This window comes from Solenopsis invicta, chromosome 7, assembly GCF_016802725.1.
Source record: "Solenopsis invicta isolate M01_SB chromosome 7, UNIL_Sinv_3.0, whole genome shotgun sequence".
Lineage (NCBI taxonomy): Eukaryota > Metazoa > Arthropoda > Insecta > Hymenoptera > Formicidae > Solenopsis > Solenopsis invicta.
The window spans coordinates 16,021,796-16,093,884 of record NC_052670.1 but is presented as its reverse complement, the minus strand read 5'-3'; the positions used below and the strand labels follow the sequence as shown (position 1 = coordinate 16,093,884).

Genomic DNA, 72,089 nt, shown 5'->3' with positions numbered 1-72,089 from the left:
TTAAAAATTGGTATTTTTATAATTTTTTTTGTTATTTTAAAACTGTAGTTTAATAAGACATTTATTGACCAGAGTTACATTAAAATTATTTTAATGTAGATTTTTGAGCTTTAAATTTTTTTATTAAATATTGATCTAATAATTTTTCAAATTTCTAGTCTACAAACTTATTTTACATAAAATATTTTTTAATTTTAAAATTAAAGAATTTTTTTTTACGAAAAAAAATTGTTATAATTTACCTATAATTTAATCCGAAAAACAAAAGTTGATTAAAAAATTATAGTTTAATTATCGATTTGCCCCATATAAAAGTTTTAGACATTGTGTGTATGAAATAAATAGCTAGAGCGGGGTGTGAATTAAATGAAAGAACAATACGGCGCTCGCAGAATGATCCTAAAAGCTTTAGTACAAGAACTATAAGTATTTGAAAATTGTTTATACAGTTTTCACGTGCATTGGTGCGAAGAGCAGAAATTGTGTTTATGATAGTTCAGAGATTTTGCATTAGAGGTACTAAAGTCAAAAGAACAATGACAGATAAGAGCGTTTGACAAAAAACGCTAGCCTATTCCCCTTACTATTCACCTTACATGCGACCTTCAGTCCATCAAAGAAAAATCCGCAACAATCTGCAGTACCGACGTCGTGTGAGTTCCACCGTCAGTCCAGCATCACCTTGCGTCATCGTTGGATTTAGCGCCGGGGTGCTCTTCTCGACGCGGTTTATGGCGAAACTTTCGTCCGACGGAGGAATCCTTGCACGTACCATACACACGTATACGAATCACTTACGGGAGATGCGCGAAATAATGTCGTAATTATACGGATAAGACTATGCTCGTCGGAGGAAAGTCGCAAATTGGAAGGGTGGAAAGTGAGTTTGCGCGAAATGAAACTAACGGCATTTGAAGCAAGGAGCGTAATCCGATAAGAATAATTTTGATTTTATTTAAAAGAGACCCTTTAATAGTGTCAATTTAATCGTGCGACAATATTTTATAATAATCACATTTTATTGCTCCAGAAGCCATATGTTTTTTCAGATAAACGAGATACTTAATGTATAATAGTTACCGCGATAATCCTTTCTAATTTAATCAAATGCGTTACATGAAAAGTCATATTGCGCATGCTAATATTAGGGAAAATTAATATTCCGTCATTATTATACACTTCGATTCAGGATAAATTTCTACGTATCTCTGCTCGATTAACAGCAATGAAAAATTAAAATCAAACAAAGTGGCCAGCGCCGGAAGTTTATTTTACATTGTTATAAACATTTCGCGAAGTGGTACGATCCACGATCCGTCTTTTCATTCCGCTGAACAATTGGTTGGCTGTCGCAATTGGGTAACGGACCCGTCGTGATCGCGTGCGTGGCCATCTTGTGTCAGCGTGAATCTGTCTTCACGCATTAGGTGCGCGAGAAATGTCACGACGCGTCTCTTCAGATCGTGAAAGTGCTCTGAGAAGAGGAAAGAGTGCCACGTGGACCCCGGAGGGAGAAAAAGACGGGGACCTCCGTCGACACGCATAAGCGTCGACACATTCACGCATACGTATAAAAGGCCGGTGTCGCGACGCTCTCGCCGTCATTCCGGCGCGCGCGAACACCGAAGTCACGGTACCCGGAATCGGACGTCGGCGTCGTTGTCATTATCTTTGTCACTGTCGTCGGTTATTCACGGAGGCAGTTAACAATTGCACATCTTCGCAGACGCGTGAAAACGGAGGACCACTCGTCCGTGAATGAGAGTTTTATCCCTCGGCAAGACGAAGAAAGACTACTTCCAGAGCTTTTAACAAGTCCAAAAGGATATTCAGGTGTCCCACTCATCTTTTACCTGCAAAGTCGCGCCGGAGGAATCTGACAGCAACAGGTGAGCAATTCGTCTCCTGAGATACAGCCTTTCTCTGCACGCACTGTCCTTTTCTATGCGCCCTTTTCTTCTTGCTTTAAGTACGTCCATAATCGTATTTGTTTATGCGGTAAAAAATTTAAGGTTTTCTATGTATGTACCTTCAATTTAATCTTGTAACGCAATCAATTTTGAGTCTTACTTATCAAGTATCTTACTACTTATTTAGCGTATCGCATTTGACGATCTCAAACTAAAGATGAAAAAACTTTGCTTCATGTAGTAATACGTTATGAATTTGATCCAGCGTATAGATTAAATGGTGCGTAGCGTGGACGCAAAAAGAGTTTATTAAATGCCACTGAGTTATTAAAGAAATACAATATTTTATGAAAGTTTTTAGTTGCATACAACCGACTTCAGATAGTAATTGACATATCTGGTGTATCTTAAATTACTTTTCTTAATTTTCTGTTTTATATATATATATATACATGTAATATTGTGATATAAAAGGTTTCCGTCGCGACTCGTCTTCTGATCCACTATTTATCTATAACATCTCTTTTTAATTCTTTTCACAAGCCGATTTTATATTTTAATTATTTTTAACTATTTTTGTATAAACTTGAATATTATTTATATAAAAAACACATTTTTAAAACACACATTTTAAAGAAAGAATAAAACTATTAAAGAAATTATTTATTTGATAATAAATACACGTTTTTAATGAATATCTAAAAAGAAAACACTTTTAAAGATTACCTCTCTAATAACTAGTATTAAATGTTATTATATTTTAATAAGATTAATTTTTTTTTCCTTTTAATTTGTTACTTGTAAGCATTACTTTCAAGGTAGTAGCAACAGGTGAGAAGAACAAAACCGTTTCTCGAGATTTCCACATCTTTATTCTTTTTTCGTTAATTACGCTAATATGTTTCAAAGGGCATATAATGTTTTTAATTACATTTTTATTACGTATTTTTACTTGAAAATTTTGCAATTAACGCAAGTACATTAAAAAGTATTAATATTTCTAGAGTTATATCACAAGATGTTAAGGGAAAACTACGAACGTGTAAAGTAAAGAAATACGAAAGATGTACGAAAATATCAAGTTTCAATGCTGAGTGAAACAAATGATAGTGTTTGGAATGGCAATAAGACTGGTTTGCTATATTGATGTATGTTTTCTTTATTTTCGACTCGAGCCTGCAATAGTCGCAGCGTAACCGAGTACATAGCTCGGAGATACACACACACGCACGCGTAGCTACGCCAGCGGGAGAGACTCAAGGCGCAGTCGCCATCTGCGCTACTATGCCTAATAGTAGGGCCGTACACACTCATTTCTGAAGTGGCATTAATATAAATGACGCAATTATTGCCCTAATGTAAATGGCTCGGATATTAAATAGATAACGAACGAATATTAATACGAAAGTGTTATATGTGCGTTAACACACCGCCCATCAAGATTAGGCTACTAATCTTTATGTAATATCGTTTATTGGCAGTTTACAAAGTTTACTGATTGCACGTTTAAACACGCCATTGTTCGTACGCACCGTTACTACTCTGACTAGGGCTGCGTTCCGATATACACTGCAAGTACTGAAAATCTATAGTTCATGTTACGTATACTATAGATTTTCAGTACTGGCAGTGAATTTCGGAACGCAGCCTAGGTTGTCCTTTCCAGCGTGTAAGTCCATAACACGACCAGTTTTCCATTTTAATGGTGGAAGATTATCTTCCTTTAGCAGTACTAGATCGTTGATTTGCAGGTTCTTTTGCGTTGCTCTCCATTTAACTCTGCTTTGCAAGTTGGCGATGTGCTCCGCCGCCCACCGTTTCCAGAAATCTTGAGTGGTGTGTTGGATCATTTCCCATCTGTCGAGACGGTTTATCTTAACATCGGATAAGTCTCTTTCTGGAAGGCTGACTAGTGGTCCTCCCACCAAGAAGTGCCCTGGTGTCAAAGCTTGCAAATCCAAGACATCCGAAGATAATGGCGATAGAGGTCGTGAGTTGAGACACGCCTCAATTTGTACTAAAACTGTAGACAACTCTTCAAAAGTGAACAAGGTGTTACCCATCACTCGTTTAAGATGATATTTGCAGGATTTAACTCCTATGGGAGGCCTCCCAGAGGCCTCCCATATGGGGCGAGTAAGGAGGAATAAAACTCCATTCTATTCCCCTTTCTTGCAAGTTGTCGCCGACCGCTCCGTCGATAGAAGATCGAACGAATGCGTATAGTTCCTCCAGCTTTCGCTTCGCTCCTACGAAATTTGTAGCATTGTCACTGCAGATCTTCCTTGGAAGTCCTCGTCGTCCTACGAATCTGCGTAGTGTTGCCATGAAGGCTGCCGTGGTTAGCTCACTCGTTGCCTCTAGGTGGATTGCTCTAGGTGGATTGCTCTAGTAGCAAAGCATATGAACAATGCTATATATGATTTGAATGTCTTCCGGCCACGTCCTTTGTTGACGAGTGTAATGATTGGTCCGACAAAATCGACTCCAGTAATATCGAATGGCTTAGATGGTTTACTCTGTCGCTGGATAGCGAACCCATTGCTTGTGTGAGTCCCCTTTGATTATTTTTAAAGCACTAGACGCAAGAACGGCATACTTGTCTCACTATGTTCCTCGCGTTTAATGGCCAATAACTCTGTCGTATAACTGACAGCAATAGTTGCTGACTAGCGTGCAGTAGGGCACGATGCTCTCTTTCAATTAGCAAACGCGTGATTTTGCATTGACCTGACAATAAGATTGGATGCTTTCTCTCGAAAGTCCATGGAGTTTCTTGTAAACGACCGCCCACCCTGAGGACACCATCTTTGTCAAGGAAGGCTTGCAATTGGCTCAGTTGACTTGATTGGCGCAGTTCGCCCTTAACTCGTAAATCCTTTATGTCATCTGGAAAATAAATGAGTTGCGAATATTTGATTAACTCCATATGCGCGGTTGCTATTTCTGACAGAGTTAACCTGGTTAGGATTCTGTTCTCCCCCTTTTTGCGGCAGTTGGAGACAAATCGAATACAATAAGCGAGTGATCGTTCTATTTTTGTTAACGTGGAGCAGCGTTCGATTAGCTTGGCTATTGCTTCGCCATATGAAGATGCCTGTTGTGCATTTACATTGCAGCATCGTACTTCTCCTTTGCTCTCGAATTCAACACTGGCAAGATCTTCTTCGTTGAGCTCCCAATTGGACTCTTCATGGTTTGTAGATTGACGTATACTCAATAGCCACTCAGGGCCATTCCACCACAAGCTGCTGTCCTTTAGTTGAGCAGGAGTGGCACCTCTTGAGATTAAATCGGCAGGGTTTTCGGAACCTTTGACGTGATTCCATTGACTTGCTGGCAGGATTTTCAGTATTTCCGCCACACGATTGTATACAAATGGCTTCCAGCGCGATGTATCACCACGCAACCAGTGCAGTACGACCATGGAGTCTGACCATGCATATATACCATCAATGTTGACTCGAATTGCCTTTTTCACGTTATCAAGTAGTTTTGCTAAGAGTAACGCGGTACATAGCTCTAATCTTGGTACGGTTTGTTTCTTTAAAGGGGCTACCCTAGCCTTTGAACAGAGTAATCGACTCGATATCTTGTCCTGACAATTGTTCACTGATTGCACATAGATGCACGCGCCGTATGCGCTTTCGGACGCGTCGCAGAATCCTTGTATGAATAATTGACTTGTTCCCAACGAATTGACAATTAATCTTGGTACGCATAATGTGTATACGTCCTTTAAACTTTCTTGGAAGTTTACCCATTTATCTAGGAACGATTCTGGGAGTGGATCATCCCAATCTACTTTGATCTCCCATAAACCTTGCATTAGAATCTTGGTCGTCGTTAAAACTGGTCCAATCAAACCTAGAGGATCATACAATTTACTAATTGCTGATAGTATCTTGCGTTTCGTAAATGCTTGCGCCACGATTTGCGCCTTGAAATGAAACTCGTCTGTATCCGAATTTCATTCGATTCCTAGTGTCCTAATGACGTCATTCGCATCAATGTTCAAAGTCGAATTAGATTCTCTTAAATGTATTGGCACATTTTCCAGAGCTTCTTCAGAATTCGAGCACCACTTGTGCGCTGTGAATCCGCCTTCTAATAGTAAGCTAGTCAATTGTTCATACAAGATTTGCGCTTCTTCAACGGTGTTCGTACCGGAGATTATATCATCGACGTATGTATCGTACAATAAAGCATTTGCCGCTAATGGATATCGTTCCGCGCTGTCTGTAGCTAATTGTCTCAAACATTTAATCGCTAAATATGAGGCACATGCTTGCCCGTAAGTGACGGTATTTAAACGATACTCTTGTATGGGCTCCTCAGTTGAGAATCGCCATAAAATACGTTGTGCGTCACGATCCGAAATGTGAACCAGTATTTGCCGGAACATTTTTTGCAAATCGGCTGTCAAAGCAATTTCAGAGAATCGAAATCTCAACACTATATCGATTAGATTATCTTGTAATACCGGCCCAACAAGAAGAGCATCATTCAAAGACACACCTCTGTTGTTCTCTGCCGAAGCATCGAATACAACTCGCAACTTTGTGCTACTACTAGACTCCTTTAGCACACCATGGTGAGGTAAATACACCACTCTCTGGGGTTCATTATGTGAATCAATTACAATCGACATATGTCCTAGTTTAACATAATCATGCATAAAATTGATATAACGATCGCGAAATACCTTGTTGCCTTTAAGCTTTCGTTCCAGATAATTTAATCTTTTAAGTGCTATTTCTTTGTTATTGCCAATAGGTAGGGTTTCATCTCGAAATGGTAGCCTTACAATAAATCTACCGTTAGTATCGCGTATAGTAGTTTGTTCGAAATATCGCTCGCATTTTTTCTCATCGTTTGATAATAATCGTGTCGTTCCCTTGTCATAATTCTCCAATTCCCAGAATTTTTCTAGATTTTCGTTTAAATCGTCGTGAGATTTCAATGAACAGGTTAACGCGTGCACCGTGTTCTGTTTGATACTTGAAACTACCGAAGCAGCCGATATTGGTCCCGCGATTATCCATCCAAATTTAGTATTCCTTAGAGTTAATTGATTTTTTCCAAGCTCTATTTTGCCGTCTTCCATCAAATCGTAAAAGAATTCTCCGCCGATTAACATGTCTATCGGACCAATCTTGTGAAACTCGGAATCAGCTAATTTTAGATTGTTTGGCAATGTTAACTTGTTACGATCTAGTTTCATGGATGGCAAATCCTTCGTAACCTTGGGAACAATAAAACACTCTGTGTTAATCTCGAAATTGGAGCATCTAGACTTGATGTGAACATCGCAAATATAATGTATTTTGTTCTCTACTTCGTTTAATCCCGTAACTATTTCTGAGACATAGTTTCGCTTCAAACCTAGCTTATTATGTGCTGCTTGAGAAATAAAATTGACCTCGCTCGCACTATTAAGAAGAACGCGAATCGGAACGCTTCGACCGTTACGTTGAGTAGCTTCTACTATTGCCGTAGCCATAAGTATTTGACGTCTCCTAGTATTGCTTGACGCATGATGAACCGCTACATTACTAACCGATTCATCGGACTTGACTTTATCTTGAACTCTCTGTTTTACAGAAGTCTTGTTATCTGACGATTGGTGTATCAACGTGTTATGCTTCTGCGCGCATTCTTTACAGGGACCCATTCTACAGAATTTTACATAATGGTCGCTTCTCAAGCAGTTGACACATAATTTTAAACGCCTAACCTCTTTGGACCGATCGCTTATTGGCAACGCTAGAAATTTCTCACAGTAGTAAATGAGGTGATCATCCCCACAGAAATTGCATTTGCCTGTACTGACAGAGGTTGTCAAAGAAGTAGATTTTGTACCCTTCGACGAATACGATTTGGAATCTGCCCTGTAAGATTTCTTACCACGCTGCTCGCTTTTTTGACGAATTTGTCGTTATTGCTTGTTGTTGATCTTGATTCGATGCGTTCCAACGTTTGGCATCGTCTTCTCAAAAAATCCATCATGTCGATTAATTTTGCGTTATCATTGGATTCCACTTCCTCCTCCCACGCTCGGAGAGTACGCATATCGAACCTCGTTTCCATCATATGCATGACAAGATCATCCCATGTATCAGTAGCTAAACCTAGTACCTTTAAAATTCTTAAATGCCTGGAACAATAATCAATCAAATCTCGAAGAGCCTTTGCGGACTCTTTAACTACCGTCGGCATTGTAAAAAGACATTGAATATGTTTTTTCTTCAACGATCTGGGATCGTCGTAGCGTTGTTGCAACAATTCCCATGCGGCTATGTAATTTTCTCCCGTTAGCTCTATTGACTCGATAACCTTCGCGGCGTCACCCGAAATAGACGAGGATAGATACTGAAATTTTTCGATATTAGATAGATGCGGTTTGTCGTGTATAATCGAGCGGAAGCTATCCGCGAAGCATTTCCATTCCTCGATCTTCCAGTCGAAACGCGGAAGTTTTATAGTCGGTAACTTTACTCTCGTGTTTACATTCGCGGATCCTGTTGCGTTGGCCACGCGATCTAAGATCTCTGTTTGTCTTGCGATGATGGCCGCCAGCGCCTCGCTTTCCTTAGCGGGCGTAATGGCTGCCGCGGCATCACCGTTTGTCCCGAGCGTCACGTGTTGCATCAGCTCGGTTTGCCGTTGCAATATTCGAGTGATCGCGTCCATATTTCGCGACTCGACGCCTTCCGATGGCTTAATAAAACGTTTTAATATGTCTTTTACCTCGTAATATCTTTGCTCGAAGATTTCCTCTTCCGCTGCATCGTCGTCCGTGAGCTCGCTATCACCTTCCAGCAATTTCCTTTGTGTATCCTCAAATTTTCGTTGTATCTCCTCTAGCCTTTCGAGCCTCGTGGTCGCTTGTTCCTTGTCGAACGCATCGTCCTCGCTCGTCGCTTGCAAGACTTGTCCTCTCAATCTCGTCAATTTAGCTTTTACGTAACCTCGTGTCTTGCGTAGATTCTCAACTGACATCGCGAACCGCTAACCTCGTTGCTGGTACTTGCACTGCTTGTGAATAATCTTCCACTGTCGCGGTTCTCTTATCCGCTATTAATACCGGCTTGTTTCATCCGGCTCGAAGGATCAAATGTTTGGAATGGCAATAAGACTGGTTTGCTATATTGATGTATGTTTTCTTTATTTTCGACTCGAGCCTGCAATAGTCGCACCGTAACCGAGTACATAGCTCGGAGACACACACACACACGCACGCGTAGCTACGCCAGCGGGAGAGACTCAGGGCGCAGTCGCCATCCGCGCTACTATGCCCAATAGTAGGGCCGTACACACTCATTTCTGAAGTGGCATTAATATAAATGACGCAATTATTGCCCTAATGTAAATGGCTCGGATATTAAATAGATAACGAACGAATATTAATACGAAAGTGTTATATGTGCGTTAACAGATAGGAATAAGAAATTAAAAGTGGCAAGATAGCTTGATGGTTACTGCGTTGTATTTTTCTATCTTATATTTTATTTTTTATAAGCCATGTAATATTCTGGTGCAATTTATTGTTTCCGTTTACTACTGTCAATATACGAGGTGTGTTCAAAAAGTATCGCGAATTTTGTGTTTTTTCAAAAATTATTTATTTATTCATGAATATCTATTTTGTCCCCTTCAAAGTAATCCCCATGAGATATTATACACTTGTGCCAACGGTTTTTCCAATCTTCGAAGCACTTCAAAAAATCATTTTTTTTTATCTTGTTCAGCTCCTCCTTCGATGCCGTCTTTATCTCGTCAAGCGTAGCGTAACGTCGTCCTTTCATGGGCCTCTTCAGTTTAGGGAACAAGAAAAAGTCACAGGGGGCCAGATCTGGGGAATACGGTGGCTGCGGCATCATTAGTGTGTTGTTTTTGGCCAAAAAGTCGCGCACAAGCAACGATGTGTGAGCAGCGTTATCGTGGTGCAAAAGCCAATTTTTGTTCTTCCACAAATCCGGGCGTTTCTGGCGGATTGCTTCGCGCAAATTGCGCATAACTTGCAGGTAATATTCCTTATTGACCATTCTACCCTGTGGCAAGAACTCATGATGCACCATGCCCCTGCAATCGAAGAAAACTGTCAGCAAAACTTTCACATTCGACCGAACTTGGCGCGCTTTTTTCGGTCTTGGTTCGTGCGGCAGCTTCCATTGAGATGATTGAGCTTTGGTTTCCACGTCATAACCATAAACCCACGATTCGTCACCAGTTATAACCCTCTGGAGCAAATTTGGGTCGTCGCGGACAGAGTCCAACATCTCATTAGCAATGTTCATGCGATGCTGTTTTTGGTCGCAATTGAGCAATTTTGGTACGAATTTCGCGGCGACCCGTCTCATGCCCAAATCATTGATAAAAATCGAATGGCACGAGCCAATCGATATGTTTAGGTCCTCAGCAACTTCTCTAACGGTGATTCGACGATTGGCCAATACCATTTTCTCCACTTCATTAATTTTTTCGTCTGTTGTTGAAGTGCTCGGGCGTCCGGCACGCTCTTCGTCGTTCACATCTTCTCGGCCTTCTGAGAACATTTTGTACCACCGATAAACGTTGCTTCGGTCCAAGGTAGCTTCTCCGTATGCCACAGTCAACATTCGGAATGCATCCGCGCACTTAATTTCGTTTTTCACACAAAATTTGATACAGGTTCTTTGATCCATTTTTTTGAATAGGTAAAAATCGAAGACGATCCAAAACACGTGCAAGCAAAGCAGCTGTCAACAATTAAGTGAATATTCAAAATGGCCGAGCTTGTCGGCATAAGTGAGAGACATGAGTACCAACATAACGCCACAAAAAGATCGAAATTCGAATATACGTAACCCGCGAAAATTCAAAATTCGCGATACTTTTTGAACACACCTCGTACTAAAGAAAAAATATAGCATGCGTTAAATTGAAAAGCAATAGTACAATTAAAATATCAAACAATAGTCATTGTTTAAATTTCATAAAGGTTTTTGTTATTATTTTCTCTTCAATCTATAAAAATTGTTAAATTATTAAGGATTTGTGCGTGTCATATCTTAAAACATTACCAAAAATGAAAAAAAATTCATAAATTGTTTTATTATTATGTGTGAGTATCTGTATAAAAGTACTCATGGAAACAGTACTCTTATTATTATAATTTAAATGTTATTTAATTTCATGTTTATTTTTTTTCTTATGTAAAATCTTTCTTATGTAAAATCACATTTTAGTATTTACTCGCGAATTTCATGAGAAAATAGGATTACAAATTTAATCAATTTTTTTTTATGTACTAATAAAATTCTTAAAAAATAATTATTTAAAAGGTCATTTGAAATTATTTATTCATTTAAAAGTAATTTATCTAAAATTGCAGCAAAATGTGACCATTTACGACATAAGCTGAATTTTTTTTTATTTTGTTTTTGTAGCTGATTTCAAGACCAAAATTTGGTTATTTACGGCCAAAATTTTTACGTTAATAATTAGAATAAAAAAAATTAAAAAAATATACTTAAGAAATTAATAGTTGTTAAATTTTGATAACTTTTAACTGACATTCTCAGATAGCACATAGATGTTCGAACATCTATCGAACGCCCGTCTGTGGACATTGCGACGTCCAATGGATGTCCAATTAGAGTCCGATAAACGTCATTAAAAGTATGTTTGCAAATCCGGTGGATGTCTATAGAACGTCAATGCTGGACGTCCACTGAACATCCAAAAGCACATAAAATGGACGTAATTTTTAATACCCTTCCGAACAAAAATTTATTTATAAAAATTTATTTTGATATTGTATAAAAATCATTTTCTTAAATGTTAAATAAAATAAAAATGTTATTTAAAGTAAAACGAAAATTTTTCTCAAGAACTTTTTTCTGAAATTTTTAAGCGGCCACCCATCCAAATCATAACTTCGCCAAATGTTGCTTGACCTTTACGACTGCAGCAACCTGATGCCTGGTGATGATCTGTGAACTTTGTGTTAACACATGTGGAGCAAATCAATATATGTTATTGAAAAGATGAAACACATTATATAATTAAAGTATATTATTTATATAAGCATATATAAAATTATATTTTTTTACGATTACGACTTGGATGAGAGACCGCTTGGAAATTTCTGGAAAAAATTCTTAAGAAAGATTTTCGATCTTTTTTTTTACTTAAAAAAATATGGTTATTTTATTTAATATTAAAAAACCGGTATTTTACAATATTAAAATAAATATTTATAAATAAATATTTTTTTCGTAAAAAAAATATTAAGTCAGCCACGTTGCAAGTAGACATAGAAAATTTTTTAAATAAGATGGACATTTTTAAAATGTCCAAATGTAAACATACTTTGTATTTGCGACAAAAGACGCATGAAAAATTATACCAGCGCGGTAATAGTGCGCTTCCCGATTGACATTCAAATACGAATATCCTATGGACGTCCAAAAATTGGTCATTAATAGACGTCCATAATCGGACGTACTTTTCCTTATAAATTAATTGGAGCTCTCGTATAGTTTTTGAGATATACTTAAGGAAAGAAGAAACGAATTTTTTAATTATTTCAGAAAATATTTATTTTACGAAAAAAATGTGTTAAACAAAAATGAAGCCCGTAATAAGCTTTACAAAAAAAGGTCACATATATATATTTTACCTAGCTTCAATACTTTAGTCGTTATAATAGAAAAACTGTTTTGAAATAAGTTTTTTATAAATTTAGTTTTGCGTGAAAAGTAGATGCTTGGGCGGGGAAAAAGAGTCGTCCTCCCCCGCATTCCTTTCTCGTATTTTTTCTAACATAACCCAACCCGTCTCAGTCGGTCCACTAATGACGGTGGCTGCGGAAGGGGGTGGGCCATAATTTCAAATCTAATATTGCAACGTGGTCAATTGGATATCCTTGGCCAAATTACAACTAAAATAGGGTTGGGTTAGGTTAGAAAAAATACATGGAGGGGGAGCAGGGGAAAGGCGGAGCTCCTTCCCCGCTCACGCGTTTTCTGTACTACTTTTCTCTATTTATCAACCAAATAGAGAAAATTATGTAGTACAGAGGAGTTTATATAAATAAAAGGAGTTTATATAAATACTTCTTTTATACTTAAATAGTTTTTTACATTATAGGTTACATTTTATTAATATGTACATTAGTGGATATGTACAATATCGATCGCTTGTGGAATTTCTTGCGTGACAAAAATGTTATACGTAGTGAAATAATATGTTTAAGATGTCAACATTCACTAAAATTAAGTAATGTTGCTGAGAATCATATATTTCACTGCAGAAATATACATTATAAAATAAAAAATTGCAAACATCAAAGAATTGGTGGCCCACCTCTTCTAGTACTTACCACGTCATTAGTGGACCGACTGAGACGGGGTGAGTTAGGTTAGAAAAAATACGGAGAGCGGATGCGGGGGATGGGCTCCCCCGCATCCGTAAAATAAATATTTTTTTAAAATAATTTTTAAAAAATTATTTTTTTTAGAATATTTTTTTTAATAAGAAGTAAGGATTACTTAAAACCTTTTGTATGTCACTCAGTACCTTCCCATTGATAATATATGTCAAGGTCAAAATCAGAGGCTGCTCCCCTAATGTGCACTTTTTCCGAAATGTTAATTAGGGTAATAGTTACGTATATATAAGCTTAAATGTTTTTTAGGTCGCTGAGTACAAATTTGATGTCAAAAATGTAATTTCTTACGTGCAAGTGCAATATAAAATAATTTGGCGAAATTTTACTAAAATTACAGTAAACTTTTCTAAGAGCCACGTCGTCCCACAACTACTATGATTTTAAAAAAGTCTGAAAGTTCTAAAAAAAAATTTTCTCCATACATGTATCAAGAATAGACTCAAAAAGTGTAGTATAAGTAATAAAAATTGTATCTCTTTATTTTCTCTCTGTTTCCTCATAATATTGTTATGACCGGGAAGGTCAACTCGCTCACAAGCTCATTTGCGCACTTTAAATAGTTCTCCAATGAGGACAGGTACGTGGATTCTACGTTCTATCCACATGCATTATGTAAAATTCGTGAATAGAACTTCATCGACTTGATAGCCACATGAATTCTACGTGGACACTTCCATGTAGATTTTAATACATTTTATCCATGTACATATAATTACTGATAAAATTTGACGGAGTTTAAGATAGGTGACAGCAATGTGGATTTCATGAGAATAAATTCACATCGACTTATCCTGTACAATTCACGTAGAATTATTGGTTCAATTTAAAGGAGATAAAAATAGAAGATAGCAACATAGAATTTACATGACTAATGTCTTCATTTTGATTTTGAAGTCCAAGATTTTTTTCTTAAACACAGTACTGTTAAGAAACATAAATATTATCAATAAACAAAATAAATCTATAAATTAAGAAACCTCGATTTACAATGAGCAGACAATATTTTTTAAAAGTTTTTTAACTGTTTTTCTAATAAAAATTTTTTTATATTTAATTTGATTATTATATTATATTGACATATATTTTTTGGTTACATTTTTATTTAAACAAATAACAGAAAAGTTATTCCAGATATTATTCTGCATTTATGATAATCAGTAAAAAAACTCTAATTTTATATATACTTATGTAAATAATATAGTTTAATTATACATGATTCATATTTTTTTGATAATCTATATTCACCTAATCTATCAGTTATATACACATATTAGCATAAAGTTCACAGGTTATCACGAGGAATTCAATTTGCAGCGATCTTGGAAGTCAACCAGCGTCGAGCGTTCGCAACTTGGATGGGTGACTGCTCGGGAATTTCCGAGAGAATATTCCCAAATTTTTTTTTGTGAAAAATATTTTTTAAAATATTACAAAAATATTGTTTTGCTTATTGGAATTATGTTGTGTATTTACACCTATATTTCAAAGAAATTTATAGAAGAATTCGAAACATCGATTAGATTTTGACTTGGATTCTAGTACCGTTTTTGAGTGGACCATGCACTCGATTGGATATGTAGATTCCACTTGGATGATCCACGTGAAAAGATCGTGGATTCCATATACCTCTTCTCATCGAGACTCGCGCCCAAGAAATAAAACAGCTGCTTTAGTTTAGTATTAGCTTTTAATCTCAAAAAGTAAAACGAGACAGGGTAAGGACATGAACATATTCACACGTCAACACACGACGATCACCGATTGTCATCGATTTTCCCAGCCGTTCACGCGCCGGAACGTCAACACCGGGCTTAACAATATGTATTTTCAATAAATGAGAAAATAATTAATGTCTGAAAACAGGTATCCATGCACCGTTTATCATCATTTATCGCTTCGCTCATATACTAATAATCATCGTGGTAAAATTGCTGAATTTTTATACCGCAAGTAAATGTGATCTTTCGCTGACCCTAAGTAAACATGAAAACGTCAGTGATTAAAATCAACGGTCACACCCCGAGAGACATTTGAGACACGTGTGAATGCAAATCGATAGAACCGGAGAACCCAAGTAGCAAGATGTCGTCATTATGACGACGATTTATGGTCAGTTTTTGTCATTTACGTTAATGGACTAAATAATGACGTAAAATAAACGTGACATTTATCACGAAATATTATCGTCATAAATATGTCGTTATTTAATCGTCATTTTCAAGCCATCTTTAATGAATATTAACTATATAAATATTATTAATTAATATTTTTTTAATTAAATAGTACTTGTAGATAAACAAGTATGTTATATTAATGTATTAGACCTTTTTGTTGTTTTTTTCAATATTGCATGACTTTATTCAACAAAAAAAGCATCTTCCTAACAATATAATATATCGTCAAATGACGTTTCAATGACATTTTATTTTGGTAAATTTTTATGTAATAAAGAAAGTAATTACACATATTATATTTGTTATTACGCTGTGATAAATAAAGAATTTATCTTTTAAATTTATGGTTAAATCCAGACAGCACACAATATTTATGATAAATATTAATAAATATTTATCATAAATATTTTTCATAAATGTTACAAAAATATTTGATACATATTTTATGTACATAAAGAAAAAAATTATAAAAATTTTTATACAAAATATTATTAAAATATTTATTAAATATTTTCTAAAATATTTATGCTAAATAAAAAATAAATCTTTATGAAAATGTTTTATTAAATATTTCCGTAAATATTTATGATAAAAAAAAAAATAAATATTTGTAATAATATTTTATAAACATTTTTTATAAATATTTTATTTATTTAAATTTACAAGCTATACGCGGCACTGCCGCTGGGTGGACACGGAAGTTCCCAGTAAATTAACACATAACTGTTACATAACTGAAGGAGCACATGAAAAGAACAATGTAATATATCACTGTTATGTGGATGAGATGTAAATATTATATAAATTTGAGAGCACTCTGAAAGAACAAAATTATATTTCTTTGTTACATAACTGAGAGAGCACATGAAAAAAACAATGTTATATATCACTGTTATGTGGATGAGACGTAAATATTATATAAATTTGAGAGCACTCTAAAAGAACAAAATTATATTTCTTTGTTACGTATATAACTCATAACATAATGTAAAAATGTAATCTTGTAAAATATATGCAAACAATAAAAAAATTTTTTGCTTAATTTTTTGCTAAAAGATATGCTTAAGTTAACAGAATTAAAAATCTTTGGTGACTCTCTATATAAGTTTAATTATATTATAATTATGCAGCTATGTGTTGAGTGTTTTTTGATAAATAATGTTGGTACTGAAAATCTGTAAATCATATATAGATTTTTAGTACACAGAGAAAAATGTATGTAGTATTTGTGACTAATTGCATAGTTAGAAAATTGTGGTTAAAAACCTAATTTTTATAGTTAATGTTAGTACAAACAACTTTATATGTATAGTTGTGTCAATTGTGAAAATATTTTACTTAAATTATGATAATCACAACTATTAATACAGTAAAATATCAAGATATGTATGAAAATTTAAATAACTATTTTCATATTGTTAACGCAACTACAATCATAGTGAATATAATTATTTTCTTAACCATGCAATTATAGTCACAAATATCACATACTTTTTTCTCTGCGTGTGATAGTACACAAAACCGTCACTATGGCTGCTATGGCGTTCTATTTCTTGTAAGAAAGGAATCACATAAATGGTATAAAAGGCAAATGGTATAAACGGCAAAGTTTTATGAGATTTTTCACTAATGAGAATATTGGTGTTGTTATAGTAAAATAATTTTTCTGATAAGTCCCCTTGAAAATGAAATCAAGTGGAAGATGTTTTGATTTACTAATGATTAAAACTAACATTTTTAAACTTCCAATATTGCAACCGTATAAACATAAAATTGAATTATAGTAATTTCAACTATTCTCTTTGGCACGGTTATATATTATAAATATAACATATAAAGTGTTCTGCTACATATCTGAAATAGATCAAAGACGTAATTTTGTTGCTGATATTTAATAGTACATGTAACGTACATATACAGAGTGTCCAAAAAGTTCGGCAACGGTCAAATATCTCGAAAAGTAAGCATTTTAGGAAAAAATATTTCAGACAAAAGTTGTAGGGTTTCAAAAGACCTATTTACTGATCTTATCAGTTTGACCTTGGATGGCGTCGCCAAGGTCATAACGAAATCACATTAACTTTTTTAAATGGAACACCCTATTTTTGATTCTAGAATCTAATAGCTGGTGTCAAGACCTTTCCAAAACCCTACAAGAAAGTTTATTTTCGTTGAGTATTTCTCGAGTTACAAGACTTGAAAGTTACAGTATCGCTGGCATTGGCATTACCCAAGATGTACCACGTGGAGGTTGCCCAGTCGGATTTACACCTCTTTTGTGTGTGTGTGTGTGTGTGTGTGTGCGTGCGCGCGCGTGTGTGTGTGCGTGTGCGTGTGTGTACGTGTGTGCATGCGTACGTGCGTGAGTGTGAACAGAAATAGGGACCCTACGGTTCGTCACTTCCGTAGTATTTAGAGACTCCAAACCCTCTCTGTATTAATGTTTGTTTAATTTAGAAGATGTTCAAATTGACGGCCATGAACGGTTTGACAATGTGCCAAACGTTCATAAAAATTACCCCGAACATTTTGCAAGTTTTCCGGGGTTATTGATGCTACAGTATCTAAAATGCGATTTCTTAATTCATTTAAATTCGTAGGTTTTGTTGCAAACACCAAATTTTTTAAATGACCCCAGAAAAAATAATCCAATGGATTCAAATCAGGAGATCTAGGTGGCCATTCAATTGCACCTCTCCTGCCAATCCATTTTCTTGGAAAAGTATCATTTAGGAATCGACGGACGTTTATGCCAAAGTGAGGTGGTGCACCGTCCTGTTGGAACCAAACGCTATTAAAAGCGACACCAACTACATTTTGAATAGCAGGCAGTATCTGATTTTGTAAGAGATGCAAATAACGCTCCGCATTGATGTTCTCATTCAAGAAAAATGGTCCTATAATTGTATTTCCGAGTATTCCCGCCCATACATTTAACTTTTGAGGATACTGAGTATGAGAATCTCTCATCCAGTGTGGATTTTCGTCACTCCAATATCTGCAATTGTGTCGATTGACAGATCCATGCAATTCGAATGTCGCTTCATCGGAAAATACAATCCAGTTAAAAAAGTTATTGTCTCCATCAAATCGCCTCATCATTTCTTCGCAAAATTCCATCCTCTTATTATAATCATTTTCTGACAGTTCTTGAACTAAACGTATTTTAAAAGGATGATAATTGTATTTTTTTAAAGTTGACTGAACCGTACTTTTACTAATATCACATTGCTGACTTGTTTTTCGGATTGACGTATGAGGATTTTCTACAAATGATTGTAGAACTTCGATGTTCTTATCATCATTGCTTGCAGTTTTCGGTCTTCCTGCTCGAGGCCGGTCTTTAACTGAACCTGTTTGTTCAAATCGAGCTACAGTTCGCTGAACAGTAGACTTTGTAATTGGCAAACGATTAGGAAATGTATTGTTAAATAAAGCAGCCACTGCTTCATAAGATCTAACATTGTCTCCGTATCCTCGCATTGTGAGTAATGTTATTCTTTCTCTCTCAGATAAATGCATTTTTAATTTTATGTTATGTTATGTTTAATGTTCTGCTCAATGTATTGCAGTGCTTGCAATGATCTCCACATTCGGGTCGATTCCTGAGGCGACGCCCACTGCTTCCCCCACTACCGCTCGCCGCTCGAAGGTCGAGCTTGCGAATACGCGGCTCGCGCTCTACCGAGCGGTATTCGCAAGCTCGACCTTCGAGCGGCGAGCGGTAGTGGGGGAAGCAGTGGGCGTCGCCTCAGGAATCGACCCGAATCGACACAATTGCAGATATTGGAGTGACGAAAATCCACACTGGATGAGAGATTCTCATACTCAGTATCCTCAAAAGTTAAATGTATGGGCGGGAATACTCGGAAATACAATTATAGGACCATTTTTCTTGAATGAGAACATCAATGCGGAGCGTTATTTGCATCTCTTACAAAATCAGATACTGCCTGCTATTCAAAATGTAGTTGGTGTCGCTTTTAATAGCGTTCGATTCCAACAGGACGGTGCACCACCTCACTTTGGCATAAACGTCCGTCAATTCCTAAATGATACTTTTCCAAGAAAATGGATTGGCAGGAGAGGTGCAATTGAATGGCCACCTAGATCTCCTGATTTGAATCCATTGGATTATTTTTTCTGGGGTCATTTAAAAAATTTGGTGTTTGCAACAAAACCTACGAATTTAAATGAATTAAGAAATCGCATTTTAGATACTGTAGCATCAATAACCCCGGAAAACTTGCAAAATGTTCGGCGTAATTTTTATGAACGTTTGGCACATTGTCAAACTGTTCATGGCCCTCAATTTGAACATCTTCTAAATTAAATAAACATTAATACAGAGAGGGTTTGGAGTCTCTAAATACTACGGAAGTGACGAACCGTAGGGTCCCTATTTCTGTTCACACTCACGCACGTACGCATGCACACACGTACACACACGCACACGCACACACACACGCGCGCGCACACACACACACACACACACACACACACACAAAAAAGAGGTGTAAATCCGACTGGGCAACCTCCACGTGGTACATCTTGGGTAATGCCAATGCCAGCGATACTGTAACCTTCAAGTCTTGTAACTCAAAAAATACTCAACGAAAATAAACTTTCTTGTAGGGTTTTGGAAAGGTCTTGACACCAGCTATAAGATTCTAGAATCAAAAATAGGATGTTCCATTTAAAAAAGTTAATGTGATTTCGTTATGACCTTGGCGACGTCATCCAAGGTCAAACTGATAAGATCAGTAAATAGGTCTTTTGAAACCCTACAACTTTTGTCTGAAATATTTTTTCCTAAAATGCTTACTTTTCGAGATATTTGACCGTTGCCGAACTTTTTGGACACTCTGTATATATACATATATATATATATATATATATATATGTGCGTGTGCGCGCGTGTGTGTGTGGGTGTGTGTATACGTCAAATTACATGCTAATTTAAATACGTATTTAATACGTAATAATTTCATATATATTTGATATGCAAAGAATTCTTAATTACTTTTAACGATTGTTGCTTGAATAATTCCCAAGTAGCACATATACGTTTCAAAAACGTTTTATAAACGTTTTTCCGAAACGTTTTACTACCGATTTTTAAAAACGTTTCTCATGCGTTAAAATGTCCACTCAGAAAAAAGTTAACTGAAACGTTTCTTTTCCGATAAAATAACGTTTAAGAAACCATTATAAAAATGTGTTTTTTACGGATAAAAAAATTTTAAAATTTCTACTCTTTTAGAATTTCTAAGTAATTGTCAAAAACAATTTTCTTAATGTTAAATAAAATAGAAGTTATTTAAAGTAAAAAAAATTAGAAAATTTTTCTCAAGAATTTTTTTGGAATTTTCAAGCGGTCACCCTCATTCAAGTCGTAACCTCGCCGAACGTTGCTTGACCTGTAAGATTGCTGCGAATTGATGCCTGATGATTGATCTGTGAACACTTTGTGTTAACACATGTATATCGAGTCAATACATGTTATTGAAAAAATAATACATATAATTAAACCATATTATTTATATAAACACATATAAAATTATACTCTTTTACGATTACAACTTGAATGAGTGACCTCTCGAAAATTTCCGGAAAAAATTCTTGAGAAAAATTCTCGATTTTTTTTTACTTTAAAAAACATTTCTATTCTATTTAATGTTAAGAAAACTGTTACAGTATTACTTTTTTACAGTATTCACAGAAGAAACGTAAAAAATACGTTTCTTAAACTATGGTTTCAAAAACGTTTCTGTTTAAACGTTTTTTAATGGTTTTTTACGGTTATAAAACTATGGATACGTTTTAAAAACGTATTTGAAACCCTTATATGCTACGTGGGTTGGTTGTGTCTTAATTCTGAGACGTTTATTTTTTCTCCAGCAATACCTGCTTTAGAGTAAACATTAGCAATACATCTTTTATATTATATTATCCAGTATTCCATTAACATTTATGTAATTTACCGTAATTACCTGTTAACTCCTGAATTGTTTCACCGGTACCGCCATATTCGACAGGCAAGCCATCAGTTGGAATCTCTTCAAAACAGTTCTGGTGGGAGTAGACGTAAAATCTGTTTTTTAACTTTTGTGTCATGAAAGATCTGAGAATCCTCACAACAATATAAAAGATTGTTGGTACGTTGAAAAGAACAATCTTCTGATATCTTAGCGGGTAACATTTTTGCCATGTATCGACCAAATTTTTTAACGTAGACGGTGTCAATTGAAAAATATGGCCTGTAGTTGCATTGGATACACCTACGTACCATGTATAACCATATACAGATCCTGCGACATTATATTTCATCGCCGCATCTAACGCCATTGCACAGATCTAAAAACATCAAAAATAATGGACATATACATTAAAAATACATTATCATGACAGCATCCGCTACAAATCATTCAAGCGATACATTATTTTAACAATACCTTAGCTAGATTTGATATTTTGTGTATTCTCGGGTCATGCCGAGCTGCGCGCACAAGGTAAATCGTTCTTCCTTGATTATCCGGTTTTCGCAAGGGCAAAAATATTCTAAGTGCAAACGAAACATTTCTAAATTTTCAAAAGAAATATACTTTCTCGTTTTACACCAATACAATGTGACAATTTAGTACCAGCTAAATTAAAAAAAAAAAAAATTGTAATGAAAAAGTCTAACAATAAGTTTGAGAACTAAAATCATTAATCGAACAGATTATAACGAGAGAACTAAAAGTAATTCGTGCAGAAACATTAAATTTTCTTAGACATTTAATTTGATGTATAAAACATGTAAACGTTGTTAAAAAAAACTAGTTTTGTATTATATTAAATGATAAAATTAATAAGTATTTGCGATCCTTCTGTGTCTTATAGATCTCTGGAAACTTGATTGTAACACTGTATGTACCTCTAATTGTCTCTAAGAAATATTAAACACGTTTTATTACTAAAATATAATAGATATACTAAAAGAAAGTTAAAAAAAATTATTTCTAATAATGATTATTACCCCAGATTAAGTATCTCTTGCAGTTCCGGTTGAAACGGATCCTTACTGCTATACCATTCCGGTACATTGGACCGATGCTTATAATAGTTTCGGATTCTGTATTTAGTTTTTTCGAGATCAAATTTGTCGACTCTCAAAAATTGTAAAATGAGAAAATTATCTGAGTAAAAATTAAAGATTTCCTTCAAATATAAAGTTATAATTCTACTTGAAACAGTGCTAAGATCAATAAATGATTTTTCATATAATATTAAATACAGTTATAATTACAATTAAAGAGTGCGTATATTACTCTTGAGAAAGAAGAATTTTGAAATTTTTGATACATTATACACTATATCGAATTACATCTCTTTTGTGTTATGTATGTACATGCAAAAGAGTGAAAAGAGATATAAATCCGTGCAATCTCTACGTAATTCACTATGAGTAATGCTAATTCCGGTGGTAAATTTTGAATTTCATAATTTGGAAAGTTCTTATGGAAAAAAGTAACAAATGTTTTGGAAACGTTTCAATGTCAGCTACACTAGCGGTCATTAATGTCTTTCCAGTGCAGTCCTTTTCCTTTATCTTTTCGTATAATGTATGTACGTAACGTACATATAAATGCAAGCGGATATCGATGTACACGGGCAAGGCAAGAATGTGAAATAAGAAGTAGGATTTAAAAATCTTCTATTTAAAAAATTTAAGGCGACCTCCAATCAGTAGACAATGCTTTTTAAATGTTTTTTAAATATTTATTCTTCATTATAACGTTTTTTAAATATTTAAAAATATTTTAATATTTTAATATTTAAAAAACGTTATAATGAAAAATAAATATTTAAAAAACATTGTCTACTGATTGGGTAAAGGTCACCTTAAATTTTTTAAATAGAAGATTTTTAAATCCTACTTCTTATTTCACATTTTTGCCTTGCCCGTGTATATCGATATGCGCTTGCGTTTATCTCGTAGAATATGCATTTTGGGACACGCTATATAGTAAACGTAAAGATAATATTCGTTACGTAAACGTTGTTGAATTTAATCGTTGGTCTTCTAATTGTAAATGAGATAATAGATTGTATTCTTTTTTCATTTTTTTTGAATCGTAATCTTACATAACCGTATTCAAACTTTGTTTTATCTTTATTAATAATTCATGTACCACAATAAACATATTTATATTTTAAATATATAAAACGATTTCTTCTCTTTTTCTCAATAAAATAAACAGGTAAAAAAATAAATAAGAAACTTTTAAAAAATAGTAAAATGTAATAATACGATAAAGTTTCTTGATAATTCCACTATACATCACATCTCTTCCGATACTACATCTTAAAATAATTTTACTTTTTTTATGTATTGATTAAAGTGCAATATCTATTTTATTTCTTTAAATCTATTTTTTTCTTTCATCATCTATTCTTTTTTTTTTTTTTTTCAAACATGTATTATTCCTCAACTCATTCAACAAGCTGAATATCAGAAGTAACGTTATTCGACGCTGATAAGTTGTATACTTTTTGAACACACCTCGTACAACTGATAAAATAAGTAAAAATGAAGAGGGTATTATAGCTACTGTCGACAATATGGCTACCCCTATTATTTCCGTTATTAGGCGATGTATTCTAACAATTGCTTATGGAGTTATTCGTTTAGTCCGCCGTTTGTTAGTAATGCTAATATGCCAATATACGAGGTGTGTTCAAAAAGTATCGCGAATTTTGAATTTTCGCGGGTTACGTATATTCGAATTTCGATCTTTTTGTGGCGTTATGTTGGTACTCATGTCTCTCACTTATGCCGACAAGCTCGGCCATTTTGAATGTTCACTTAATTGTTGACAGCTGCTTTGCTTGCACGTGTTTTGGATCGTCTTCGATTTTTACCTATTCAAAAAAATGGATCAAAGAACCTGTATCAAATTTTGTGTGAAAAACGAAATTAAGTGCGCGGATGCATTCCGAATGTTGACTGTGGCATACGAAGAAGCTACCTTGGACCGAAGCAACGTTTATCGGTGGTACAAAATGTTCTCAGAAGGCCGAGAAGATGTGAACGACGAAGAGCGTGCCGGACGCCCGAGCACTTCAACAACAGACGAAAAAATTAATGAAGTGGAGAAAATGGTATTGGCCAATCGTCGAATCACCGTTAGAGAAGTTGCTGAGGACCTAAACATGTCGATTGGCTCGTGCCATTCGATTTTTATCAATGATTTGGGCATGAGACGGGTCGCCGCGAAATTCGTACCAAAATTGCTCAATTGCGACCAAAAACAGCATCGCATGAACATTGCTAATGAGATGTTGGACTCTGTCCGCGACGACCCAAATTTGCTCCAGAGGGTCATAACTGGTGACGAATCGTGGGTTTATGGTTATGACGTGGAAACCAAAGCTCAATCATCTCAATGGAAGCTGCCGCACGAACCAAGACCGAAAAAAGCGCGCCAAGTTCGGTCGAATGTGAAAGTTTTGCTGACAGTTTTCTTCGATTGCAGGGGCGTGGTGCATCATGAGTTCTTGCCACAGGGTAGAACGGTCAATAAGGAATATTACCTGCAAGTTATGCGCAATTTGCGCGAAGCAATCCGCCAGAAACGCCCGGATTTGTGGAAGAACAAAAATTGGCTTTTGCACCACGATAACGCCCCTGCTCACACATCGTTGCTTGTGCGCGACTTTTTGGCCAAAAACAACACACTAATGATGCCGCAGCCACCGTATTCCCCAGATCTGGCCCCCTGTGACTTTTTCTTGTTCCCTAAACTGAAGAGGCCCATGAAAGGACGACGTTACGCTACGCTTGACGAGATAAAGACGGCATCGAAGGAGGAGCTGAACAAGATAAAAAAAAATGATTTTTTGAAGTGCTTCGAAGATTGGAAAAACCGTTGGCACAAGTGTATAATATCTCATGGGGATTACTTTGAAGGGGACAAAATAGATATTCATGAATAAATAAATAATTTTTGAAAAAACACAAAATTCGCGATACTTTTTGAACACACCTCGTATAATGACTAATAATTGTTATAAGGCATTTTTACTTTTGAGCACTTCCAAACTTTTTCAAGGTACACTTTTAATATTCAATTACATAAAGTTCCTCATTATTCTTAAGCTTAAGTGTATTATCACACGAAGGTACATATACTCGAGTGTTTTTTTTTGTTATTTAACTTTTTATTTGGCCGTATGCATTTCAAGTTATACAAAATTAACACAATAACATGGAATTTTGTTAAAATGATTTTTTAAGCGAAATTTGTATATTGAAATCCTTTTTTGATAAATCGATTGTCATTCTAAAGAGCGGTGTTTAGAAACATTAAAGAAGTTATTTTATGCTTATTGTTTAATGTTAAACAGGGATAAAATAATATTTTTAATGAAAGTTTTAAAGCTTCTGAACGCAGGAAAATTCTAAATCAGGAAAATTCTAAACAATAGAAAATTAAAAATATATGCATTAGATTTTGCACTGCATAATCGGTGGAAGAAAATAATTGATTGTAATATGGTTATCTATAAAAATAATTTTAAAAAGTTAATTTAGTTTAAAAAAACACAGTATCTTGTTATAAAATTATATATTTTTAATTTTCTATTGTTTAGAATCTTTCTGATTTAGAATTTTCCTGCGTTCAGAAACTTTAGAAATACCATTAAAAATTTCATTAAAAATATCATTTTATACCTGCTTAACATTAAACAACAAGCATAAAATAATATCTTTAATGTTTCTAAACATCGCTCTTTAGAATGATGATCAATTTATCAAAGAAATATTTTGATATAAAAATTTCGCTTAAAAAACCATACTAATAAAATTCCATGTTTTAACTTTGTATAACTTAAAATGTATACAGCCAAATAAAAAGTTAAATAACAAAAAAACCTTCGAGTGTATGTACCTTCGAGTGATAATACACTCAAGTTTAAAAATAATGAGAAAGTGTATGTAATTAAAAGTTAAAAGTGTATCTTAAAAAAGTTCAGAAATGCTCAAAAGTAAAAATGATTTATAATAATTGTCAGTCATTATATATTAGCATATTAGCATCACTAAAAAACAGCGGGCTACTAAACAAATAATTCCATAAGCAATTATTAGAATACGTCACCTAATAACGGAAATAATAGGGGTAGCCATATTGAAGATAGTAACCATAATACACTCTTCTCCTCTAATACTCCCCTGCACACACAGCTATATAATAGCAATGTTGATGCAATAAACTTAAAGGTAACACGCAATATAGCGTGTTACATGTAACGTCCATGTTAGTTATAATTTCCCACACATTGAACATCATGGTTACATTATATCAACGTAACAAGCGACTGAAGGAAAGCATTGCTGTTATGTAACAGCAAAATTGCAATTATATACCAATAACCTAGTTCGTCACTTTGTTACATTGATGCAATGTAACTATTATGTAAAGCTTTAGTGTTGTTATATTGCTGCAATGATGCTATTTTATCAATCTCACTTAACCTAATTTGCTTTCGCACATTTTAATCCCAGAAAAGTTTTTGAATTAATTCTAAGCAAAGCAAACTAAACAATTCGTTTGCTTTTACAGAGAATTAATCCAAAGATTTTTCTGGGATAAGAATATGCAAGACATATTTTTAGGAAATTATGTTTTAACAGAAAGAAAAAAAATTATAAATTTTTTATAATTTATTGGTTCATTAATTTTCCATGGAAGCACGTAATAATAAATGACTGCAAAAGTGAGTTGTTTCTAGATAGAAAGACTAGTTTTATGATGCTTTTCATTAAGAATCTCTAATGAGGAGATAAAGCCATAAAGATTATAATATTTTCACAAATATATATTTGTAAAAGTATATGGGGCATTCTACGAGAAAGGGGTCCATCTAAACTAAACTGTTTGGGATTTTTTAAATGATAATGAAAACATGTTAGTGGATGTACTGTATAAGGTTAATGATAAAAAAAGTAAGCATTAAATGCTTTGTATTAAAGATATTGAAGGCTATCGTTTAAATTAAAAAAGAATTTTTTTCTTTTTGTAACATTTTTAGCTAAAATTATTATAAAAAAATTTTTAGAGACATGACTTTTTAGGATTTTTCCCGTACTTTCAGATAAAAATATTATTTTTAGTGACAATAATTTAATAATATAAAAAAAAATAGTTTTTTAGTTTTAAATAAAAACTGAACAATTTTATTTATTTCTAAAAATCTGAAAAAATTCTCAAAAATACTTCAATATATGTAGAATATCGCACCATAAAACAAATTTTGGGATCGCAATGGGATCCTCTCAAAAAATAAATATTTTTTCCAATACAAAATTATAATTTCAGCCAAAAGCTAGATAATATAAATTTTTATTGGCCAATTATTTAGTACCACGTAAATAATATTTCCAGAGTTGGCAAGTGACGCGTTACTTGTAATGTCATTACCGTTACAATTGCTTTTTTTTGATAACGAATGAGTAACGGCGTTACGTTTCATAATTAGTAACAATAACGGTAACGAGTTACATTTTGTCAGTAATTGTAACGATTTGAATAGTTACTTTTATCGTTACTTTGTATAAATGGAGTGTATTAATTTGTTATGTGATAGCAATCCAACAATAGCAAACGATTTTTATAATCAAACAATTTTAATATTGAGATGCTAAATAATGATTCAAAAGTTAAATTACTTTTTATTAAATACAATACTGCACTCCCAAGTAGTGCAAGTGTAGAAAGACTATTTAGCGTGAGAAATACTGTATTAAGAAAGAGGTCACTTTAATGAGAATTCTATAGAACATCAACTTCTTTTAAAAATAATTAACAGATCTTTTTGGTGAAGTTCGAGGCAAAAATGCAATCAAAGCTGAACTATCTGTTACATTCGATACAAATATGTGTGACATTAGTACATAAAATAAAGAGACGTTGATTTAAAATTATACGTGTATTTAGTATAATTGTATATATATACATATGTATATATATATATATTTATATATTAGGAGTTATATAATTGTATATATATACATATGTATATATATATATATTTATATATTAGGAGTATAAGTAAGTTTCCGCCGTTTCACAAAAAATGGCGCCATTAGTATGTTATGGTTGAAATTGTCTGTTGTAAAACGTTATATCGTAAGGTTGTACATCTGGCAACAACATAACATTAAAATATTAGCAATTTTGTATCAGCATCATATATCTTTTTTTGTGCGAAAATGTCGAGTTTTGAGCCAAATAAGCGTCATTTGAGGGAGCTTTTGATTTACTTCTTTAATTTAAAGAAATCTGCAGCCGAGGCGCATCGATTGCTTGTAGAAGCATATGGTGAGGCTGCCTTAAGTGAGAGAAGTTGCCGTGAGTGGTTTCACAAGTTTAAGAACGGTGAATTTGATGTCGAAGACAAAGAACGTAGCGGAAGGCCGAAAGTGTACGAAGACGCGGAATTGGAAACATTATTAGATGAAGATTCGTGCCAAACGCAAGAAGCACTTGCACTTACATTAGGAGTGACTCAACCAGCAATTTCACATCGCTTAAAATCATTGGGAATGATTCAAAAACAAAGAAACTGGGTTCCATATGAACTGAAGCCGAGAAACGTTGAACGCCGATTTTTCACATGTGAAATGCTGCTTGCCAGGCATAAACAAAAGGGTTTTTTGCATCGTATAGTCACTGGTGATGAAAAATGAATCCATTACGATAACCCAAAGAAGAAGAAATTATGGGGACCACCTGGCCATGCTTCAACATCGACAGCCAAGCCGAACATTCATGGAAAAAAGCTCATGTTGTGTATTTGGTGGGATCAGCTTGGTGTCGTGTATTATGAGTTGCTCAAACCGAATGAAACCATTACTGGGGCTCTCTACCGAACACAATTGATGAGATTGAGCCAAGTACTCAAGGAAAAACATGCCCACTACTACTCCAGACACGACAAAGTTATTCTTCTGCATGATAATGCTCCACATGTTGCGGCGCCGGTCAAAACCTACCTGGAAACACTCAATTGGGAAGTTTTACCCCACCCACCGTATTCACCAGACATTGCTCCTTCTGATTACTACCTGTTTCGATTGATGGCGCATGGCCTGTCTGAGCAACACTTCACATCATATGAAGATACAAAAAATTGGGTCGATTTGTGGATAGCTTCAAAAGATGAAGCATTCTTTCGACGCGGTATCCGTATGCTGCCAGAAAGATAGGAAAAAATAGTGGCTAGCGATGGACAATACTTCGAATAAAACATTAGGTACCGTTCTTTCACAATAAATGCCCAATTTTTGATAAAAAACGGCGGAAACTTATTTATACTCCTAATAAAGGCTCTAATTACTTACTTTTGTTGCATATATCTATAATAATTGCTTACAAAAAGCCAGTGTTACAAACTATCCCAGCAAACACGGAATATAAATGTAATATAACATAGGAGCAACATGTAATATAACAGATGTTTTCCTCTAATTATATTATAATTATGAAACCTTCCTTTAAATATACAATATAACTTAGTTATAAAACTGTTATAAAACTTCGTTATTTACATGTAATACTACCGAATAATAACATAACTGCAATGTTGCGTATTACCTAACAACTATTACATTGACAGTATGATGATGTTATATAATTTGAATTACGCGGGATTCCAATCTAATAGCATTGCACGCTTCCGTTCTTTCCGTTGGTTCTCATCATAGGAGAAGGACGCCTTTGCAACTCCTGAAGATAATCCAAGGTAATCTTGTCACGTTTTTAATCAAACTGTAATTTATTGAACGTAATGTAAAGGTACGAAAAGTTTTTCTATGTTTATTAATTTATATAATACTTATATGAAATATGAAAAATAGATTAAGATCAAATTTGCATAATTAGAGGTTAGAATCAAAAGTTGCATATAAAATCAGAGATTGACACAATTGTTTTAAAAGTAAAATATATTTTTCCCTTGATGCTCCACGTTAAATTGTTTTAAGTGTGATAATTGCAAAAAATTACTAATACTTTGTAATATTAAAATTTATTAATTCTTTTGTTAATTTTATTTTAATGTAATATATTTTATTGCATTTGTTCTTCTTCATGTAACATTTAACTAAATTAATTTTAAACATAACATTGTTTTTACTCAACAGATTTGTCCTATCTTATTTTTCCATCGGTCCAATAAATCTCTCTTATATTGGTGATGGCTGCAAATCAGTTTTTACATCGGTTTGATATCAATCTCTGGACTTATACTGTCTGTTGATCGACCGATTTCATCTCTTCGATCAACTGCAATAACATTTGTTATTTAAATGTTAAAATGTTTGACATGATAATTAACGTCTTAAAAAATGTTATGTAGTTGATAACAACTAAATTCTAACGCATTTTTATTCCTTTATACACATATATTTATAGATGTATATACCAAAGCATTATTAATAATATCGATAAAAGTGTACTATTTGAAATGAAATACCTTTAAATGGCTGCACTTTTGATACACTTTGTTCGTATGAAGCATTAGTTAATAAAATCTGTATACAAGAGCAGATATCAAAATTATATATCAGAAATTTTGGTGTATGTGTATAAAGAATTATATTATGTTATTGTGACACATTAATTTGTAATTCTTAAGTTTCGATTTAAATTTTATTTTTGCTCATAACTGCAAGATTTGCTATGATCTCAGTAGATAAAATATGCATTATACCTACAGCGAAAATAATTATTAACAAATTGTATTTTTGTTCTTTAAGACACTTTTGTTTTAATATAATTTCAGTAGAAAAAATATGCAGTATGTATGCAGTAAATATAATTACTTACACATTACATTTTCCCACGTGTTTCTTTTTATTATATCAATATATATTTTGTTAAAACTTTAATAAACATAGAAATTTAATATATGTTAAAAAATCTTTTCTCGCAAGTGTTTTCCTAAAATTTCAACTTTAACATATTATTTCTAATACTAAATGTACATAATGATGCACATGTTATTTATATGACATATACTTTCATAATTTGAATTTTGAATGGTATTGACAGATGCCGTAAAATAAGTCTTATATATAATTTATCATATGAATTGTTCCATTTATGTGACAGAATAGATAAAAATTATATGTATACATATTTTTAACATTCAAATGTGTAAAGCAAAATAATTATTTCATTTTTTGCTTTAAAATATATATATAAACAAGAATGTTAATCTATTACATCAATGATGCAAAAAATATATAATATTGTTTTATTAAAGTATATATTCTATTAAAATATATATTCTATACATTAAAGATACGAAATACTGTTTGCCAACTAAAATTAATTTTACTATAAAAATATTATAAAAAAGTATATATTTTTATCTGAGATAAAATGCTAAAAATGCCTTTTTTAATAAAAATGAATTTGTAATATCAATTATTTGTAATAAGTTTCTTCGAACGTTTCCTATTTATTATAGAATAAAAATACACGTGTTGCAGATCCTGATTGTTTCCTACAGATAAGGTCTTTTGCACATACTAATTCTAGAGAAGGTCTTTGAATTATTTCAAAGCAAAAGCAGATTTTTGCTTTTGTTTAAATTAATTCAAAAAAATTCTCTAGAATTAGTATGTGGAAAAACAAATAAGTTCATTCAATAACAGTAAAAATTACAGTAACATAACAGTAATATATAACAGCAATATAGCAGCCATAGTTAAAGTTGCACATGTTATTTATTGCAGCAACGTAATACTGCAACAAATATTTGTTTAATTATATTAATGTTATATTATTGTTACGTAACATTTTAAGTACGTTATATTATAATTATATAACATTTTATGTTATATAACTGTAATATTTTGTGAGTGGAAAATTACAACTAACGTGAATGTTACATGTAATGGTCTTGTTATATTACTTGTTATATTCCGTTTTATAACGACAATTTAACATTTATATATCCGTGTTTGCTGGGATGTAATAAGCACTCATAGAATTCTGACAGTTCTGACAACGTTATTACGAATTCAACGTATATGATAAAGTTACGATACATTTCTATTTTCTAAAAATAATTAAAAACCTCTCTATACGCACGGTACGTGCACCCGTCCGCGCGTTCGTGCGCTATGGAAGTGACTCCCTCCGATTTCGACGTTGTAACATGTTGTATAGATTAAAATAAGGGAAACGTATTTTTTTACACGTGCCCTAAAACACTTTTAAGGGTGAAACACCCCTTTGAAGAAAATCGGGTTTTTTTTTTCGAAGCGTGTATCGTCAAAATTATAAGAGATAGAGAAAAATGTTCTCAATGAAAGTTGAATGCATATTTTTCTCGCATAAGGTAGCAAAAACATTTCGAGGACAGTCTGTGTCTAACGGGCGGATTCCGATAGCACAAGGAACCGATAGCACACCACCACTCACAGCGGTCGATGACTAGAGTTTTTTCGTTGGTTGGGTTAGATAAGTCAAGATGATTGGTTGGTGGGCTATTGCAACGTGCGCTATCGGATCTTGTAGGTGTCTAACATGAAAACGCAGACATCGAGAAAAACATTAACGTAACTCTTGAATTTATACATGTCAATACTGCCGAGACGTAAACATTCTATTTCAAGATAAGAAATGACCCAAAGTGCACGCGATAAGAAAATTGACTTTAATAATTTTTCTACATTTGTTTGACAAATTGAATTCAATATACTACGGTGTTCAAAAAGTAAGGTAAATTTTGTTACAAAATGAAAAATCTTTATTTATTCATCCAAATCAATTTCATCCCCTTCGAAGTATTCCCCCTCCGATACAATGCACTTATGCCAACGTTTTTTCCATTCCTCGAAGCATGCCAAAAAGTCGTTTCCCGGTATAGCCTTCAAAGCGCGCAGCGATTCACGTTGAATCTCTTCAATAGACGCCTTTCGCACGATATTCACTCGATTGGTCGGTTGTTTCCGGATCATAAGCATAGATCCAAGTCTCATCTCCCGTAATAATGCGTTCGTAGACGTCCTGATAGTCAGAAATCATCTCTTCACAAACTTTAACGCGACGCTCTTTTTCGAGGAAATTGAGTGTTTTTGGCACCAAACAAGATTTGACTTTTCTAAGGCCCAAATGATCCTTCAAAATTATTTGAACTGATCCAATTGAAATGCCAACCATATTGACAAGGTCTCTAATTATTAATCGATGATTTTCGAGCACCAATTCCTTGATTTTCTTTACGTGTTGCTCATCAGTTGACATTGATGGTCGTCCGGAGCGTTCCAAGTCATCAGCACGTTCTCTGCCTTTTTTGAAGTCTTTGTACTACTTATAAACATTTTTCTGCGACATAGTCGATTCATTGAAGGCCCTCTGCAACATTCTGCACATTTCCGCAGCCGAAATTTCATTCCGCAAACAAAATTTAATGGCACTTCTTTGCTCAGCAAAATCAGACATTGTAAAAATCGCCAAAATCACTTTTAGAAAACACAAGCGTAACTATATGACTAATGATGACATTCACATGAAATTTGGCACAGATGTCACTAACACTAGTAGCAACATAAAAATAAAACAGTTTGCTCAAATCGATTAGCGCGGGAAGTTTAAATTAAAAATTAAAATTAAAATACTTGAGAAATAATATTTTTAATTATATTTTAGAGCATTACAATTTACAATTTTTAACAAAATTGTCAGTAACTTTTTGATATAATAATATAAATTTTCAAAAATTTCCGTAATCTAATATTTTTATAAGATTTTGAAAGTGCATATTTTGATATTCCAGAAACGTCTTTGAAACATTGTAAAGATGTGTTAGAAATTTTTTATTTTAATTAAAGAAGCGTTCTGTGTACAGGAATCTAAGTTAATAATATTTAAATTATAATATATTATTAAATTAATAATAAAGAAGAGAAGATCGTGAGTTAGTGCGAATGAGTTATGAATTTTTGTTTTACTTAACAATTCCGGATAAATTCGCGTTGAATTCTAAAAACAAAACAATTGTTAAAATTACTTTGTTACAGTGTATTTAGACATTACAAAAGGCATAGGTTATTCGTTTTTATGACGTTTTTATAAAAGCTAAATATCAGCAGATAAGTTATTTTCTAAAGATAAATTATCAATAATTAAATTATTTAAGTTAATTGTTTTGACAAAGACTGCACGTTTATTTTATGGAGATTATTCATATTGTCAATTAGGAAGTGCTGGGAAGTTGAACATTTTATAGGACTTGAAACAAGGTGAGGAGTGGGCGGAATAGATATTTGATTAGTGGAAGATTTGTGTTTTATCTTGTGTCAAAAATTCGGCTTGTATAATGGATAATTCATTGACGGCGTAACACCACCTCGGACGTAACATTATCAAACTGTGTAATCTCTAATTGCACGAAAAGACGTAAAGACAAAAAATCTATATTTTGAATGCCATGTGATAGTAAACGTCGCAAGGAATGGATATCATTAATTTCAAGCGCGTATTCGGGTTTAAAGATACTTACAAATTTCTCTGTGAAAACCATTTTAAAAAAGATGATATTTTAATAGAAAAAATTATTAAGAATTCTGCATGATGAAGTAATAATATTTTAATACTTTATATTATTAACGATTTTCAGAAAAAATATCGATTGTATTGATGCATGCGAAAAAGAACTGTTAATGATATAATATAATATCAAATTTTAACTTGACATTTCCTTGTGAAAACCATAAATTAGATATTTTGAGTTATTGCATTCATTATTATATTACTATACGTATATATGCGTCAATACGCGCAGCAAACTAATAACGATTTAATAAAAAAGAGTCGTGAAAAAAAGAAACAAGCTTGTGTATACTATACTTGATAATTTGAATAAAAATATTTTTCATTAAATTTAAAAGTTTAATTATTTTAAATAATTGCTTTGTTTACATTTGTTTGGGCATTTATTTTTGCATTTATCTCTTTTGTTGCTCTGTTTTGCCAAAACGCTCTTTTTAAATTTGGGACTGATACAAAACTGTCATCTAGTGTTGAACTATGAAACAAAGACAGGAAAATCACAGTGATTTGAGCAAGTCGATACACCTTAAATTCTTAAGGGGATGCTAAAGTCGTTCCTTTTCTACCGACCGAACGTTAATTTTCGGGCATGCCGTTCTTCTAATTACATTTACAGATTTAAAAATCCTTTCCCACAATTAAAGTATAGACAGTAACGTACAATGGACGCTATATAAGGATAATGAAAATGAAAAAAATTGGAAAATTATTTTCAATTTAGCATCACCTTAAACCGTATCTTTTCCGAAGCGATCGCGCACGCGCGTTTATCATTGTCGATTCACAGCGTCGGTAAGTCTAACATATACAATATACATGCCAGACGGTGGCGTCGGTAAGTTAATCTACAGGGTGTTGCGTTGTCATACATGTCGGTAACTGATTGTTTATTCGTAGGGGAAAGTAGGTAAATTGCACGCACCTAAGGGAAATTTATCGCAGTGAAGTGATTTTTAAAGTTGAAATCGATACGAGTATAGAAATAGAAACTTTAAACATTTTTTTATCATTATGTATTGTCATATTGAACAATTTTTTATTTGGTAATGCTATATTCAGCAAAAAGAAGCAAGTGGTTAAACGAAAAAATTTCTCGGGCCTTGGGTAATTGTACGTGCGGTTGGATAAATGGACGCGGAGGAAAAATGAGGTTATAGCCCATTCTTTTAACTACACTACACTGCACTACACTGTACTAGTGGCACTATAGTTGATCTCACGTGGTCTCACGCCTTTCAAGATGGATGCGTAAAATTGTCGACGGCGAACTTGATTTGATAAAAAAACAATTACTTGATGACTATTTAATTAAATTTAATAAACAATAGCTCAAAGAACGCAGGAAAAAACGTACTTTTGTTAGGTATAACAAAATTAAATGACTAAAGTAAAAATACGGACTTATTGCCTTATTTTCTGAACGCCAAAATCGCAAGAAAAATCATGATTTTACTTTTACTTATTTTTTCAATTAACTACGTTTTTAAATGATATAACGTATGGTTATATATTTAAAAAATGCCTTCAGCCTACAAATATCGTCGTGATATAATTTCTATTCATCGGGAAGGTGCCAAACCACGAAGCGTACAATTACCCAGTGCGTACAATAACCCTACTTTCCCCTACAGACGCGTATGATGGTACACAACTGCTTACGTTTCGGCATGTCGGCATTATCTTACCGACATGCCCAAGCATACGCAGTTGTGTCCAGTGCGGTGCAATGATTCGAAGAGGTTGTTAGATGTGACTTACCGACGGCACAGTCTGACATATAGAGGAAAGTAGATAAATTGCACGCACCTAAGGGAAATTTATCGCAGTGGAGTGATTTTTGAAGTTGAAATTGATATGAGTACAAAAATAAAAACTTTAAACATTTTTTTATCATTATGTATTGTCATATTAAACAATTTTTTATTTGGTAATGCTATATTCAGCAAAAAGAGGCAAGTGGATAAACAAAAAAATTTCTCGGGCCTTGGGTAATTGTACGTGCGGTTGGATAAATGGACGCGGAGGAAAAATGAGGTTATAGCCCATTCTTTTAACTATACTACACTGCACTACACTGTACTAGTGGCACTATAGTTGATCTCACGTGGTCTCACACCTTTCAAGATGGATGCGTAAAATTGTCCACTGCAGACTTGATTTCATAAAAAAACAATTACTCAATGACTATTTAATAAAATTTAATAAACAATAGCTTAAAAAATGCACAAAAAAACGTACTTTTGTTAGGTATAACAAGATTAAATAAATAAATTAAAAATACGGACTTATTGCCTTATTTTCTGAACGCCGAAATCGGAATAAAAATCATGATTTTACTTTTTCTTATTTTTTTCAATTAACAACGTTTTTAAATGATATAACGTAGGGTTATATATTAAAAAAATACCTTCAGTCTACAAATATCGTCGTGATATAATCTTTATTCATCGGGAAGATGCCAAACCACGAAGCGTACAATTACCTAATGCGTACAATAACCCTATTTTCCCTTACGATATGTAGGGGAAAGTAGGTAAATTGCACGCACCTAAGGGAAATTTATCGCAGTGAAGTGATTTTTAAAGTTGAAATCGATACGAGTACAGAAATAGAAACTTTAAACATTTTTTTATCATTATGTATTGTCATATTGAAAAATTTTTTATTTGATAATGCTATATTCAGCAAAAAGAAACAAGTGGTTAAACGAAAAAATTTCTCGGGCCTTGGGTAATTGTACGTGCGGTTGGATAAATAGACGCGGAGGAAAAATGAGGTTATAGCCCATTCTTTTAACTATACTACACTGCACTACACTGTACTAGTGGCACTATAGTTGATCTCACGTGGTCTCACGTCTTTCAAGATGGATGCGTAAAATTGTCAACAGCGGACTTGATTTGATAAAAAAACAATTACTTGATTATTATTTAATTAAATTTAATAAACAATAGCTCAAAGAACGCAGAAAAAAACGAACTTTTGTTAGATATAACAAAATTAAATGAATAAAGTAAAAATACGGACTTATTGCCTTATTTTCTGAACGCCAAAATCGCAAGAAAAATCATGATTTTACTTTTTCTTATTTTTTCAATTAACTACGTTTTTAAATGATATAACGTATGGTTATATATTTAAAAAATGCCTTCAGCCTACAAATATTGTCGTGATATAATTTCTATTCATCGGGAAGGTGCCAAACCACGTAGCGTACAATTACCCTGTGCGTACAATAACCCTACTTTCCCCTATATACGAGCCTGTGGCATCGGTAAGTCAGCCATCTACTATGACCCTTCGAATCATTGCATCGCACTGTACATTGCTCATCATCGATTCGACGGGTTATAAGTAAATGGTTGAAATTGGAACGGTTCGTTGACGATGTATCCTTCTTCAGCCCTTGTTGATTTTCTTTGTTTCTTTTTTGTCATCTCGGCTTTTTGTCCTCTTATTTGACTTTGTCAGTAAGGGAGCAAAATACAAGGCTGTTTCCAACGGATTTTGTTCCTTCAATTAGCTGACTCCTTTCTCCGCCAATTCTATGTCACATGCAATTTTTAATGCCGACTTCCTGGCATTTCTGGTAAGATTGGTTGTCTTTAAGAGTCTTAACTGGATCCGTTGATTCCTCAGGCCATATACAAATTTTTTTGCTGGATTAATATTATCACCTCGTTAAAAAACGATATGTTTGAAAAATGTTTTATTGAAAACAAATAAATAAATTGTATAAAAATTATTCTGTTATGAATTTATTACTAGCAATAAAAAATATAAAAAATTTGCTACTTATAATCACTGTAATGTATGGAAATATAAAATGTATGGAAAGTATAGCTTTCGAACAGTTTCGAAATAATTAAATTTTATTGATTTCAAGTCTAATTATACGAAGGGCGATCCAAAAGTAAAGTTACAAAGTCTGCAGTGAACAAGAAACGTTTTATTTAGAAAAATCAAATAGCCACTTTAAAGTATCATCCCTAGGATTATTTTTCGATACAGTTTTCATGGCGGTTTAGGCACTTGTTGCTTCGTGAGATGAGGTTGAAAATTCCCTTCTCGTAAAATTTCTGTCTTTGCGCGTGTGGCACACGATGACCGCTGACCAATACTGCGAGACCTTGAAACAATTGCGCGAAGCAATCAGAAGGAAATGGTCAGGACTTCTCGTATAAACTGTTACCAATTTTTTTGTACATAATTTTTTTAAATAAAATTTTTATTTTTGACTGTCAAATTGCTCATTTTTACTCAATACAAAAAAGTACATTAAAATCTTTTAAAATTCTATCTAAAAATCAACAAAAATAGCATATCCAATTTGGAACGTGGGGTGGTCTGATTTTGAACTAATGCAATTGTTCCAAATTTGAGCGCAATGTTTCTATATTTGATGTTTCTATATTTTCCATTATAGTTCAATACGAGTGAAAGATACATCGAAATGATCCGAAGCAAAAATAAAAAGAATTAAATTATCTTTCCAAAGGTACCTTCAGTTTTACGCTCGAACTTTATTTGCGCCCTATAGAAGGCAATAACTGCAAATAGGTCCGATTTACCTCACTCTTCCCTATATACTGGATTAACTTATTAAAGGTTTTTAGAGTAATTATGAATCTACAATCAAAATTTTAATATTTAAAATGGCGAATCAAATATAGATGTCCAAAATATTACTCAAATTCAACAAAATTTAATATTTTTATGTTTCATATTGAAGTTTGAAAGTTTAATTACAGATGCACAATTGGTAAACCCAAAAACTCTTAGAGTATAAATTTATTCAAATGTAAGAAAATTTTATATTTTGGTTCGTAATATTGGATTTGCTATTTTAAAATTAAGTAACAATTTTTTTCTATAAATAGCCCTTTATTGACCTTCAAAATATGTCCAGAAAAGGCTTGTTATCTTACTTTTTGAGGAAGATATATGCCATTTTACATACATTTTATTCATTTTTGACGAAGTATGCAGATTTTCTGTCTACATTTGTTAATTTTTAATTTGTATCATAATATATTATTCATGATTTCTCATTTTGAAGATCTTCTAATGGTCATAAATATAATTGCTGGAGAAAGGACAAAACCAATAAAGAACGATGCATTATGATACAGCAAGCACAAAACGCCAGAATTATCACAATAATCACTTATTCCATTATGTCCTGCTGCAGCATTTTTGTTGTAATTTTACCTTGTTTTGGAAAGTCTATAAGATATATTACAAATATCATGGATCCAGTTAAAGTCTTTCCTTTTCAAGCTCATTATGTCTATGACAAAAATCAAAGTCCGTATTTCGAGATCACATTCGCTGCACAGACTTTCATTATCTTGATGTGTGTTGCGTCCTACAGCGGTGTGAATAACTTGCTCGGATTATTAATATTTTATTTGTGTGGGCAGCTGGAAATTCTTAAAGAAAGACTAATTAACATAAAACTGTTTAAGAATTATAACGAAGGCATAGCCGTCATCGTGAAGGAGCACATACGGCTAAACAAGTTTTGTAATCATTTAATATTCTCAAATTAAAAATAATTGAAACTAATGTTCTGCAATTCACATTTTTTAAATTATTTGTATTAGTATATAATTTTTTTTTTTCATGGAAAAATAGATATTATAAGTCAATGGCTAGACTGTAATTATACGATCAAAGTTGTAAATATAAATATAAATTATTTTAAAAAATTGTGTAATAACATACACTCTTTGTTATTTAATGAATTTTTTCGAAGGTTTTTTCATATTATCGAAAGTACATATACTTTACTGTTGCTGGGAGTACTTGTCTACTTTGGCGTAATATTTTGTTTGTATGGATTCGTAATTATAGTAGTAAGTTTCAATATAATTTTTTAAATTTTTTAAGTAAAATTGAAATAAACAATAAAATTTGTAATAAGATAGTTCATCCGCGATAATACTGTATTAAAGAATTAATATTTAACAAAGCAAGAAAAAGTTAATTTCATACTAGTATTTATACACAAAAAAAAGATATAACAGGAAATATTTAGTTGTAAGCATTGTAGTCATATATCATCCTAGTTATTTTTGTATTATGTGTATGACCTAGTTTACACCGAACACTTGACACGCATACCAACTACTAACTTTCTATTAAATTGTCTTAATTTTGACGATGCGTGTAAATGTATACATGATATCTATATTTAATTAATTATCTTGATTCATGTTGTACCAGATTAATATACTATTCATTAAATTTATTACCGAAATTAAAATAATTCAATGGAATGGTTACTAGATATTACGCATATCAAGTATTCGGTGTAAACAAGGCTTATGTGTATGGTTGATATGACTTATTTAGTTTGATGTGTCAACTGCATCAATATAGTTACATGTGATCCAATTGTGATAACCATAACTGACCGTACAAATCACACACAAATTAACACACGAATTTTGTGAGAAAAAAATATCCGCATCTGAAGCCTATTGAAAACTGAAACACAAGTGATAGGTAAAGGCAAAATTAGAGGATTGAAAATTAGCGCGCATGTAATAGCTCCACTGTATTGTTAATCTTTTTATTTTTGTTGATTGAGCAGAATAAGTTGTAAAGGATATAAAACATGAATTACAAAGATTATTGTTATACATAATGTTTTTAATATTAATGTCAACTTTGCCATTGGATTTTCTATCCAGCAAATAGCAAAATATTTAAAATGAATAAAAATGGATTCAAAAAATCAAGAATTTGGATTCGACTACACAAATCCATTTCTATCTAATTAAAGTTTAAGAATTTTTTGAATCTATTTTAATTCATAAAGTGAGATTAAAATTACTGGATTTCTATTTTTTCCTATCTAGGAAAGTTATGTGAGCCATATAATCCATTTTAATCCATGAAACGGGATTAAAATAAAGTTATTTTTTCTTTTTTAATTTAAAAGAAATTTTCGCGAATTATTTAATATATTTTATTCCATGACATAGGATTTAAACTTAACTGCCGTTTTTTAATCCAAAATATATTCAAATGAATTAAAATGGATTACAAGTTTCTAATCTATTTTTGTTTACCGAGTACCTCTAATTTTACCTTCAAATGGATTAGCGAAATCTTAGACCTGTCACATGTGAATTAGTTTAAGCAGACCTAGACGCGAATTTTTTTTTTCACGAAATACATGTATTAACTTTGTACGTTGGTTCCCACGTAAGCGTGATGATGAATTAATCAGCTACCACGCAACCATGAGGTATCTTGATCTTAGCGATACATGGCTTCGCAATAACAAGACGGAAATCCTTTGCCAGAACACTTGAACAGTAGACGTGTGCTACGAAATCTTTTCTGATCGTAACACGGCACCACAACACTCGGTGCTCGTCGACAGCCCTATCAGCAAACAATATCTTTTAAATGTTTTTCAAATATTTAAAGAACGTTATAATGAAGAATAAATATTTAAATATATTTAAAAAAACATTGTAGGTGTTATTGCGATATGCTATCTTCGAATCTGGTAACCGCCCCCCCCCCCGTAACCAGACCCTTATTTTCAGATTTAGCTTTAAACCATGATGGAAGGATAACATGGTGTGTGCAGTTCGCGCGTGTCTCTCTCTAAAAATTAGCCCTCTTCGTCTATCGGTGGGCTATAGTTAATAAGACAGGCAACTGTGAAAAACAAAATTATTTAGCGTCAGCCTGTTGGTATGCTGAGTCATCTATCCTTGTTTCATGCACTTATTCAAGTATCTGCTTCTCTTTCTATCGGGAACAGTTATGCACGTGAAGTGTTACACTAATTTTTGACCGAAGATTCGGTTCATTCGGTTAGTTTCCTCCATTTCCTTTTCATCGTAAGAACACGTGTGAAAGAAATAGGAAACAGCGTAAGAGTGTGCAAGAAATTGACAAGCTTTTAATATGTTGTAATACAGATAAAAATGTGGGACACGTATTTTTATATGTATAACAACGGGCCCATATAATTGTCAAGAGGATAAAACACACTCTTGAAATAAATTGATTTTTTAATTTCTGAATTAAAAAATCTTAATATTTAAGTAATACCATCGAAATGGTAAAAAATATAAAAAAAAGTTTTAAATAAAAGTTTTATATATTTCTATGTATTTTATAACACTTTGTTTAGATTTTTTTTAATGTTATTTTTCTCGAAATTTTCCTTCTCTTCTAAATTTCTGAAAAATTTAAAATTTACTTTATATCAAAACTTATAGCATATTTAACAACAAATTCAAACATGTATGGTGAAGTTATAGTTCGAAGACACATTTTTCAGAAATAAACTAAAAATATCTATATTGCTATACACGCGCCCCATCCATATCTGCTTTATGGCGTCTATTGTTAATATATATTTATTTTTTTAATAACTACAAAATTTTTCGTATTATTATATTTTTATATGTTTTTTAGGTTTAATTTTATTGTTTTTTATTTTTTATTTATTTATTTATTTACTTATTTAATTTTTACCTATTTACTTTTTATTGCTAAAAATCTATACAATAATGAGGACGCTCAGAATTTAACTGAACAAAAATAACTGTATTTGCTTGTCTTATTATTAAGTTTTTCCAATTTAATATTTAATTTTGATATAACAACAAACTTGTTCAATTGTAAAATATTAAAAAATATCACTTACATGCAAATCACACCTTCCTTCTGACGTATGTAAATCGAGCCATGAAAATATACATACAAGGATAGAAAGAGAAACTAACATGTGTGAAACAAAGAAGGTAGATCCAGCATACCAACAGGCTGACACTAAATAATTTTACTTTTCACAGTTGCCTGTCTTATTAACTATAGCCCTTGCAGAGCAAAAGTGGGCGTGGTTTAGCCGAACTGCACACACCATGCTATCCCTTCCACCATGCTTTAAACGGACTAAAGACCGGGAGTGTGTACAGTGTAGGAGAGTAGTGCCTACGAGCATGGCGCCTTTTTCAAATTAATTTTTGTGAACTTTAAAAAATCTGTCGAAAATAGCGCAACGGAATGCTACTACATATCCATTCGGACGAGACAGCATAATTGAAATCGAACTTCACGGTAAATTTATTTAATTACTCAATTTTAGTTGACTCTGACAACACATTAATTCCAATAATAACATATTGCGTTAGCCATTGTTATATTAAGATTGTCTCATATTAAGATAATGTTTTACATTTAATTAGGTTTAATTATATTAAATAATGTTTTATTTATTGTATCTATTTTACGTGTTGCAGTTAATAAAGACATCTGCTGGTTATATTTCAGTTCTATTAGTAATGCAAAATTAAAATACTCAATTTCTATATTTATATCTACTTAGAAAGACGTAGGAATAATATCAATTAATCAATTATTTCAAATATATATGTAACGTAATATTAAATCTGTATAAAATTAAAATATTTTACTATTACAAAAAATGTTTTTCTTTATCAAGTCTCAGTACAAAGAACAATCTTTTCAAAACAGCAATTATAATTGGGGTATTGAATTTGTTTCGTGTTTTAATATTTTTATCAACACAATCTACTTTAAATAGTTGAATTGATTTTTTTATTCAATTAAGATTTTTCCGATTTGTAACATGACATTGTTTAATTTTTTAAATACTTTTTCTCTCGCGGAGAAAATGGTTGAACTCCAATTTTTTGCATTCAACATTCCGTACGTTGCGTCTGCGATATCAATTAAGATGACGGTGCGAATGCGACAAAGAAATTTCGCTAACGTATAAACGATTGAGTGTCGATCGATATGACTTGTTAGTCCGATGATTAATTGTTCGTATAACATCGTCGATTGATGTCATGTGTAATGCATTTCCGGTCGTTTAATTCTCAGTCTTTTATTTTCTTTTATCATTACTGTTTAAAAAAATTTTTTTCAAGTATCAATGGCGTGATATAAAGTGTGAATAAAAGTGAATAAAAAAACTCTTATTGTTTTACAAATTTAATTGGATTTTGCTATATAAGAAATTCTATCTAATTGCTCATACGAAAATGTTTCGTATGCGTAATGCGAGTAATTGCTAAAGGATGTTCTTTCTGTATTGCCTCGCCAAGACAGTGATGTAACGGAAATTCCACGTTACATATGCAACAAATTCAGTTCTTAAGATCAAGATTGATTGTAAAGCGGTGTTGAGTAGATCGATGTACAGGCTCATTGCGTTTGCTCGCCGCATATATTTTTTGATGAGTTTCTCTTGATCCTCCTTTGGTAATCCGTCGGTTATCCATCCTTCTAGTCGGTCTGATATGTCCTTGTGTAATTTAGGTTTAACTGCCTTAGAGATCTTTGGATTGTCTCCCAGCAATTTCAAAATTTCTTCGGTTACACAATTTTCGTCGGGTGGCATATTCTCGACGTTTTCCCGATCTAAGATCTCCTCATGTTCTTAAAACAAAAAACCAAGGCAAGATATTTTTTCAAATATGATTTTTATAGAGAATTCGACATTAATTTAACCTCACTTGCCTCTTGTGCAAGTTTATTCTTCCAGCCTGTCTTACCTCGAGTGTAAGCTCACTGGTCTTTAGGTTAAGATACATTATTTGTCTTATGTGCAAAATAATTTTTCCAGTTTGTCTTACCTCTAGTGTAAGCTCACTGGACTTTAGATTGAGATACATTAATCTGCCTTATGTGCGAAATTATACTTTCAGTCTGTCTTACCTCTCGTGTAAGCTCACTGGTGTTGAAGTTATCCTACTTTATTGATCTAATTACTTACCGAGATCTAATTGCGGGTCAATCTGTTTTTCGGAAGATTCTAACCTCCAATTCTACTTCCTGACGATTGCTCAATATCTTTTGATATTTTCGGATTTTTTTCTCCAATCTTTCCGTTGAATCCTTATCACTTGACTTTCTATGTCTCTTTGGCATTTTGTATCCTGAAATAACGCTAAACTATGTAAATATAATTAACTTTTACTGGAACGAAGTGACCCCTCGCGCACAAAGAAAAGCAATGACGAGACGGGGGCGCTCCCAGAGTGAGCGGGCTTTTTAAAAATCTGAACGTTGTGACTCCTAGCACCTTGAAGAGGTACTACATGTGGTAATCTTGAGAACCAGGCCTGAAATATAACTGATAGATCAGGTCAATATACGTTACCGAAAAAATGAAATATGTATAATTAAAGCACAATATTTATATAAACAAATATAAAATTATAGTTTTTTTTACTAATTTTGCAAATGCAGAATAGCATCTGGAATAACTTTTCTGTTATTTGTTTAAATAAGATGCAATTAAAAAATATATATCAATATAATACAATAATTAAATTAAATATAAAAAATTATTATTAAAAAAACAATTAAAAAATATTGGTAGACAAAGGCGGCGGAACTCACCGTTCGACACGGGTAAGCGCCCGTGAGTTGCGTCGCCTTTGTCTAGCATGTGTATACGGCCCGTGATTCGCTAACTTTATCCTCTTATTATTCAAAAAGTAAGCGTTGGATAAAATTTTCGTACAGGAAAAGTCGTCTCAGAATTTATTCAAGAACACATCTTTACAGGGACACATGGGTCGTTCTGAATCACTCTGTATGGACGGTTCTACTCTTAGGGAACGTAGAGATTCAGCGGAAAATTTAGTAACGTCGCCCGATCTTAGTTTACTAAAGGATGAATAATTATGGATGAGTTAAATTAATATATTATTATACGCGAATATTCTGCTTTGGCTCTTTATTGCCACTACTTTATTAAAAAATTATGATATTGCAATGTTTCCGGAATATTACTGGCATATGCCATGCGATGTTGCAGGCATATTGTTAATTTATGTTTCTGCAATGTCTCCGTAATATTGCATTGCAGTCTGCAACATTGCAACGTTGCTGGAATTTTCTGTGCTGTACGGGTATACTCAGAAAAAAAAATAGTTGCTACAACTGTAAAAATGTGAACAAATAGCATTTCAACTATCTTTTATGGATTATAAAAGTTATAATACCAGAATTAATGTAAGTATAGAAATATTGTTAAATTTGTTAAATGATATGATTAGTACAACTATATATACAGGATGTCTGATAATTAATAATAAAACTCTTGCCTACAAATAGAATGGACCAAAGTGAGTCAAAAAGTTCTATATCACTTTGTGATTTTCGCAAAATGAGTTATAAATTAATAAAAAGCTGAATTAGTCCAGCCCTCCGTCAAATCCAAATGCGCGGTCAAGGTTGTTAGGAAAGTTGTTTATTAGCGGCAATGGCTACACAAAAATGGCGCGTAACTTTGGGCCCATGCTCTGAAACGTGAATGTTTATCATTTTCGTATTAAAACGTAATCTTTTAGCAACATAGAAAAATACTTTTATGCGAGAGTTTTATCATTAATTATCAGATCTCTGTATATAATTAAAATAGATGTACCGAATTACGCCACTGATCCGAATGACGCCACCATAATTTGTTTTGTGTCCATACTAAAACACAGCTAATTAAAAGTATTTAAACATTATCGGAAAGCAGTCGTCATAGTGTATCAAATGACTCCATTGAAGTTAGTAAACGTATATATAATGTGATTTTGTGTAAAAAACGGTTCCCAAAAACCCATGTCAAGAATCTATCACTTTTAACTATCCATGACTAAATTTATTCTTAAATTGTTATTACAATGTAACCTGTAAAATGATAAAATAAAATAATTCTGAATTGTAATACAAAATGTTAGTTTTGCATGAGTAATAGTTAAACAATGATAAAACAATAAAGAATATATCATATAAAAATATAGTTTTTGTAAAATATAATAAGGGTTTCCAGCACACAGATAGGGTGGCGTCATTTGATACACATTAGTGGCGTAACTCGGAACAACTGGCGTAATTCAGGACATTTGCAGTTCATATTTAATTTTTTCACGAGGACAGAAATGCCTAGCCATCTGAATTTGCACGAGTATCAAGGCAAATTCAAGACGCGCATTTCTTTAAATGATTATTCGAAAAATGGTAACGGTATATTTTAAATAAATAAATATTTTAGATGTTTTATTTTTTTATAGTAAATACTTTTTAAATATTGTGTGCTGCCTGGGATATTATGTTTATAACTTATAAGATGAATATTATTTGAATGATTATTACGTTTACGTAAATATCATTTATTTAATGTTTGATTTAATTATGTTAATATATGTCTGTTATTTTATAATAATTTGGTTACTCTATGTTAAATTATTAAAAATAAATATTCTAAAAAGATTTATACTTATATAATAATTATATTCCAAGCAGGAAAGAAATATTTAAAAAATGTTTTAAAAATTATTTAAAAAACGTTTTTAAACAAGTTTTCAAAAACGTTAAAAATAATGGGTATAATCCCCTTTTTTTCATTAAAAAAAACTTTTATTTTAACTTAAAAAAAATGTTTGTTAAATGTTATAAAAACATTTTTTAAATATTTAAAGAAAAAATTTATTAAACGGTAAAAAAACGTTTTTTAAGGTTTACGGAAAATGGTTTTTAAAATTTTAAAATAATCAGGAGAAATAATTTTTTTAATGTTTTTAAAATCATGTAAATAACGTTTTTAAAAACGTTTCCAAAAACGTTAAAAATAATGGGTATAGTCCCCTTTTTTCGATTAAAAAAAATTTTTTTTAATGTCATACAAACCTTTTCACAAACATCATATTTAAAAAGAATGAGAGCGAGTTTTCGTCTCAAGCAGCTCATATATATATGTGCTCACTGAAGTATAAACTCGACCACCTAGCGGTGGCACCAGCACTCACTTGTTAAATCCATTTCATTCCGAAAGAAACGTTTTTTTTAAAATTTACCGAAAATGTTTTTTAAATGTTTCCTTTTTCATTAAAATTTATTTCCTCAACCCGGGAAAATATATTTATTCAACATTTATTTAATATTTTTTTTCATTAAAAATTTACTTAAAATAATAATTTCTTAAAAACGTTTTTTAAATGTTAATTTTATATTATTTAAGTATTTCATATTATTTATTTTTCATAAATTATTTAATTAAAAAAATAATTTAAATAAACATTTTTTAAATATTTATTTAACATTTTGTAAATATTTATTTACATAAATATAAAGATTAGGTCAGAGAAACGAGTTAAATGATTTGGATGCCAATTAAAAACATATATTATATTAATACACAAATAACAATTGATAAGAGAACGTTTCGGCTATACTTAGCCTTCATCAGCCGTAATAAATAGTTTGAATAAATAAATTACAAGTTTTTCCAACGAAAGATAAAAGAAAAACGAAGGAAACAGTTACAAACGCTCATTTCGCAGATTTATATTCGTTACGTCGCAGCTCACAAGTGCTGTTGTACATGGAAGGTCGATGACAACTCCAGATAAAGCTTTCCATAATGTACAAAATTCACCAGTTCCGTCACTTCATTAATTGGCGATGTAAGGACATCGAGATCCGAGATTTGTCAAATAATTACATGATGAAACGCTGTAACGGACACAAAATTCATATGTAATACCCAATGATAATAATTGACGAAAATTATTGTGATGTACATTTTGAACGAATATAAACGGTTAACGATTTTGCTGCCGTGACAGACCAGACACAAGAGAAATATTTATTTGTCGTTAATTATTAATTTAAAAAAATAACTATAGAAGACATTTTTTTAACGTTTATTTATCATTATATAAATATTTATTTGCTATTAATTATTCAATTAAAAAACTGATTTCACTAAACATTTATATAACATATACTCAATATTTTTTTAAGATCTATTTAATATTTTTTAAGTATTTATTTTTCATGAAAGACTATGCATGTGACAAAATTATCTCAGTAAACGTTTTTTTTAATGTTTATTTAATGTTAATTTTTTTACTTAATATTCATTTATAAAATTGTATTTACTTAATGTTTATTTAATATTTAAACTATTCATTTGTCAATATATTATTCATTTTTAAATTTAAAAAAGAACACACACACACACACACACTTAATTCATTCAACATTTATTAAATATCTTTTTTATATTTATTTATTTAAAAGCTAGTTTAAAAATTATTTATTTTTCATTTATTTAATATTAAATAACGAAATATTTAATGTTCATAATATCATTAAATATTAAATGACCGCAAATAAATAATTTACAAATAAGCTTTTAAATAAATAAATGTAAAAAATATTTAATAAATGTTAAATGAATGTTACCTAAGAGTTTTTTAAATGGATTTTAAAATAAATAATAATTAAAAAATAAATAGTTTAAATGTTAAATAAACATTAAATAAACATATATTTTTAGAAAAAAATAAATAAAATTAACATAAGATAAATATTAAATACGCATTTAAAAAATGTTTACTGAAATGACTTTTTCACATAAAAACGGTAATTGATATTGTCCCTCGGAAAATTTTGCAAATTAAGAAGTCACTATCTTTCTATACATACTTACAGGTCATGATCAACGTAACGACCAATAATTCTAGTCGTTACATTAATCATGAACTGCGAGTATGTGGAAAGATGGTAACTTCTCAGTTTGGAAAATTTTCTGAGGAACAGAATCAATTACCGTGGGTGTACTTCATAAAAAATAAACATTAAAAAAATATTAAAGAAATATTAAGAAATATAAAGAAATATTAAATATGAATATTTACTAAAATCATTTTCTCAAGTGAATAATTAAAAGCAAATTTACATAATGTTAAATAAACGTTAAAAAAATGTTTTCTAAAGTTACTTTTTAATGAATAATTAACAACAAATAAATATTTACAAAACATTAAATAAACGTTAAAAAATGTTAAATAAAATTATTTTCTGAAATAAATAATTCATAAAAAATAAAAACTTGAAAAATATTTCTCCTATCTTTCTCTGTCTGAAAAAGTGCATGTTATTGTAAATCGATAATTGTATCTTTCAAAGTTTATTGTTGACGCTTTTCCGTAATGCTGATTTTGGTTCTCCCGCGCTACATACTGATCGTGAGCTACTGTCATCGCAGAGATCGCATTTTGACGTTATGTATATCGAGGGTTAATAGTAAATTTATAATTTGAAACTTATATAATATCGAAAGTTGTGTAACGCGCGCTTGTTTTGTTAGAACATATAAAGAAACAAAGTATTGAAAAAATATTAAATAAATTATTACGTTATGCAAACGTTTACTGAAATTATTTTGTATAACAAAAAATTAATGGGGAATAAATGTTTGCATAATGTTAAATAACAATTTAAAAAATGTTAACTGAATTTATTTCGTTAAATAAATAATTAATAAAAACTAAATATTAACCAAATGTTAAATAAACGTTTAAAAAATGTTAACTGAAATCATTTTCTCTAATCTACAATTAATGACAAATAAATGTTTACATAATATTAAATAAACATTTAAAAAATATTTTGTAAAATCGTTATCTCAAATGAATTATTAATGACAAATAAATATTTATAAAACGTTAAATAAACGTTTAAAAAATGTTAACTGAAATTATTTTCTGAAATGACTAATTCATAAAAAATAAATGTTTACATAATATTAAATAAATGTTTTAAAAATGTTTTTGAGATAACATTTTTTAAAATAATTTTTCAATGAAAAAAAAAAGTTAAATAAATGTTAAATAAATATTGTTTCCCGAAATGAGTTGAGAAAATAAATATTAACAAAAAATAAACATTTAAAAAACATTTTTTAAATATTTCTTTCCTGTTTTGGATAATATAATTCTGTAATAGTTCTTTTACAGTATTAAATGGATTAGTGATTGATTATTTATTTTAAGCATTGAAAATACATTTGTTCATACTCAAAATAAATAATTAATTATTGTTCAATTTAATTGAACCAGTAATTTACAAGGATGTCTTTAGATTCTTTCCTGCCGTATAATTCTCCCCTTCATACAGTTAGAGAAAAATTAAAAAAATAATTTTTTGCATTATTTTTTTATAAAAAATAATTTAACAAAATGTGAAAAAATAGCGGAGCGTTTCGTGATTTAATTGCGATTTCAGTAAAAAAAATAATGCTACATTATTTATAATTTATTTATTTATTATTAAGTTTAATTTGAGTTCAGTTTAAATTTAATTTTAACTTTATTTTTAGTTTAAGTTTAGTTTAAGTTCAGATTAATTTAAATAAACGTGTTTGGACGCTTCGTCGGTATTGGGCACACTCAATGATGTATGGATGCTGAAAAATAGGGACCCTATAATTATTATTATAGAGTCTCTACTCAAGAAGAGCTTTGTTCGCCCCGACCAAAGATGCACAAAAAACTACCTCCGTGAAGTTGGCACCCGACTTTTACGAAATCAGATTTTAAAGTGTGTTTCTTGTATAATTTTGTCTATAGATTATTGTAGTAAACATTATTTTGTTTGTAGTTAAAAAATAAATATGTTATCGGTTTAAAAAAAAAATAAGAAATTATTTAATAGCCACAGCTCAAATGGCATTAGATTTCAATCTGAAATCGTTTGTAGTTGTTTGTAGTTTTTTGTTTATAGTTTAAAAATAAGAACGTTATCAATTTTTAAAAAACAGTAGGGAATTATTTTATAACTACAGCACAAATGGCATCCCACATCTACATAAAATTGTTTGTAGTTGTTTGTAGTATCAAATTTTTGTTTGTAATAAAAAATATGTTTGTAATTGACTATTAAATAACAGCTGGGTATTAAATTACAATAAAAAAAAATTACATCATATCGTCATTAAAAATCGTTTGTAGTTGTTTGTAGTGAAAGAGTTTTTGTTTGTAGTTAATTGTAGTTCAAGAATTTTTGTTTGCAGTTGAAAAATAAGTATGTTATCGGTTTTTAAAAAACAGTAAGAAATTATTTAATAGCTACAGCTCAAATGGTATCAAATTTCAATCTGAAATTGTTTGTAGTTGTTTGTAGTTTAAGAATTTTTGTTTATAGTTTAAAAATAAGTATGTTTTCGATTTTTTTAAACCAGTTATAAATTATTATATAACAATAACTCAAATGGTATTATACTTTTATATAAAATTGTTTGTAGAAATTGTTTGCAATTCAAGAATTTTTTTGTAGGTTAAAAGTAAGGATGCTTAAAAACAGAAATTGTGATGACATTTGTGCTGCAGTTAAAAATTAATCCTTAAATGTTTTCTAAAAATCAATAATATACTTACTTTTAAATTATAAAAATAATTTTTAAACTACAAACAACTACAAACAATATTAGATTGAAGTCTGATGCCATTTAAGCTGTAGCTATTAAATAATTCTTTATTGCTTTTTAAAAACCGATAACATATTTATTTTTCAACTGCAAACAAAAATTCTTGAACTACAATCAACTACCCACACAACACATGGACGTCCCCGGACGTCCAATACATGACCACAAAAGTCCTTGTAATGTCCTAGTATCTCGTACGTCCATAGGACGTTCCAAAGACGTCCGAAGGACATCCTGGTTTATCATAGCTGCAGTATGACGTTTGTAGGACATCCGCAGGACATATTTGGGATGATTCGTAATATTTAACATATGTATACATACATAATAAATATGCATTCGAAAATTGCGTTGTTCTTTATATTAAATAAGACATTTTGAAGATATTCTAAGGACGTCCTTTAAATGTCTTGCAGATATTGGTGGTACGTTCCGAAAAGGTCCGCTATATACATATATGTCAACGAAGTTGAGTATTTTTATTATTATCATCATTATCATTATTATTATAACACAAGAATTTTATAAGTTATAAAATTATAAAGATAATTTTTCGTGTTAAAAAATATTTAACGAAAGATATATTTAACCATATATAAACATAAACTACAAATTTTGATAATATGAGAAGCTTTAATATACAGTATATAGCTTTTTAATAAAATATATTATTCGTTAATATTTAATATTTCAATATATATAATATTTAAATTATATGTATAATACTATAACGATTAATTTAATATGCTATTTAATGGCTATTTTATTTGTGAGGAAAATCCTACTCAAAATATAAATAAATAATATTATATCAATATTATATCATAAACGTATATTATATCAAGTAAAATTTTTCTCAGAAAAAACGTTTTGGAACGTAAACTTAAAATATAAAGAAAGTAATTATACATCTAGCAGGTATAATAAAAGGTACTATATATATATTTGATTTACAGAATCACATCTGTTTACATGATTCTGTGAATCAAATACATGTATACATTAAAATTCGATTTAATTATAATTTATGAAATCCTGTAATTTCGGATTGAAATGAATTTAACAAGTGAGTGCTGGCACCACCGCTAGGCGGCCACGCCGCGAGAGATCTTCTCGTGAGTCGAATGCGGCCACGGGCGTTATATCTAGGCGCCACCGCGGCCGACTCCCCAACTCATGACTTCAGTAAGACTTTTAGGAGCTGTTTGTTGTAACCTCGAGACGAATACTCGCTCTCAGTTTTTTCAAATGTGACGTGTGTGTGTGAAACGCTGTTCCACATAAATTTTTATAATTATTTACATGTAAATAACAATTTGTATTGTTTGTTACTTAATCTTGTACGAAAATTAAATATTTAATTCAAATTTAATCTTTTTTTAGTCTTTTTCAACGAAAAGAATACAAGAAATATTTTTTTGTAAATTAAACATTTATAACGTTTTATATTAATGTATTCTGTTTTAACAAAAATCTATCTGGGTTCCGATTTTATAATATTTTCAATCTGTCTTTACACCATATTTTCGGTGCAAAAATCTCGATTGATTCGAATTACTTTTTTTTTAATCGGATTTAATCTCACATTTTCGGCAGGGTTAATACTACTTTTACTAATAAATATCATTTTTTACTAAATAAAGTCCTAATCGCGCAATATAAAATAATGTCCAAACAACGTCTATAAAAGTCCTTTTTATGTCCTACTGAGACGTCCTAACGACGTCCATTTGACGTCAGAAGGTACATTGTACGTCCGAAGGACGTTTCCTAGACGTCTACGAGACACAATTAGTATGTCATCTGGACGTCAAGACATGTCCGACCGCGACGTCCATTGGACGTCTAAAGGACGTCCTTGTGTTGCGTGGGTATGGTCGCTCGATGTAACCACGCTGGAGAATAAAACAGTGTTATTCTTAAATAATCCGATTGTGAACCTCCGTGTGCTCTCCGGTCCCCTCTTCCGGCTTCCTGACAATCCACTCGGGCCGGTATTCATAGTCGATTTTTATTTCAAGATCGTCTTAAGTAACGTCTTAAGATGCTAATACGGCTCTCTGATTGGTTGATGGCATCTTAAGATGATACTTAAAATGATTTTAAATATAAGAATCGACTATAAATACCGGCCTCGGACTTGCAAGCCAGTCCCTTACAGCCTTTACACTATTAACCTCTCAATACACATAATCAAAATACGAGATCTCCGCGATGATGGCCGCTCACGAAGTTAGCGCAGCGAGAGAACCAATCGGCATCGCGAAAAATCGACTACAATAACTTCGATATATTCTTCTCTAAAGTAGACAAAAACTTACAACTATACTTAAATTTTATTTTTAATAAAACCTTTGACTTTGTCATTCACCAGTATTAATGTTTGACTTTATTATTAAAGAATTAGTATCAAACGTTTTTAATGTTAATGATGCATTTATAGTAAAACGAGCGCCAGAGAGCGCAAGTAAAAATAAATTTTAATAAAATACGGTTATTTTATTGCATCATTTTTCATTTTTTTTTTCTTGTTTACTTAGGGTAGGTGTGCCGCGAATTGATTACTCTCGAGACAGACGCATATGTTAAATATAAGTTGTCTGCTGAATCAGTAAGGAATGTGACCATCTTATGCAAGGGCATTATAATGCATGCGCGTTATGTATTAAAATATTTTGTTATGCAAAATCAGAATGGAAAGCATTAATAATTCGAACTAGTCTTCCTCATATTAATCATCTCTTTGACACAACAGCACTACGTACATAGAAAGATATCAATTCTACTGCGAAAAAAAGCGATTACTCAATTTATTAATTTAAAGATTTTCTTTAACAAAGAATATTTTCTTGATAACAGTTTAATAATATGCTTTACAAATTTAAAAAAGTTTATTATCATGAACTAATAAAAGAAATTTATATTCTTTTGAACAACATTATAAAATTTTATTTAAAAAATCAGAATAGTGAACAAATCAAACTTTTGTTTTAATTTAATATTCTTATTTGAAGTATTAAATAATCAAGATTCAGAATACATTTAATAAATTTAATACTCATGATAAATGTGAAAAATATTTTTGATATTTTGAATAAGTAATATTTACTTAATTCAAGTAATTTACAGTATGTATTTTTCTGTGTGAGTATTTTTTTCTTATATGTTTTTAATCGCTACATTTGCAATGACATAAATTACAAAATATTAGTAACGCAAAATTACCATATTTTTCAATATAAAATAGACGCTTCTGAAATTGCTATGATTACTAGCTTTCTTTTCGCTGTTTCGCAATATCAGCATCACCATTTGCTTTATCTATAATGACTCATTCTCTATCATTTATTACATTCTGTTAACCCAACGAAGAAACAACAAGAAAATGAGAGAAATGCTTTGTGGTTATTAGCAAAAGTTTGTGTGATTTTATTCAATTAATCTGAAACAAGCGATATTTCTGCTTGTAAGTTTCTTTGAATGAATCAACTGTGTCTGCACCTAGCAATAAGTATAAATAGTGGGACAACGTGCGTTCGATCGACGTTCATCGTCAGTAGGAGAGAAAGTGATTTCTGTGAAGTTGACCACCTTTTTCTGAAGAAAGTGAAGAAGTGTCTGTATGATATAATCGTGCAGTTGCTCTGACCGGGTATTTTCCATTCACAATTAGTGACACAAAAGTTTTATTTAAATATTAAGAAAAATAAAACGATACTTGTGTCGTTTTACTACCTACTACTTCTAAATGACTTCTCCAAGAATATTTAACTTTGTATGTTTTCTTTTATTAAAAAAAAAATTAGTAAACAAAAGAATATATCTCTCTTAGTTTAACCGACCAAATAACATCGATTCAAACGTAATTCCGAAGGGGAATGACCTCGAAGAGGTTTCTTTTTTCTTCTATTAGAAAAAATTTATATTAATTAATGTCAGATATCACGGCAAGAAAGAGAGATGTGAAATATATAAGTGTGATAAGAAATGCAAAGAATATCGTTATTATTAGACATTTCTAATGATTAGCTTGTCTGCTTGGCATATGAATCTCAAGTTGCTGCAAATCTATGTCCCATGTGTCGCAAAAAGTGCAAAATAATTTTGAGAAAATATGCACAAGTAAAAGTTTAAAGTAAGAAATAGAAATCATTTAACGAGATTTGCAATGCAGAAATTTTTATATAATGAAGATCAATAAAATTCTACTAAAAAAATCATAAATATAAATAACTTCATTTTCATGTCTATAACTCTCATAAAGAAAAAAATCTTGTTTTTTTATAGAGCTTATTTTATGTGAACAAATCTATGAAAAAGTTTGACAAAAAAAGATATAAATATTAATGAATGAGATAAAAAAAAAAAATTAAAAAAGTTTCACGAAAAAAAGAGAAATAAAAGGTTGGAGTAAAAAATAAACCTTTTGTAGCGTTTAATGATTACGTGACAAATACCCATACCTAATAAAATAATAGTTTCTTGGGTTAAACTCCAAAACATTCTTTCCAAGAAAAATTTTACTTGAAATATATAGTACACGTAACGTAGACTGTATTATATCGGGTCAAATTTTCCTCGAGGATATTTTGGAATGTAGTTTTAAAAAGGATGTCATAAATTCTACACTCTATATCCCGCCCCCCCCTTCTCTCTCTAGCTCTCAACCACTTTCAGATATCTTCAAGTTTTCTTTCACGATTTCCCAAAAGACGTCGTCAGCATTCCACAAAGTTCGTTTGGGACCGCCTACGTGTTCGGACGCTTTTTGTTTCATTATAGGCATATTTTTATGCCTGTCGATTGCATTACAATCGGCTGGCAGAACAATCGTTGTTCTTAGCATTGAAAGCAAGATTAAATTTTGTTGTATGATCAAATCGTTATCGCCCCGACTAATTACAGGGGACAAGTGCCAAATTAAAAAAAGTAAGCAAGTCAGCATTCTACAAGCAAATTAGGAAACTGCAGAAACTGTTTGGAGCATAAGAAGAAGGGGGGCGGGGGGCAGAGCACTTTATCACAATTAGGTCATTATCGCGTTGGAGCTTGAATATACAAGACGCATAGTGTAGCATAACATAAAAGTTGGTTAATGCCGACGTCGAGGAAGTTCTTCGGTCACTATAGCATCCTCTTAAACTATCTATTTCAATTTTCGCATATATAATATATATATATATATATATATATATATATATATATATATATATATATATATATATATATATATATACACAGAGTGTCCCAGACCAATGTATAAAAATTATCATGATGAGGTAGAAAGGATCGAGATAAATGAAAAAGTATAATATCATTTTGCGATATTTACAATAATTTTTGAGTAATAAAATATTAAGGTCAGCCGAATAAGAGCGCGCGGAGAGACAAGCGGTCGCTCGTCTGACCGCCCACTACGGCCCGATTGTAGGCGTTGGTAAGTGGCGCGCGGCAAGGGAAAAGATAGCTTGGCACCGTACCGCGTCGAGACGGTCTTACGGCTCAGGTGACCAACCGTTTGCCTCTCCGCGCGCTCTTATTCGGCTGACTTTAATATTTTATTACACAAAAATTATTGCAAATATTGCAAACTGTTATTAGACTTTTTGATTTATCTCGATCCCTTCTACTTCATCGTAGTAATTTTTATACATTGGTCTGGGACACCCTGTATATATATGTATGTAAAATATATATGTGTTTATTGCATTGTTTGGCGAGAAAATTTTTATTTTTCCGCGCCATCCGTACTAATAATAGCCTAATTAGAACCCGGCAACATTCTCCGATCAATTAATGAATCCTACATCAGTATCATAAATCGATATCGCTCGATTTCAAATCTCATACGGCTTGGCTACATCACGGTACCGCCTCCTCGACGCGTAACACCCGCGAGCGTCCATCGACGCGAGACAAACATCGTGCGCGCCGACCCCTCGGCTCGCGACCCTCTCTAATACCGCCAAGCTCCGCGCTTTGGAATTCTATTCATCTTTCCACTTTAATATAAAATATTAGGCACGGCAAATTTATAATTATCGAAACGTGATCCACTCATGAACGCTTTCTACTGCTGCGCCATGCAACTCGGATCGAAACAACTTTAAAATCGCGGCCAATAAAAATGATAAACAATTTTGAATCAATTAATCTCTTACGAACGATAATAAAACCTTAACTTTTTATACGTAAAACTACTGCATGTGCTTGGCGCTATCGCCTCGCACACTCTTAATTATAATATAATTTCTATTAAATTCTATTAATTTTCTGAGCACTGGATTTCGCGTCGGGGCTTGGTACGCGGTGCCCCCGCGAGTCGCGATCCCCGGAGAAGTCTACAAGCGCTCGCGTGAACTATAGGCGCAAGCCGCGCGGTCGCGGAGCGGGGCGGACTTCTAAGGGCCACACGTTACGAAAAACTATCGCTCCGAATTTTACGCGAACCTGAGGAATCGTCCCGCGACACCTCTTGCCCATATCCTTACCTCTATAAGGAGCGAAATCGGAGCTCGAAATTCAGATCAGTCTTGTTGGTCGAGCGAGAATCGCTGCCATCGGCGACCGCCAACGTGCAGACCTCCAGGTACGATCTCAGCGACGGGTGGGTCTTACTCCTGACGAAGACGTTGGTCTTCGGGGTGGCTCCGGTCGAATCGCCTCTTTCCCTCTCTCCCCTTCCCATCAGAGATCCTGAGGGTTGAACCACATCTAGCATTAGCTAGAGTGTGGCCTCACTCGTTTCTCTGCCTCCCTCCCTTTCATCCGAGCGTTGGAGAAGACTCGCGAAAGCGACTTTCCGACGTCTCCCCTCTCTCCCTCTCCTACGGCGTCGAAGAAGACTCGCTAACGCGACTCTTCGACACCGTCCTTCTTCCTTTCCTGTTCCGTCGAGAAAGACTCGCTAGCGCGACTCCTTGACGCATTTACCGTCTCCTCTTTTCCCGAATAATATCCACCTCCAAGGGGGCGTTCTAACGGGTGTTCACTCCGACCCAGCGGATTCGTCTCTCACAACGTATACTCGTATTTTCGATTAGTTTCTTATTAGTAATAATTTGTCTTACTAAAATTCGTGGATCATTCATACTGACCTCTCTCTCTATCAATCGCTATTGCGTTGAAATCGTTCTTCAGAAGACGGGTAAGTCATCGGCTCATTTATACATTCACGTGGCAATCCTTCTCACTGATTCAATGCATCTCTTCAAGAAGCCATGGGCCGAAAAGGGACCGCGGCACCGACCCCGCGGAGACTGCTGATCATTACCGAAGGCGAAAAAATCAATTTAAGGTTGACTCGGGATCGACACGGGAATTTTTATTGTACCCGCGGTTAGGCCGTACAGTTATTATCTTTTCTGTAGTTTCCTTATGCTATCAGAAATATATGCTATCAATTCAACTATCGTGCACACTCTGTCATTCATTTAACCCCACGCCAAGCTCAATCACGCACGTCCAAACTCCTTCGACTTTAGTAAAATATTATTAAACCTTTCCAAATTCACTGCGTATTCATTACACAATTACACACACACACACACACACACACACACACACACACACATATATATATATATATATATATATATATATATATATATATCTCCTCCCAAAATCTCTCCTCGTACCTGCATAAACGAATTGTCGTGTATCGGGGCGTGTTACCGCACGACTCCGAGCCACGACTGGTGACAGCTGCTTGAGCTGCCTATATCTCAGAAGCAAAATCCAACCAAAACTAACTAACGAGCAAGATCCACGTCCCGGATCGCAACCTCGCGAATCCGCGGACGTAACAGCATAAACTAGGATTACTGCAATATTAATAAGTTAACTACTTTTTTCTTACGCATACAATTGAATTGATTTTGTTAAAATCCTTTTTTTTAAAACAGTGCCTTTTTCATAATTTACAATCTTTTCAATTTATCCTAGTTTGCGATAAACAGACATTATGTATGTTACATATATGTAAAAGTAGAATGTCTTCTATGGTTGCAGTTAGATCTTTGTGCTTGTATTATTTGTGTGATTTTATACTTTCTTCAAATTCAATAAACTGTGTGCCGAATTGTTTTTTCAGTCATAACACAGCCCTACATTGAACAAGATTTTACTAATATCACATATTATTAAAATTGAAATTAATATTAACTCTCCTCTTCCCCCTCAAAAAACTGCAAAGAATTTATTGCAAAAAATATCACCTCAGCCAGGGTTCAACGCAGGGCTCTGTTATACTGAAAAAACAATTCGGCGAACAGTTTATTGAATTTCAGGAAAGTGTATAAAATCACACAAATAAAACAAGCACAAAGATTTAGCTGCGACTAGAATTCTTATTCAAGTTGTATTGAAAATTAATTTATTGTGTATTGCTTATTGATTTATTGCTAATTTATTTTATTGCTAATTGAATTTATTGCTTTATTTATATTTTGATATATTTAATCTCTAATGTATGATTAATTAAGTAAATATACATAATACATTTTGTATTTTACTTTTATGCAAAATAAAATATGACAATTTTATCACTACCAGTGTTTTCTTCATAATGTTTTCTTTTTTCCATAATTATTATTAATATTAACTATTATCGACAGATATCTAAATATTGCCAACAGATATTGCTTAGTAGCAAGTAGTTCCATTTTACTTGAGGTGTTACAGCGAGGACGCCACTAACGCTGGCTTCATCGAAATATACGGGAGATTGGAAGTCCTGGTGCATCGTCTCCGTTTAGCATTTAGTACTTCTATACTAATACTACATAATTGTAAAGTTTCATCAAAATTGGTGACCCGGGTTATGTATATTGCCCTTGTGAGACGTATACAAGCATCATCAAATGCAAATGTGACTGTTACAATATTGCATACGCGGACAATTTACACGCGTTGTCTATTGCGTCGTCTATTAATTGTACCATGCAAATTCAAATGTGCAAGTAAGCTATACTGATTATATAAAACTACAGTGTAAAAATATTAGTGTTATTTCCGCTGAACAGATTCGTTATAAAAAAAGAGTAATTGTAACGATAACGACAAACCGCGTTACGTTCCAATCCTGCAAATTACAATGCAAAAAACAACAATAGTATATAAAGTAATTCTAAGACGTAGATAAAAGAAGCATCATTAAAGCAATCGCAATTTCATTGCCAAAATTTATGACATTAAAAATTTATGCAGACTCACCCGTCCGGGGTGACACTCTTTTGGACACAGCACGATTGGACACCAATCAATCATCTTGACTTATCTAACCAAACCAACGGAAAAATCTAGGTATCGGCCGCTGTGAGTGGTGGTGTCCAATCGTGCAGTGTCCAATCGTGCAGTGTCCAATCGTGCGCACCCCCCCGTCCGTCTAGAACCAAACGGGACACTATTAGCGATTCCAAGGTGTGCGTAGTAAAACAATTGTTCTCAAAGACTTTGTGGATTCGTCTAAAATGGCCGTCTCTAAGAGTCAAGCTGTAGGCCATCGTGGGAAGTATTTCTATTAACAATTATACCTAACTTAACATACAAGATCCGACGTCTCGCAAGGACCGCTGAGATGTTACTGATGCCATGTAGATGTGAGTGTGAGAACATGTGGGACGGTTGTTTCCCACATAGCTAAGAGGCCAAAGAGCCAGAAGCTACCCTTTGAATAGCTATATATTTACTGACGTTGCTCTGCCGTAGTTTGATTGGTCAACTCGGTTCGCGCGGACAATAACAAATTTGTTGGCCCAGGTTATGGGAGAGAGAGAAAGGACGCAGAAGACCTGGGGGCGATGCACACATCGTAGATCGCATTCATTGTGCTGTGCGATTGGTACAGTTTCATTTTGTTGATGCGCACTTAGAAAGGAACGATTTACCACGCGTTTGATGCGATTCAAATATGACTGCTACCTTAGATGACAAGAAAATAATAGTTTTATTTTTAATAAATTAAATTGGTAATTATTACTTATTATGAGTATTAAAAGTACTGTTGATTAGTACTTTTAATGTTTAAAATAAGTAATAATTACTAGCTAATTCAATATTGCCAGTATTACATTTTTCTAAGGAAAGATATTATTTATAATATATTTAACTATAAAAAACAGTATCTATGAATTACATATATGTACATATGTACATACATATTAATAAGTATACCTATTACATATTAATAGGTATAAAAGTTTAATTTTACGCATCTACTCGTATTTTAAATATTTAGATAATTGGTATTGATACATAAATTTATTACAAAACAAAAGTCATAATTAATGTTATTATTTTTATCAGTTTTTTGCATCATCTGTGAGATACTATTGCAAATGTGTTTTATTTTTTAATGGTTTTTCCGGAAGACCAATTCCATTGAATACAAAACCAAACAAAAACTACAATGAATAAAACCAAATATAATATCATCAAAAGAAGTGAAATCAAAAATATAGCAAGTATATTTACCGATGGGGTAGAAGTATTATGACCACGTTGCAATTGACCACCAACCATTTACAGTGTTAAACAGTGGAAAAACTGCGTAGGCACCAGCCGCTCAAATAACTGTGATCAATCGCAAACGGATCACTCCCATACCGATGAGCAGCAAATTATGTGACAAATAAAATCAAAGATGAGCAAAATCTCTAGCAACAGTGTACTTGGCGCGCCCGTTTTTTTTATATAACTAACACCCTTAAAGTTACCCTTTATACATACACGCGCGCGCGCGCGCGCACACATACACGCATCAATTTAAAATATAACCTACACTTTAATCATTATTTACAAGATTTTTTAAATAATGATTATATCAATTTTCAATAGTGGCATTGGTTGGAATATAGTCTTAATAATGACATTAATATGTAACAAAATTAATCCAAATTCCGATAAAAATGATGTTATAAAATACAGTATGCTAAAAAATAAAGAATTAGAAAAATTGTTAGGTAAGATTTATTTATCACATCAAAGATTAAAATCTGACGAAAGAAACATGGGTAATAAAATATTATTCTACGTTCCATTTTAAAAAAACTTTAATGGAGAATTTTAACATGAGCAATTGTTAGAAAAATATTTAAAGTGGAGTATTACAAAGTTGTGAGAGCAGATCATGAAAAGAGGAATCCGCAGATGAAAGGAAAAACGCGAGGAGTCTCGAGATACTCGTGTCTCTCTGCCTTGCGTATATTATTCCGAGACTACCGTTCGGCAATGGTTCCGCGGAGATAAATCCTACGGAATACATCTAATCCGGTTAATCCAACACGAAACGATTTCCGAAGCGAGGAAGCAAACAAAAAACTCTCTCGCGCTCACCGGCGCGGCGCGTTAAGGTGCGATTTCACGTAGATATAACAACCAGATATTTACCCCCATTCTACCAAAATTATGGAGATTTATGGGGAATTATGGGAAATTATGGGAAATTTTGATAGAGTAGGGGTAAATATCTGGATATTATAGCTACGTGAAATTGCACCTTTAACGTCGAAGGAGGAAGGGAGGAGGGGAAAGAAACAAAAGCGGAAAAGGGGAAAAAAGATCGTTTGGAGAAGAGATAGAAAAAGAGATGATGGGAGAGAGGGGGAGGGAGGGAAGAAGAGAAAAGAGAGGCTTCCCTCGATGGCAAGGCGGGGCGGACGGGGGACCAGGAGAGAGAAGTTAAATGCTCGGGCGCCTATGCGGTCCGATTACCCCGGGATTATATTCCAAGTATTGCCATTACTCAAGAAGTGTCCTAGGAAGGCAATTTTCGAAATATTTAAAATACTACGGCCGCGAAGCCGGCCCTTATTATGAAATAGTCCTCCGCCGAGCAGCGAAAGGGTGGTTACGTAATACGCACCGGGCTAAACCGGTAGAGTTTTTATTTTGGGATAATTATTTTGGGATGCAATGTTGAAGAAAACAGGTATAAGATTCGAGTTGCTCAGAGACATTGATGCTGTTATGTTCATTGAAAAAGGTATTCGTGGCGGCTTAAGTCAATGTTCTGGCAGATATGCAAAAGCCAATAATAAAAACATGCAGTCTTACGATCCATCAAAACCATCGTCTTATTTAATGCATTTTGATATAAACAATTTACGACTACGGCAGTGTTGCGCTTAGATAACTTAAAATTATCTAGATAAAAATAAGATAAATTACATTTAAAGTTATCTTAGATAAGATAAAGATGATTTAAATTTAATTTATCTAGATAAAAGATAAATTTATACATTGTTTTATCTGGAAAATTTTAAGATAATTTAACTGTTAAAAAAGGACATAGAATACAGAAAAATTTTTATAAAACTTCTATTTTTATAAATTTTTATAAAACTTTTAATTATACTATTATTACGTATATTATAACGTATGTGTACTGTAAAATTAAAAATTTGTGCAATTTATTTATTATTTAAATAAATTGCACAAATTTTTAATTTTACAATACACGTACGTTATAATATACGTAATAATAGTATAATAATAATTATTTAATTATGTAATAATAAAATATTACTTAAATGTAATTATAAAAATATTAAAAAAAAAATTTCAATAACTTTTGTAGAATTATAAGACATTAAATAATTAGACTGTTTTATGACTCATGATCTTATAACTTTTGTATTACGCACGGTCCTGAGACGATGTGTCGCGCTCCTTATGTTAGTTACGCCGTCCGGCAGCATCGTTACTAAAGCGCGAGCGGTTGGAGGGAAGCAATAGGCGTGCGTCGAAAATCCGGCCGAAAGTTGCAAGTAGCTGACAGCACTGCTTTACATATAATAGGTTTGTTCGAGTTGCTTGAAATCCCCAAAAATGTTTGCACTCGAGATGAGATAAATATATATTCGATCGTAAGAAAGAGAGAGACGACAAAGAAATTAATTCAAAAAGGGCAGCAACACGAACAGGCCTAATGAATGATGAAAAAGGGTGTATTCAGTGCTATTCCGCGCAATCTCCCCCACCATCTCTTTCGGTAGCAAGTCGGTTTAAAAAGTCTCCTCTACAGTGTAGACATTTCAGATCGACTTAGTATCTTATCGAAAGAGGTTGTCATTCGTACAGACCACGTAAAAGCGATATCACGGCGATATTCCAAAAAATTATACACGCACTGCATTATTAGAACATTATCCAAACAATAAATATGTAAGATTTTATTTATATTATAACAAATTAATTTATGATATACAATTTTTAAAGTGTAGAAATTAATTTTTAAAGTTATCATCACTTAAATTGATTCTTTCATTTTCTAAATATATCATTTAATTTCAGATTCATGATAATATTTTTGACATTAATTGGAATTTTCATCGGTGTAATCTTTATATTTATTTTAAATATGTGACATTCAACTTCTGGCGTAAGAGAGGTGTCTTTTCCATCGAAAAACTTGTTGTGCCAACTGGAAATATAACAGCAGTCATTACTGGAAAAGTACAAGTAGGTGAGTACCTTTAATATCTACCCATACAGCACAAAGAGATTGCAGGAACATTGCAGAATGATTTTATTGAAACATTGTAATATTGCATTTTGATTGCGAAACATTGCTGCAACATTGCTGGAAGATTGCAGCAACATATTAAGATGTCCGCTTTTTGAAATATTGCATTGAAACATCCCATTTTTTCAAAATATTCACATAAATATTATTACATCACATAATTCCAATAAACAAAACAATATTTGTGTAACATTTTAAAAAACATTTTTTGCAAAAAAAATCTCGGGAATATTTTTTTGGAAATTTCCAAGCAGTCACCCATCCAAGTTGCGATTCCGCTGAACGTTGCTTGACCTCCGTGATCGCTGCGAATTGATTTCTCATGACCTGTGAACTTGATACTGATATGTGTATATAATTGAAGATCAAACGAACTTACCTGTAAGTGAAGTTCAATCGAAATTATATGAAGGGCCTCGTTCGAAAAGATTACCACATGTAGTACCTCTTCAAGATGCTAGGAGTCACAACGTTCAGATTTTTAAAAAGCCCGCTTACTCTAGGAGCGCCCCCGTCTCGTCATTTTCTTTTAGAGTAAGCGAAGCCGGACCAGAAAGAAAAGATCACCTGCTTCATATCGGGTGGAGAAAACAGAACAGTAAATTAATTTTTCTAACAATATTTAAACGATTTGCTTAAATTAGGGTGGGTATGTAATCTTTTCGAACGAGGCCCTTCATATAATTTCGATCGAACTTCACTTACAGGTAAGTTCGTTTGATCTTCAATTATATTTCAGGCCTCGTTCTCAAGATTACCACATGTAGTTATTTAGAGTTCAGGTGGTCTTTCTTCTCTTTCTGGTCAAATCATGTTCACTCCACTTGTATTTATAAAGTATCTTTTAAAATATTTATTTTTGTAATATAGACAGAAATGCATTAAAATTAATACTGAATATATTCTGAATATAATCCTTTACAATCTAATGAAACATCATTAAAAACTATTTTACCACAGCTCTTGCAAAAGAAAAATTTTTCGATATCGGTCGATTATAAAATTTAGCGAACACTGTTGAACCTTCTGACCAACCTGCAGCTTTCCTGATAGTCTCAAGGTCAAGTCCATTTATAAAAGCTGCTGATGACGATGCATGTCTCGTCGAATGAGATGTAAAAACACTAATATCAATACCACATTTTTGTAAAACTTTCTTTATCCATCTACTAATTGTTTGAGATGTTACTTTTTTATGTGGCTTATTTATTGAAATAAATAAGTGTTTAGTATTTTCTCTTAATTTTGTCGTTACTCTCAAATATTGAATCACAGTGTTCGCAATACAAAGTTCTGGTTTTTCTTTAAAAAAAGGCAAATACAACAGTGGTCTAGTTTTTCCTGGTCTATCCGTTTTTGTACGCTCTATAATTCTTATTTCTAAACCTTCTTTGGTTTCTTTAATATTATTCACCTCAATTGCCGCTAAAGTCTGTGCTCTGCTCGCAGTTCCTAACGCTAACAATATGATTGTCTTTTCTGTTAACTCTTGTAGATTAAGTTTACTTAAGGAAAACCATGTCTTAACTTTATTTAATACTATATTCGTATCCCACGTGGATGCATAACGTGCATTTGTTGGCCTTAGATTTGCTACACCTTTTAAAAAACGACCAATAATCGGATCTTCTCCGATCTTATTAACTGAGATTAGTGAGATTGCACATCGATGTGAGTTTAGAGATCCATAGGAAGCCCCTTCCTTGTATAGAATTGTTAAGAATTCTAATAGATCATTAGTCATGATCACAAGGGGATCTTTTTTCTTCTTTATGCAAAAATTCCACCACTTTTTTAATGATGAATTATATTGTTTAAGCGTATTTTCCGATAGTGATGCGATTAATATTTCTATGCAATTTATAGGTAGGTTTTTCCTTAAATAAGCTTCCCTGAGACAATGCCTGATAGTAGTGTAAGGTTCTGCGCCATCGGATGTATCATTGACCTGCAAGGTGATAATAGTAATCGTCGTGATGGTTTGAATATAAGAGGTTCTTTTTCTAGCATTTTCCTAAACATTGGATACCATGCTTGAGCTTTCCAATTTGGTACTATAAGAATTCCTCTCGCTTTATCCTGAATTATTTTATTTAATGTTCGCAAAATCATGGAAAATGGAGGAAAAGCATAAAAGTAAAGTTCGGACCAAGAAATTGAAAAGGCATCAATTGCCCAGGCATCTGGTTCTGTAATCCAAGAACAAAATTTTTGACACTTTGTATTAAAACTCGTCGCAAATAAATCTATTTCTGGAACTCCAAATGTATTTGTACTCTCATTAAAAGCATAATCAGCTAGTTCCCATTCAGTATCTACATTTCTTAGACGAGATAATCTATCCGCTACCGAATTTTGTTTTGATGGTATGTGTTCCGCGTGTAACCAAATGTTATTTTTCTCTGCCCAATGCCATATCTGCATCGCTATTGTATTAAATCTTTGGTACTTAATGCCTCCCATTTTATTGATGTAGGCGATAGCTGTGGTGTTGTCTACCCTCAATAAAATATGACAGTTTTTAATTTTTGCTTCAAAAGATTGTAATGCTAACCAGATTGCCTTTAGTTCTAATAAGTTAGTTCTAATAAGTTAGTTCTATTAAGTTATGTGTTCTCGTTTTTCCTTTTTCGTCCAAAATCCATGAATTTCCTTATTTTCTAATACTGCTCCCCAACCTGAAGTTGATGCATCTGTAAAAATTACTTTATTTATCGATGTGTTTTTGAAATTGGCAAACGCTTTGGGAAGATTTCTTTCCCACCAGAGTAAATCGGTTTTTATTCCTACTGAAATTAGCATTTTTCCTTCGTAATTTACACCATTAAAAATCAAGGCTAACTCTTTTTCTCTTTCAAGCGTCTTAATGTGAACCCAACCATATTGTACTCCACGGCACGCTGCCACTAGATTTCCTATTAGCTGTGCAAAGTCTCTTATTTTACACTCTGATCTGTTAATCATGTTACTTATTAAATCGAGAATTTTTTGTTTCTTTTCCTTGGAAAGCGATATTATATACTTGTGTGAATCAATATCAAAACCTAAAAACCTACATTGTTTTGACGGAATTAATCTACATTTTTCCTTATTTAAAATAAAGCCTAATGACTCTAGTAAAATCCTCGTTACTTTTATATTCATGTAACATTCTTTATAATCTTTTCCTATTAATAACATATCATCTAAATAGTCTACTGACAATAAACCTTGCGCTCTCAAATAGCCCATGACAGGTTTCATGATTTTTGTGAATACATAAGGGCTAGTACATAATCCGAAAGGGAGTACCGTAAATTCGTATATATTATCTTGGAATTTGAAACGCAAGTATTTCCTACAAGATTTATCTATTGATATAAGGTAATACGCATCCTGTAAATCTAATGATGCCATAAAATTATCCTGTAGAATTAATCTCGAAGCTGTTCTTAAGTCCTGCATTTTAAAATGTTCTGTTTGTATAAATTTATTTAATCCTTTTAAATTCAGAATAAACCGGTATTCCCCATTCGGTTTGGAAATTAAAAAATAAGGTGATAAATATTGACCTGTTTCTTCTTTGCCTCGTACAATAACTTTTTTGTTCAATAATTTATCTATTGCTTGAGCTAATAGTATTTCTCCCTTATTAGATCTAGATGGTTCTTTATACTCAAAAGACTTACGTACTGGTTTACAAAATCGTATTTTGTACCCTTTGATACATTGTAACACGAATTTATCGTTTGTTAGCTTTTTCCAATTTTCGAAATATTTACTTAAACGACCAGCTATGACTTACTAAGTTGTTTTCTTGTCGTTCACCGTTGCTGACTTGGTGCTCGAATTCTGAGAGCGATTTTGATATTGAGTCTTCTTCTTGAAAAATCGACGTTTCGATTGGTTCTGTTGTTGATATGGCTGAGTACTGTTCCAGGTCCTCCCTGGATGGCCTTTCCAGTTTTTTGGAAAAAAAGTATTCTGCTTCTTAGGTGGTTGTTCTTTAAGTGTCTTAGCCATTTTTTCCATAACGCCTACTTGTTTGATTTTTTCACTCAATTCTTTTCCGAAAAGAAACTCTTCCGCCTTAGTCTTTTCCAGAGCTGCTTTTAACTTAGGTTTTAAGCCCGGTAAAATAAATGCTCTCCTACAAACTGTCTGTTTGTTAAAAAGATCAGCTAAGAATCTAATCGTATCAGAAAGTCTTTCTATAATTAAGAGTTCGTCTAAACCTTCCTCGTCTGCTGACAGTATTAGAGATAACGCAGAGCCTACGCTCGCAATCGCCGAGCCAATATTATTTTGGTTTTCTAGGAAGTGTTTATCTCTTTTTATTGCCGCTTCTTGCATCGCTGGTTCAACCTCTGGATTCAATTTCGGAGCCTCAAGAAAATCTGGGCGAGAATATTTTTGTTGTGATGCCCAAAGAGTGTTATTTGAAGTTTGGAGCAGGAGTGAGTGTCGAAAAAATATCAAGAGTGATCATCGGCTCATCTCCCCACGCGTCATTGTTAGCCGAATTTCCCCGAAACGAGACGAAGGAAAGAATAGTAGAATCACTGTGATCGATGCCCAGCGTAAGTTATTACGTCGATTATGTACCGAACAATGCTAAAATACTTAATATTATAAATATAGAAAATAGAGAAATATTATTTGAAATATTTTTATTGAAAAAAATATCCTTGCCTTCCGATCCTGACAAACAATAATTTTAATATTCCTTCGTTTATAACTTCTTTAGATAATACTGTGTAATTATTCGAATAAATATTAACGAAGATCTTTTTGAAGGAGGCATATTTCTTTTACATATATTGTGCTTTCTACGCGGCGTGCTAATTTATTAAATTGCTTTTATTTTGATTATGTCAGCAATGAAATTAATTAAGCATCTATCTGATTAATACGGTACTAGACGTTGTGATACCGTTCTCAACTTCTTTCGTCGTCAGTGAATGTATCCACGATTAGTGACATAACATCGTCGTCGTTGTCATCATTGGCCAACGTCTATTTTCGCACACAGAAAAAAAATAATATCAATAGACAAAAAGCATTATGCGAATAACGTGCAATTCATAGGTAATAAGAATCTTGTGAAGTACAACTTAATGCTACTTTCTTCTTACGTTTTTTATGATAATTTAGTGAATAGTGCATAATGT

General features: G+C 32.5%; 3 protein-coding genes across 3 annotated transcripts; all 3 read right to left on the bottom strand.

Annotated features, from left to right (window-relative positions):
* Nucleotides 1-4,001: 4,001 nt before the first annotated feature.
* LOC105203125 lies at nucleotides 4,002-7,584 on the bottom strand. The gene is made up of 3 exons (XM_026139085.2): nucleotides 5,908-7,584; nucleotides 4,510-5,850; nucleotides 4,002-4,298 (listed from the first exon to the last, which is right to left on the bottom strand). The coding sequence occupies exons 1-3, from the start codon at nucleotides 7,582-7,584 to the stop codon at nucleotides 4,002-4,004; spliced, it is 3,315 nt and encodes a 1,104-aa protein (XP_025994870.2).
* Nucleotides 7,585-21,395: 13,811 nt separating this feature from the next.
* On the bottom strand, nucleotides 21,396-22,697 carry LOC120358286 (retinol-binding protein pinta-like; the record flags this gene model as incomplete). Its single annotated transcript, XM_039452010.1, has 3 exons — nucleotides 21,396-21,878; nucleotides 21,977-22,082; nucleotides 22,543-22,697. Coding segments are annotated over 3 exons (654 nt in total), but the record flags the coding sequence as incomplete, so codon positions are not given.
* A 23,223-nt stretch (nucleotides 22,698-45,920) lies between these two features.
* On the bottom strand, nucleotides 45,921-71,418 carry LOC113003669. The gene is made up of 2 exons (XM_039451950.1): nucleotides 70,724-71,418; nucleotides 45,921-46,077 (listed from the first exon to the last, which is right to left on the bottom strand). Coding segments are annotated over exons 1-2 (549 nt in total). The 5' UTR covers nucleotides 71,272-71,418; the 3' UTR covers nucleotides 45,921-46,076.
* Nucleotides 71,419-72,089: the final 671 nt, after the last annotated feature.

What these genes read in the sequence shown, in the direction of transcription:
- LOC105203125 (XM_026139085.2), bottom strand. Translation starts at nt 7,584, where the DNA reads ATGGGTCCCTGTAAAGAATGCGCGCAGAAGCATAACACGTTGATACAC. An exon ending in TGAACATTGATGCGAATGAC is followed by an intron (nt 5,851 to 5,907) that starts GTCATTAGGACA and finishes TTTCATTTCAAG; the next exon opens with GCGCAAATCGTGGCGCAAGC. An exon ending in CGAGGAACATAGTGAGACAA is followed by an intron (nt 4,299 to 4,509) that starts GTATGCCGTTCT and finishes CTTTGCTACTAG; the next exon opens with AGCAATCCACCTAGAGCAAT.
- LOC113003669 (XM_039451950.1), bottom strand. Translation starts at nt 71,271, where the DNA reads ATGCAAGAAGCGGCAATAAAAAGAGATAAACACTTCCTAGAAAACCAA.